The 67,614-nt window shown below is 44.5% G+C and overlaps 1 protein-coding gene across 1 annotated transcript; it reads right to left on the bottom strand.

Annotated features, from left to right (window-relative positions):
- Window positions 1-34,503: 34,503 nt before the first annotated feature.
- LOC126284270 (uncharacterized) lies at window positions 34,504-54,628 on the bottom strand. The gene is made up of 2 exons (XM_049983085.1): window positions 53,794-54,628; window positions 34,504-34,653 (listed from the first exon to the last, which is right to left on the bottom strand). The coding sequence occupies exons 1-2, from the start codon at window positions 54,592-54,594 to the stop codon at window positions 34,624-34,626; spliced, it is 831 nt and encodes a 276-aa protein (XP_049839042.1). The 5' UTR covers window positions 54,595-54,628; the 3' UTR covers window positions 34,504-34,623.
- Between the last annotated feature and the right edge of the window lie 12,986 nt (window positions 54,629-67,614).

Raw genomic sequence — 67,614 nt, 5'->3', positions numbered from 1 at the left:
GCAGTTTTTATTAATTAGTCCCTAAGGCTGAACCGAGTGCAGAACGGGCCCAGTATTCATATATATATATGAGGCTAGATGCTCCGTCCGGTATACGCGGCGGTTAGTACAACAGGCGTAGTATTTTCTAGCCGCCGGCCGCTGCGACCGAGCGGTTCTAAGCGCCTCAGTCCGATACCCCGCGCTGCTGCTACGGTCGCAGGTTCGAGTATTGCCTCGGGCATGGATGTTCGTGATGTCCTCAGTTGGGTTTAAGTAGTTCTAAGTCTAGGGGACCAATGACCTCAGATGTTAATTCCCATAGTGCTCAGAGCCATTGGAATTTTCTAGCCGTAGCTGTTCCAATACTGTGCGCGTACTTTTCATCTACATGTACATGCACATGGATACTCTACAAATCACATTTAAGTGCCTGGCAGAGGGTTCATCGAACCACCTTCACAATTCTCTATTATTCCAATTTCGTATAGAGCGCGGAAAGAAGTAACACCCATATCTTTCCGTACGGGATCTGATTTCCCTTAATTTATCATGGTGAACGTTTCTCCCTATGTAGGTCGGTGTTAGCAAAATATTTTCGCATTCAGAGGAGAAAGTCGGTATTTGGAATTTCGTGAGAAGATTCCGTCGCAACGAAAAACGCCTTTCTTTTAATGATGTCCAGCCCAAAGTCTGTATCATCTCAGTGACACACTCTCCAATATTTCGCGATAATTCCAAACGTGCTGCCCTTCTTTGACCTTTTTCTATGCACTCCGTCAGTCCTAGCTGGTAAGGACCCCACACCGCGCAGCACTATTCTAGAAGAGGACGGACAAGCGTAGTGCAGGCAATCTCCTTAGTAGATCTGTTACATTTTCTAAGTGTTCTGCCAAAAAAAAAAAAAAAAAAAAAAAACTCAGTCTTTGGTAAGCCTTCTGCAAAACATTTCCTGTGTGTTCCTTCCAGTTTAAGTTGTTCGTAATTGTAATTCCCGGGTATTTAGTTGAATTTAAGGCCTTTAGATTTGATTGATTTATCATGTAACCGAAGTTTAACGAATTCCTTTTAGCACTCATGCGGATGACCTTACACTTTTCGTTATTTAGAGTCATCTGACGATTTCCGTATCATTCACATATATTTTCTCGTGTTGTCAGTTAATAATTTTGCCATCTGACATTCTGTTTCACCTCTAAGCTATAACGGACGTTCAATCTCCTGATTACCGTCATTTAAGCTGTTCTATGGACTACGCTGTCCTATTACCGTAGTCGGCCGTGTTTAGTGCTCCATCCAAGTTCCGTGCCCGCTAGGAGTCGCTGTCGGATTATCCTCTGGTTGCTGGTGCTCGCACTGCCATTCATTCTCGAAATGACTGTCCTATGGTTCTTGATTTGCAATTAAGTTTCCGAAATATCGCACAAGTGCGACATGGATTACCGGTAGAAAGTCCGATTTACGAAGATGACAACGCCTCGGCAGGAAATCTGAAGACTAGCCCCTGTACAAATAGTAAAATATACAACCAGTGCACGACTACGGTGTCTAAGAGATACATATTTTCCCCTCCTCACCCACCCTTTCCACCTGAAGCTTTCAGGAAGTATATCCAATGTACACTAATCAGCCAGACCAGTATGGCCACCTATCTAACAGCCGGTATGTGCATCTTTGGCATGGATAGCAGCGGCAACATATAGTGCCATGGAAATACACTCCTGGAAATTGAAATAAGAACACCGTGAATTCATTGTCCCAGGAAGGGGAAACTTTATTGACACATTCCTGGGGTCAGATACATCACATGATCACACTGACAGAACCACAGGCACATAGGCACAGGCAACAGAGCATGCACAATGTCGGCACTAGTACAGTGTATATCCACCTTTCGCAGCAATGCAGGCTGCTATTCTCCCATGGAGACGATCGTAGAGATGCTGGATGTAGTCCTGTGGAACGGCTTGCCATGCCATTTCCACCTGGCGCCTCAGTTGGACCAGCGTTCGTGCTGGACGTGCAGACCGCGTGAGACGACGCTTCATCCAGTCCCAAACATGCTCAATGGGGGACAGATCCGAAGATCTTGCTGGCCAGGGTAGTTGACTTACACCTTCTAGAGCACGTTGGGTGGCACGGGATACATGCGGACGTGCATTGTCTTGTTGGAACAGCAAGTTCCCTCGCCGGTCTAGGAATGGTAGAACGATGGGTTCGATGACGGTTTGGATGTACCGTGTACGATTCAGTGTCCCCTCGACGATCACCAGAGGTGTACGGCCAGTGTAGGAGATCGCTCCCCACACCATGATGCCGGGTGTTGGCCCTGTGTGCTTCGGTCGTATGCAGTCCTGATTGTGGCGCTCACCTGCACGGCGCCAAACACGCATACGACCATCATTGGCACCAAGGCAGAAGCGACTCTCATCGCTGAAGACGACACGCCTCCATTCGTCCCTCCATTCACGCCTGTCGCGACACCATTGGAGGCGGGCTGCACGATGTTGCCGCGTGAGCGGAAGACGGCCTAACGGTGTGGGGGACCGTAGCCCAGCTTCATGGAGACGGTTGCGAATGGTCCTCGCCGATACCCCAGGAGCAACAGTGTCCCTAATTTGCTGGGAAGTGGCGGTGCGGTCCCCTATGGCAATGCGTAGGTTCCTACGGTCTTGGCGTGTATTCGTGCGTCGCTGCTGTCCGGTCCCAGGTCGACGGGCACGTGCACCTTCCGCCGACCACTGGCGACAACATCGATGTACTGTGGAGACCTCACGCCCCACGTGTTGAGCAATTCGGCGGTACGTCCACCAGGCCTCCCGCATGCCCACTATACGCCCTCGCTCAAAGTCCTTCAACTGCACATACGGTTCACGTCCACGCTGTCGCGGCATGCTACCAGTGTTAAAGACTGCGATGGAGCTCCGTATGCCACGGCAAACTGGCTGACACTGACGGCGGTGGTGCACAAATGCTGCGCAGCTAGCGCCATTCGACGGCCAACACCGCGGTTCCTGGTGTGTCCGCTGTGCCGTGCGTGTGATCATTGCTTGTACAGCCCTCTCGCAGTGTCCGGAGCAAGTATGGTGGGTCTGACACACCGGTGTCAATGTGTTCTTTTTTCCATTTCCAGGAGTGTAGTTAAGCCTTGGTAGGTCGCTGGAGGGAGTTGGCACCACATACACGCCACTTAATTGCCATAAATTTCTGGGAGGGGAATTGGGAGGGGGACGGGGTGGTGGACGGAGAGTGGGACTGGGAGGTGGAGGGGGATGAGCTCTGACATCACATTCAACCACATCGCAGATATGTTCGATCGGATTGAAATCTGGAGAGTTGGGGGACCAGAATATCAATTGGAGCACGTCCCTGTGTTCCTCAAACTACTCAATCACACTACTGGTCTTGTGAGATGGCGCATTATCTTGTTGAAAAATGCTACTGGCGGCGGGAAGCATGGTCGTCATGAAGCCAGTCTGCAGCCAGTGGACGATATACCTTGACCGTCATGGTGCCTTGCACGAACTCCACGGGTCCCATGAATGCCCACGTGAATGTTCCCTGGAGTATAATGGAGCCTCTATCAGCTTGCCTCCGTCCCACAGTACAGGTGTGAAAGAGCGCCCTCCCATCGACGTGATGCATCAGACGATGCAACGTTCTGTCACTGTGCCGACGTCAGTGCTGATAGTTACGAGTCCCTTTGAGTAACCTTTGTCGATGTTATGGTGTTATCATTGACACATGCATGGGTCATCGGCTGCAGAGACCCATGTTGTACTCTGTGTTCACACACACACTTCTACTCTGCCCAGTATTAAAGTTAGTTCTGCCACAGTTCGTCCTGTTTTACCAGTCTGACTAACTTAATACGTCCGACATCAGGAATGAGGGATAGCCGGCCAATCCTACGACATCTGGACGTGTTGCAGACTCACCACAGCACTCCTCGAGCACCCGACAAGTCGTGGAAATTCCGAAATACTCGTGCTAAGCCTCAGGCCATCACACTCTGCCCTCGGTCAACCTCAGATACGTGGCGCACCGTCCCCATACTATACACGGACATCAGTCTCACTGATTTGACATGCACCGCGCGTGTGTCTGACTAATAATCGTTTCTCGGCCGGTGACGCCGGTGGCTTTATATCGATAGTAGGTCAGTGGTCATAATATTCTGGCTGAACAGTATATACGTAATATGCATCAAAATACTCGACAAGCTTTAGTATACCTTTGCGTAAAATCTGGAGTATAAAGAAACAGCGGGCAACTAATGCCAACAAACTTGTTATTCACAAATCGCAATTAAAAACAGTTTGTAATAAAATCGTGCTATGCCTCATATAAGAATGCTTACCAGCTTATTAGCAGTTGTTGGAATTCGACAACGGCAGGAACATGATCAGTCGAGCGAGCACTTTAATGTTGCGCAAACTTTGCAGCTCGCTTTGAACGGGATCTCAGCGCTGTTCTGCTAATATGGAGCCATTGGTTTGAGGACAGTCATACTCAACGCCAAGTACGCTACAAACGCCCGAGAAAACAGACTTCTTTTTCGCTTGGCCGTGCAGGATCGTATAATCACATGGTCTGCAATCGGAAAGCGGCTGCTGTGCAAGAAGGCAAGCATGCATATGGCCAGTGCGAAGACGTAGAAACACCACACACTGTCAGCACCTCAAGCACTGCTTGTTTCTGACGCGGTGGCGAAGAGTGGCGTACCGACAGTCTTGTGCTCAACAGTGCCGGACACCGTACTGACACCGCGTTGTCTTTTCAGACGAGACCCACGTGGTGTATGCTGGTGCCTGGTGGCTCCGAGGACAACGAGTTTTGCCAGTGTCATTGGTTACCATCATTACGGCGCCGTGGTAGGTGGTGCCATTCGGTGCACAACATGATCACCTCAGTTCCGCATAGCTCATGAAGTGGAAAGCAATCAGTCTACTTCTAACGTGTCAGTGCTAGTGGCTGTGCCCTATTTAGAGGTCTCTCTGACTTTCAACAAGATAACACAAGACTGCATACAGTGCTTGGTGTCCTCCTCAGGCTCGATAAACAAAGTGTTGGACCGTTGCCCTTTCCAGGATCTCTGAACCTCCCAGCCACAAGTAACATTTGGTCTTTCATTGCCCAGAGTCTGTTGCACCACTCACATCAGCCATTGCACTTAACGAACTTAGAACAATCTGAGCTACACATTTTGAAATACATGTATGTATTTTGTGTGTATGTGTGTGTGTGTGTGTGTGTGTGTGTGTGTGTGTGTGTGTGTGTGTGTGTTTGCTGCGTAATGTTTGTATTGTATGATGATGATGATGATGATGAGAGAAGGGAGAGAGAAACCAGGTGCCGGCACATAACCTACTCCCTGCGATTAGCACAAAGCGGAGCCAGACTTACCATCCCCATCCGACAGACAGAGCGCCATCAATAATATCACGATCCCTCACTTCATGTGACACTACGGAGAGGTTTTGTACTTAAAACTTTGGTACAACATCTGGTGATCAGAAACCTGACTGCAGCACCTCTCCTCCCCTCGCCGGCAAAATACTGACAGTGAAAATCATTTTCCACCACACATCTGTGTACTAAAAATTGTTCTATGCAAACTCTGATATCAGCAACAGATTTAAACGTGTTTGACTCCTACTATACCGTATACATACAAAAAATAAAATTTCGTTATTTGCTATGCGTCCTAGGCATTCAGCTCTGATGGGCAACAGTTTGCTTTATGTAACACAGTTTCTTTTCAATCTATGTCGTTTACGTGCAGCACGATAAAGCAAGCGTTTCACAAGCAACAGTTGTTTCCACAAGCAGTTACAAATAAACCACTATATTGTCCAGAACTGTTGTTGCCTCTGTTTGTGCCACAGTGTCTTCAGATTGAGCGCCAATTTCGTCAATTAATCTGTCTGCAGACGAACAAACGGCGATAATTTCACCATGGGGATCCTACCGCGGACAGTGTCACTGTCACATCGTGTCTGAACATTGAAATCTCCCCACTTTTTCCTGACTTCCATCTATTGCCCACATTATAAAATTTCCAGTCCAAATAATTAATAACCAAAGTCTTTTATGAATATTTGAGAGGAGCGAAGACTAAAAGAAATTTTGTAGTTTATTTAGCTTATCATGTTGAGTTTTTTTCTCTAGGAATCTGATTCTTGAAGTTGAAATTCTCACATTTTAGGTTCTCACCGTTTGACTCAACTAAATAAATCTGTTGGTGCAGAATTTTTGTTACCACGTAAATATATTTCCTCGCATTTTAGCATATCATACAATCTTTTGATTTTTCACATTAACAAAGCTGCAATTACATTGTTGGCACAAAATACAAAAATACGCCCGATTGCTTACGACTCCCACACTCAGCGGAAAAAAATATTCCAAAGTTTTAAGTATGCAAATATTTCGTAATTTTAAATGTTTCTAAAAAAAAATTATGTACATTCAGAACTAGTTCTTATCGTTCACAACATCGAAACTACAATATTCTCTAAAGTAATTCCCTTTCATAAATTTTAGCTTGGAATATAACATACTGTGTATAAAATGATATGAACGTTTTCAGGTATCAATGACCTCACCAAAATTCGAAAAATAATACCGTCGAGGAAAAGTAATGCTAGAGGAGGATATCCCGTTACAGCATCCTGGGATCTTTGCATATCCGTTAACACCGAATTATGCAGAAGTGTTTAATAATTTTCCTTTATCCACTCTATGCAGAGCATCAAACCTTTTGTCCATTGACTCTGCTACCGACTTTCTCTTCGATCTCATTATACATTCGTGACAGAACCGGTGTATGGCGATTGCCAGAACTTAAATTTAATGATTATCGTCGTAGATTGTTGGCTCTTTTGCTTTCGGAGTGTCATATACAGTACGAACGCCATGAACCAGAGATCCAAGTAAAAGTGTTCCAGATAAAAGCAATTCAACTGTATTGTAATGGAGTGTGTGGTGCAAATTAAGTAAAGAGATACGAAAGACTAAAACTAGGACGTAATGGAAGGTAGAATGAACGCGCAAGTAGCAGCGACGCACGTACCTGGGGACTTAATACGTACAAAAGTCTGAACAAAGTTTTTTTATCCAGCAGTGAACAACAAATGACCGATGGTAATGACGAGGGACACAACAAATTTTGCGGTTTGTCAATGAAATGCTGTTCTTTAGCTGTACGTGTTCTTTGTACAGAGTTTATCCCAACTAACAGAAATTCCATGCGTTTACAAACAACCCATCGACAGCTGTGGAAACCTTATTTTTAGACTCAAAACGTTTCCAGGCCAGGAATTTGTCTGAGTGTGGAAACAGGAGGGAGTGAATTTTCTTGAGCCTTGATGGTCGTGCACTGAGACACAAGATGACTTGTCCGCCTTGAGCGTCGGCGCATGTGAGGTCGCCACCTGAGTCCAGTGGGCCGCGGCGTATAGCGAGGGGTAGTGGCTTCGCGGTCGACACGAGTGCAACACGAGTCAACCCACGACATCAGTCGGGCCGGTGCAAGCTTCGACGCCGTGAGACGGGAGATCGGCGCGCCTTCCTGCGTCCGTGGAAGCGGCTGGCAGCGGAAGGTTCGGGAGAGCGGTTTGGGGATGCTGCGCCAGGTCTTCGACAAAAATCGCAGTTTATTAGAAGATAAGTGATTGGTGATGTGTTGTTTCTTTTACTAATTTAAATTCTACTTGTTTTCTTGGTGAGGTCACCAGACGCTTTGTTTTGGGGTCATCCCACCATTCTTCTCCGTTTACCCACCCTGTGGGAAGGTGGTTGTTTATGAATTGGGTGGTCCGTTTTTCCCAAGTGGAATAGGGGCGGCTTAGAGCAACCTGCGTTCGGCTTGTTGGGTAATCGCCCTATCAATCTACCCTACCTTAGTAGCTGCCTCTGTCATGTTTGTCGGATTCAGTGTGTTAACTAATTTATTGCTTGAAGTGTAACGGCTTAATTCCTGAAACATGTTTTATCTTGCCTATCATCTTGAGAGGTGGTATGTGTGTACTGTAGAGCATGTTTGGCCAAGCATGTATAATTTTATGTAAGATTGCATTTCATGGGCTTTTATTTAAATGGTCATTTTAGTATATAAAGTAGAAACCCTTCCACCGTAAGACTTTTCTTAGAAGTTAAAATCAAGTTGCACCTTCGGTGGCAAGTTAATCATTTAATTTTAGTGTTTTGTACCATTTCCATCCCTCCTATGGGGTGCATAGTTTGTGTGTTTGTGTGAACTGTTAAAACTTTTACTTTAAGGTAATCTAGTGTGTTGCAGGTTTGCACCTGTGAAGTCTTTCAGAGGTTGTTGTGAGCGGTCGTGACTACGCCCGTGTCAAAGTGGAGCGGCAACCTTCTCCGCCCGAAAGCTCATACACTCAAAAATATGTTTCTTTCTGCCTCTGAATAAACTGTAACTTAATACACTCCTGGAAATGGAAAAAAGAACATATTGACACCGGTGTGTCAGACCGACCATACTTGCTCCGGACACTGCGAGAGGGCTGTACAAGCAATGATCACACGCACGGTACAGCGGACACACCAGGAACCGTGGTGTTGGCCGTCGAATGGCGCTAGCTGCGCAGCATTTGTGCACCGCCGCCATCAGTGTCAGCCAGTTTGCCGTGGCATACGGAGCTCCATCGCAGTCTGTAACACCGGTAGCATGTCGCGACAGCGTGGACGTGAACCGTATGTGCAGTTGACGGACTTTGAGCGAGGGCGTATAGTGGGGATGCGGGAGGCCGGGTGGACGTACCGCCGAATTGCTCAGCACGTGGGGCGTGAGGTCTCCACATTACATCGATGTTGTCACCATTGGTCGGCGGAAGGTGCACGTGCCCGTCGACCTGGGACCGGACCGCAGCGACGCACAGATGCACGCCAAGACCGTAGGATCCTACGCAGTGCCGTAGGGGACCGCACCGCTACTTCCCAGCAAATGAGGGACACTGTTGCTCCTAGGGTATCGGCGAGGACCATTCGCAACCGTCTCCATGAAGCTGGGCTACGGTCCCGCACACCGTTAGGCCGTCTTCCGCTCACGCCCCAACATCGTGCAGCCCGCCTCCAGTCGTGTCGCGACAGGCGTGAATGGAGGGACGAGTGGGGACGTGTCGTCTTCAGCGATGAGAGTCGTTTCTGCCTTGGTGCCAATGATGGTCGTATGCGTGTTTGGCGCCGTGCAGGTGAGCGCCACAATCAGGACTGCATACGACCGAGGCACACAGGGCCAACACCTGGCATCATGGTGTGGGAAGCGATCTCCTACACTGGCCGTACACCTCTGGTGATCGTCGAGGGGACACTGAATAGTGCACGGTACATCCAAACCGTCATCGAATCCATCGTTCTACCATTCCTAGACCGGCAAGGGAACTTGCTGTTCCAACAGGACAATGCATGTCCGCATGTATCCCGTGCCACCCAACGTGCTCTAGAAGGTGTAAGTCAACTACCCTGGCCAGCAAGATCTCCGGATCTGTCCCCCATTGAGCATGTTTGGGACTGGATGAAGCGTCGTCTCACGCGGTCTGCACGTCCAGCACGAACGCTGGTCCGATTGAGGCGCTAGTGGAAATGGCATGGCAAGCCGTTCCACAGGACTACATCCAGCATCTCTACGATCGTCTCCATGGGAGAATAGCAGCCTGCATTGCTGCGAAAGGTGGATATACACTGTACTATTGGCGACACTGTGCATGCTCTGTTGCCTGTGTCTATGTGCCTGTGGTTCTGTCAGAGTGATCATGTGATGTATCTGACCCCAGGAATGTGTCAATAAAGTTTCCCCTTCCTGGGACAATGAATTCACGGTGTTCTTATTTCAATTTCCAGGAGTGTATTTAGAGGGTGCTTTCTGCTTATAATTTTCAATCTGTTTCTTAAAAAAGAAAACAAGCTTTAGGGAATTCCCATTCGTAAAATCAATTTCGTTTTGATTTCCTCAGTTAATCCCTGCCACCTACTTCCATGCTTACATAGTGTGATTAAGTGCGTTAGTTCTTGATGAATTGCTAGTAAATAAAGTAAATTCTTAAGAAAAAGTTTTGAAAGTAAATTCACGATTCATCACTGCTATAGGGCGCGGCCCACTGGACTCACGTGGCAACCTCACATGCGCCGACGCTCAAGGCGGACAAGTCATCTTGTGTGCACGACCGACCAACCGATCGATCCAATCGCTAATGACCGTTGCCTGAGCAGCTCGAGCAGAATGGCGGCATAACGCGCAGGCTCAGATGTAGGAACTAACCCCCAACCGGGCGACCACTCGTTGAGTTCTCACTGCGCCACAAATTCGGAGGAGAGAAAGACTAGCAAGCTGGGGACGAGAGACTGAGCCCAGACCAGACTCACCCAGACTGACCAACTGGCGAGCTCATAGCCCTCTTAAATGCACGTGAACAGGCAACCTTTCCACTTTCCCACCAGAGGGAGACACCACAGCTGCGATTGCCACAGCGGCGCCACCGCCAGAAACGGAGGGCGACTGCTTCACACTACACACTGCGGCGCGCTCTTCAAAACAGCCATTTTTACCACGGATCAACGGTCTCTGATATTTACGGTACATCCCACTGCCCCTGTCTCCTTTTGTCTTTCTTTTCTACTGCTACAGAAGCTGAAAAATTCCGGTAGAGTGCAACTTATTTCTTACACTGTACACAGATGTTTAACACTGCGATCCAAAATGTACCCCGCCCTGCACGCACCTCAGAAAGTTCGCGTATCTGGGGTGGTCAAAACTCCGCAACACTATATGCGGTATACACACTTTTGCGTTTCCACTGCGTCCTCTATCATTCTCTCTCTCTCCTGCTATCATTGTTTCCTCTACCTTCGGTTGCCACTGCTGTTGATTTCATCCATCTTTCTTTCTCTTTCACTGCGATTTTCAATTTCGACTTATCACTCTCTCCTCTCTCTTTCTCCCCAAGTGGAACTGTGTCCTCTGTTTCCACCATTACTGTCTCTCTTCTACTTTCTTTCAGTGGAGAACTGTACGAATATATTCACATGCAATAATTTTTAGTGAGGTAGTGGAATGAAGCAACTGATTCCTCACTTTTCTGTCGGATTCTTTTAAACAGGAACAATTCGCCTTTTTTATGACCCGGCATGACCATTTTTCCGTTGGTCTGTGCTATTTACACTCCTGGAAATGGAAAAAAGAACACATTGACACAGGTGTGTCAGATCCACCACACTTGCTCCGGACACTGCGAGAGGGCTGTACAAGCAATGATCACACGCACTGCACAGCGGACACACCAGCAACCGCGGTGTTGGCCGTCGAATGGCGCTAGCTGCGCAGCATTTGTGCACCGCCGCCGTCAGTGTAAGCCAGTTTGCCGTGGCATACGGAGCTCCATCGCAGTCTTTAACACTGGTAGCATGCCGTGACAGCGTGGACGTGAACCGTATGTGCAGTTGACGGACTTTGAGTGAGGGCGTATAGTGGGCATGCAGGAGGCCGGGTGGACGTACCGCCAAATTGCTCAAGACGTGGGGCGTGAGGTCTCCACAGTACATCGCCGCCGTCAGTGTCAGCCAGTTTGCCGTGGCATACGGAGCTCCATCGCAGTCTTTAACACTGGTAGCATGCCGCGACAGCGTGGAAGTGAACCGTATGTGCAGTTGACGGACTCTGAGCGAGGGCGTATAGTGGGCATGCGGGAGGCCGGGTGGACGTACCGCCGAATTGCTCAACACGTGGGGCGTGAGGTCTCCACAGTACATCGATGTTGTCGCCAGTGGTCGGCGGAAGGTGCTCGTGCCCGTCGACCTGGAACCGGACCGCAGCGACGCACGGATGCACGCCAAGACCGTAGAATCCTACGAAGTGCCGTAGGGGACCGCACCGCCACTTCCCAGCAAATTAGTGACACAGTTGCTCCTGGGGTATCGGCGAGGACCATTCGCAACCGTCTCCATGAAGCTGGGCTACGGTCCCGCACACCGTTAGGCCGTCTTCCGCTCACGCCCCAACATCGTGCAGCCCGCCTCCAGTGGTGTCGCGACAGGCGTGAATGGAGGGACGAATGGAGACGTGTCGTCTTCAGCGATGAGAGTCGATCCGGCCTTGGTGCCAATGATGGTCGTATGCGTGTTTGGCGCCGTGCAGCTGAGCGCCACAATCAGGACTGCATACGACCGAGGCACACAGGGCCAACACCCGGCATCAAGGTGTGGGGAGCGATCTCCTACACTGGCCGTACACCTCTGGTGATCGTCGAGGGGACACTGAATAGTGCACGGTACATCCAAACCGTCATCGAATCCATCGTTCTACCATTCCTAGACCGGCAATGGAACTTGCTGTTGCAACAGGACAATGCACGTCCGCATATATCCCGTGCCACCCAACGTGCTCTAGAAGGTGTAAGTCAACTACCCTGGCCAGCAAGATCTCCGGATCTGTCCCCCATTGAGCATGTTTGGGACTGGATGAAGCGTCGTCTCACGCGGTCTGCACGTCCAGCACGAACGCTGGTCCAACTGAGGCGCCAGGTGGAAATGGCATGGCAAGCCGTTCCACAGGACTACATCCAGCATCTCTACGATCGTCTCCATGGGAGAATAGCAGCCTGTATTGCTGCGAAAGGTGGATATTCACTGTACTAGTGCCGACATTGTGCATGCTCTGTTGCCTGTGTCTATGTGCCTGTGGTTATGTCAGTGTGATCATGTGATGTATCTGACCCCAGGAGTGTGTCAATAAAGTTTCCCCTTCCTGGGACAATGAATTCACGGTGTTCTTATTTCAATTTCCAGGAGTGTATATAAAACGAATGTTATAGTTCAGAAAAGTTTTGACAGTATCTTTATATAATTTGACACGTTTATATCCTTCGACACATACAAACAACATATAAGTACCCATAACTTAACGCACAATCATTTGCTTCACTTTTTTAATGAATATTTTTCTCATCGATTACACTTCATCGAAAACATCCGACTTACGATTTGTATCTTAAAAGAGTAAAAATGTTATCAGCAGTATTTTACTGAATGTGCATTCTCTTTGATTTAACATATTTTTTTCGCACATTAAGACACTTTTCAGCTTATTTCTTGTCACTGAAGTACTGCATATTTGAATACCTGGTATAGATGCGACGACAGAAGATTAGCATGTGATGAGAATACCACGCAACGATTGGCTCATATGCGTCCATTGTTACAGTTAAGCGCATATCTGAGGAGCAAGTAAGTTTCGTCAGACATCAGCCATTATCAGAAATGTTCTTGAAATTGGTTAACGGTATTTAGCATTCATCTGAATGTGCAGATAAACATTAAAAAGAAAACTACTACAGAACACGACATTTTAAAAATCGTTCAATAAAAGGCATGTAAGTGTTTTTGAGTGCAGATGAGAATTTTATTTCACACGATGATGGTGTTTCATAATACACTCCTGGAAATTGAAATAAGAACACCGTGAATTTATTGTCCCAGGAAGGGGAAACTTTATTGACACACTCCTGGGGTCAGATACATCACATGATCACACTGACAGAACCACAAGCACATAGACACAGGCAACAGAGAATGCACAATGTCGGCACTAGTACAGTGTATATCCACCTTTCGCAGCAATGCAGGCTGCTATTCTCCCATGGAGACGATCGTAGAGATGCTGGATGTAGTCCTGTGGAACGGCTTGCCATGCCATTTCCACCTGGCGCCTCAGTTGGACCAGCGTTCGTGCTGGACGTGCAGACCGCGTGAGACGACGCTTCATCCAGTCTCAAACATGCTCAATGGGGGACAGATCCGAAGATCTTGCTGGCCAGGATAGTTGACTTACACCTTCTAGAGCACGTTGGGTGGCATGGGATACATGCGGACGTGCATTGTCCTGTTGGAACAGCATGTTCCCTTGCCGGTCTAGGAATGGTAGAACGATGGGTTCGATGACGGTTTGGATGTACCGTGCACTATTCAGTGTCCCCTCGACGATCACCAGAGGTGTACGGCCAGTGTAGGAGATCGCTCCCCACACCTTGATGCCGGGTGTTGGCCCTGTGTGCCTCGGTCGTATGCAGTCCTGATTGTGGCGCTCACCTGCACGGCGCCAAACACGCATATGACCATCATTGGCACCAAGGTAGAAGCGACTCTCATCGCTGAAGACGACACGTCTCCATTCGTCCCTCCATTCACGCCTGTCGCGACACCACTGGAGGCGGGCTGCACGATGTCGGGGCGTGAGCGGAAGACGGCCTAACGGTGTGCGGGACCGTAGCCCAGCTTCATGGAGACGGTTGCGAATGGTCCTCGCCGATACCCCAGGAGCAACAGTGTCCCTAATTTGCTGGGAAGTGGCGGTGCGGTCCCCTACGGCACTGCGTAGGATCCTACGGTCTTGGCGTGCATCCGTGCGTCGCTGCGGTCCGGTCCCAGGTCGACGGGCACGTTCACCTTCCGCCGACCACTGGCGACAACATCGATGTATTGTGGAGACCTCACGCCCCACGTGTTGAGCAATTCGGCGGTACGTCCACCCGGCCTCCCGCATGCCCACTATACGCCCTCGCTCAAAGTCCGTCAACTGCACATACGGTTCACGTCCACGCTGTCGCGGCATGCTACCAGTGTTAAAGACTGCGATGGAGCTCCGTATGCCACGGCAAACTGGCTGACAATGACGGCGGCGGTGCACAAATGCTGCGTAGCTAGCGCCATTCGACGGCCAACACCGCGGTTCCTGGTGTGTCCGCTGTGCCGTGCGTGTGATCATTGCTTGTACAGCCCTCTCGCAGTGTCTTGGTGGGTCTGACACACCGGTGTCAATGTGTTCTTTTTTCCATTTCCAGGAGTGTATTTAAAGAGGTTCACATTGAGCCAACCATTCCGACGGCGAAGTCTTTGTGGACCAGTACGTCAATTTTGAACTTCTGGATCTCGGTAACGGAGAATGATGTTGAAAAAGTTTCAAGGCTCACTGAGAACATCCTCTTAAATTTTTAACGGTTTGTCATGGGCATAAATGATAGAAGTGGCCATCCCTACAACTGGCACTATTGATATCCATAAGTCATTATTTCTGGCATGAGTCTTGATAACGGATAAATATTATCGAAAACGGAAAAATGGCGTTGCTAAATAAATGCCTAAAGAACACGCAATTAAAATTTGAGCCATTTGGTATGGTTAGTTATTTAGACAATTGAGGAGTACGATGCAAAATAAATAAAATAAAATGCTAACACCCGGTTTTCTGCGTGTTTTTTGAGGAGAAGTGGATGAACAAATGATGGTTTTAAGAACCAAGGATTTGTTCGATTTACCTCGGCGCTTGAACAGTGCACTGTGTAAATTTAGGGCCTATACTGTAAGACAGCTACTGTGTGCCCGTTCTTCCGATATGATAAGTAATTGAAACCCTCAGCTGCCGACAGGTGTTGTTGGTATACCTCGAAGGGGACAACTGAAAACGTGTGCCCCCACCAGGACAAGAAACCGGGATCTCCTGCTTACATGGCAGACGCTCTATCCATCTGAGCCACTGAGGGCACGGCAGGGACTTACCCCTTGCACGCTTCCCGCGAGACCCACATTCCGAACTGTCCACAATCTACATACGTAATGTACCTAATAGATATTTGCCCATCCACTCATTACTCGCAGACCAGCTACATAAGTGCTATCGTTGTTGTCGTTTTAATGGGCTCTGTACTCAAATCTTGGTTTTTAATTTCATTCTTCCTCCATTGGTTATAAGCGTCCATTCAGAGCAAAATCAGTATGTCATGTGCCGTACCGCCAATGCTGATGCTGCAGAGGCAGTGATAACTGTGCGGCATTATCCAGGCAACCGATGACCTTCGCCCTATCAGATGGGGAGTGTGTTCCCTACAGTGTGCCGGTGAGATTACTCGTTCTCCCTGTTCCTGGCCTCAACACGCGACACACCGATTCTGAGGGACTGAAACTTTCCCTTATGGCTCCCTGTAGCTAGGGTCTCTGTATCCTTTTCCCATTAAACTCTTCTTGTCAATTAGATCTCTTCGCTGTTGTTGTTGTGATCTTCAGTCCTGAGACTGGTTTGATGTAGCTCTCGATGCTACTCTATCCTCTGCAAGCTTCTTCATCTCCCAGTACTTACTGCAACATACATCCTTCTGAATCTGCTTAGTGTATTCATCTCTTGGTCTCCCTCTACGATTTTTACCCTCCACGCTGCCCTCCAATGCTAAATTTGTGATCCCTTGATGCCTCAGAATGTGTCCTACCAGCCGGTCCCTTCTTCTTGTCAAGTTGTGCCACAAACTCCTCTTCTCCCAAATTCTATTCAATACCTCCTCATTAGTTATGTGATCTACCCATCTAATCTTCAGCATTCTTCTGTAGCACCACATTTCGAAAGCTTCTATTCTCTTATTGTCCAAACTATTTATAGTCCATGTTTCACTTCCATACATGGCTACACTCCACGCAAATACTTTCAGAAACTTCCTGACACTTAAATCTATATCCCTAAATTCACAGCCTATCCTACCACTTATCCTCCTAGCTTGGACATTCTGTACAGCCTCTGTGAGCGTCATAATTTGCCTCATTTGTCTTAGTGGTCCCTTCTGGAGCGACACTTAGGAGACTCTAACATATTTCTAGATTCCTCATTTAATACTGGTGACATAGTTGAGATCAACATAGAACGTACAAAATACCACAAAAAATTCAGATGCATTTATTGCAATATTGTATACGTTACACTTACAGAGAAATGAGGAACATGTATTATATTTTGTCATTCTGACTGTGAGAAAAACAAGACATAATCCTGTAATGCCATGGTAAATATAATAGCGCCCTTAATCTGTATAATTTAAAATGTTTTATTACGTAATGATTTTGAAAAATTAAGTAAATGCTATAACTAGAATAAGCTTTTGTTAAGCGTACTTTATCTGTTTAAAACAACCTAATTGACGTAGGTGGAATAAATGTATTAAAGCATATTTTGTAAATAATTACATAATATTTCAAGTACAACTGTAATTAATTATGTCAATTTTGTATGTATATGCTGTCATGCAGTTGTAGATGGTTCATACTTAGGTTTTTTGTAAGCGTAAGTGTAAATTAAAAAGGTGTAGGGATCATAGGTAGAACGGAACTCCCTTCTGTGGTGGAATGTAAAAGGTGGTGGGGCGCGCGAGTGAGATTTGGCGCGCAAGTGGCTCAGACAGTCGGCAGCTGCCCTGCAGATGGTGAACGCGCATTACGTTGGTCAAGCACTGGAGGCCCCGAATTTACCTGCAAGACTGGGCTTGGCCTCGGACGTGTTCTACATGATTGGCGCAATACAGCAATAAATTAATAGCTCAGAAATTTTCGATTTTATCGTCGCCACCAAGAGGAAGACAGAACTATGTACATCAAGAGCCGTACCTGCGCAATGTTACTACGCAGCACCGACTTACGCCACCTTCGACATCAGTAACAGGCAAAGTATTTTATTTAGATGTGTATCACAGTATGAGCCATCCATCTTCAATCAGTGGAATATAAGAGTTAAATGTATCTTTGTGTTTAACCGTAATTTTCCTATTTCATTTACCTCAGTAGGGTCCTTACCTAAACTAATTTATTCCGAGTATTCTGATTTTTATTGAAGGTTGAACAACAGTAAATTACTGGCAATAGTACTGTTTTGATAGTAAATTATGAAAATCATTATTAAATGCTAAAGTTTGCACTATCAGTTTAAGGGCCACCGCTTTGCGAGACCATGAGGATACGTTTACAATAGCATTTCTGAAAGTAAAGTAACATACTTGTTTAACTGCAACAATCTTAACAGTAATTGTTCGTGTTGCTTCTCCATGTCAAAGAAAGCCAGACAAATATTGGTGTTAGTAAAATGTTACCAAATAACACTCCTAAAGGAATAAAATTTAGTCGTGTTAAATAATAGTTTTGGTCATATGAAAGATAGCTACAAGTTTAATATTTTTTTGTATCCTTGTTGAAACATATGTGTGTCTTCTTTAAATAATTACTGAAGTATAGTGATAAATTCCATCAGTAACAGAAAGTGGGATTAATAGTACTTACTGCCAAGTGACCGTAGTAAATGGAAATTAAGTGGTTGTGTTTAAATTACGTAGTAAGTGAAAGTAGTTATTTATTCAGTGTTGAAAATTGACTTCATCTTTTTGTGTAGACACTGTGCCCGATTTGAGCTGGCGGCCGTTTTATTAAGCGAAACAGTTTATTGTTATAACAGGCTTTGTCTGATAAAAGGTTTCTAAAAGCAATTATTCTCACTGCTTTTCCCACAAACTATATGACTCGGAGAAAAACAGTTCGATACTTTACCATTAGGTTGAACATGGTTAAAATCTCTGCCCGAGATTCGATTGTTTGGAGTGTTAGTGCTGCATAATTTCGTGGTGGTGTTCCTGCCGCTACTTACTACACAGTTCTGACAATCGAATCGCGGATCTCCCGTCTTTACAGTGGTAGAACTTAATCGTTCTGATACTGTATTGACGAGAACGGAAAAGCACCGTTGCAATCCGTATTCTAAAACCCTTAATCTTACGCACGTTCCAAGAATTATATTTTAAAATACGAAATAAATTCATGATAATCAGAAAACTATCTTTCGTACAATCATACCATCAAAATTTTCTCATTTAAAGACAAAGTCATAATGCCCTACACATTAATTACACATATATTATATTCGTAATTACATAAAACGCCACGAGAAACAAAAAAAAATTAGACTTATGTTTGTTTTAGTCGACCTACAGAAATTAATGTGTTCTACATACTAAAGATACTTCTCGATTTTCTAAACAGTTCTCGTCAATGAATTTAAACAAGATATCTCAAAACCTCAAATACTCGTATATGAAAGTCATGTGAGACACCGACGTTTGTCTAAACGACTTCAGTTGCATCTGTATAGCATACCAGAATCAAAGAAAGCATACATTCCCAATGTTTAGCAAAATTTGAAGATATGAAGCTGCAGATGAATCTTCAACGAACAAACCTACATGAGCTGCTGATGGCTTCATGAATCTTCACCATCACTTGATTAGAACAACAGAAAATGAAGTTTGAAGGCCAGAAGCATGCTGATGTCTGCACAGCTCAAACACAAATGACAAATCAAACGAATACGTAGAAAACTGGGGACCAACAAAATAATATGAACAGTAGAAATCCAAGATGAAAATAATAATGTAAACGAAGAGTAAGAAAACTTAAAACCTAAATCTTGCAGGGTATAGCTGTAGATAGGAATATAAACAACGTGTGATTGTCTGCCTGTCCTTCGAAACTGTGTCTTTCTCGGATACTCGCATGTTCGTTCTCAAGGAATATCACCCCGTAAAGTAAAATCCAAATTGATAAACTTTTAGCGAAATTGATTAAAGAAGGCTTACAAACACCCCCAAACGAGTATGTGCCTCATATAGCTGGCTCTAGATTTCCACTGTTTCTTTTAAAAGTATTATAAACAACGTATAGTATCATACTCTTAGTTCCACACAGAATATTTACTGTGCAGACTTCAACACATGTTGTTTCTTAAGCAGAAAAGAGCAGAATAGTTTCGGTCGGGTATGGCCATCTCTTAAGGCGTCTGTGCTAGAAATTTATAGGCCAACATTAATACTTACGTAGTTTGAGAGGTAGATGGTGACTAATACGTCAACGTTGTATGTCAACTGAGGAACTTTTATCTTTCTTTTTTTTTATTGTCATCAGTCTTCTGAATGGTCTGATGCTGCCCGCCACTAATCCCTATCCTGTGCCAACCTCTACATCTCACAGTAGGTTTACGGCCTGGATGTATTCCAATCCCTGCCTTCCCCTACAGTTTTTTCCCTGCACAGCTCCATATAGTACCCTGGAAGTCATTCCCTGATGTCTTAATAGATGTCCTATCACCCTGTCCCGTCTCCTTATCAGAGTTTTCCACATGTTCCATTCCTCTCCGCCGGCCTAAATGTTCTAGGCTCTTCAGTCTGGAGCGGCAGGTTCGAATCCTGCATCGGGCATGGGTGTGTGTGATGTCCTTAGGTTAATTAGGTTTGAGTAGTTCTAAGTTCTAGGGGGTGATGACCTCCGAAGTTAAGTCCCATAGTGCTCACCGCCATTTGAACCATTTGAACCATTCCTCTCCGATTCTGCGCGGAACCTCCTCATTCCTTACATTATCAGTCCACCTAATTTTCAACATTCGCCTGTAGCACCACATCTCAAGTGTTTAGATTCTCTTCTGTTCCGGTTTTCTCACAGTCCATGTATCACTACCATACAATGCTGAACTCCAGATACACAATCTCAGAAATTCCTTCTCCAAATTAAGGCATATGATTGATACTATCAGAATTGTCTTGACGAGGAATGCCCTTTTTTCCACTGATAGTCTTCTTTTGATGTCTTCCTTCGTCTGTCCGTCATTGTTTATTTTACTGCCTACGTAGTAGAATTCCTTAACTTCATCTACTTCGTGACGATCAAACCTGATGTCTAAGTTTCTCTCTGTTCTCATTTCTGATACTTATCATTACTTTCGTCTTGCTTCGTTATTATCAGTCCAAGTTCTGTGTTCATTACATTGTTCATTCCACACAGCAGATTATGTAAATCTTCTTCACTTTCACTCAGGATAGCAATGTTACTAGCGAATCGTATCACACCTTCACCTGGAATTTTAATTCCACTGCTGACCCTTTCTTTTATTTCCATAATTGTGTCTTCGATGTACAGACTGTAGAGTAGGGGTGAAAGACTACATCCCTGCCTTACATCCTTTTTAATCCAGTGACTTCGCTCTTGGTCGTCCACTCATATCATTCCCTCTTGGCTCTTGCACATATTATACACTACTGGCTATTAAAATTGCTACACTACGGAGATGACGTGCTACAGACGCGAAATTTAACTGACAGGAAGAAGATGCAGGGATATGCAAATGGTTAGTTTTTCAGAGCATTCACACAAGGTTGGCGGCGGTGGCGACACCTACAACGTACTGACATGTGGAAAATTTCCAATCGATTTCTCATACACAAACAGCAGTTGACCGGCGTTGCCTGGTGAAACGTTGTGATGTATAAGGAGGAGAAATGCGTACCATCTTATCGCGATTGAAGTTTATCGTATCCCGACATTGTTGCTCGCGTCGGTCGAGATCCAATGACTGTTAGCAGAATATGGAATCGGTGGGTTCAGGCGGGTAATACGGAACGCCGTGCTGAAACCCAACGGCCTCGTATCGCTAGCAGTCGACATGACAGGCATATTATCCGCATGGCTGTAACGGATCGTGCAGCCACGTCTCAATCCTTGAGTCAACATATGGGGATGTTTGCAAAACAACAACCATCTGCACGAACAGTTCGACGACGTTTGCAGCAGCATGGACTATGTTCGGAGACCATAGGTGCGGTTACACTTGACACTGCATCACAGACAGGAGCGACTGTGATGGTGTACTCAAGGAAGAACCTGGGTGCACGAAAGGCAAAACGTCATTTTTTCGGATGAATCCAGGTTCTGTTAACAGCATCATGATGGTCGCATCCGTGTTTGGCGACATCGCGGTGAACGCACATTGGAAGCGTGTATTCGTCATCGCCATATGGCGTATCACCCGGCGTGATGGTATTCGGTGCCATTGGTTACACGTCTCGGTCATCTCTTGTTCCCATTGACGACAGTTTGTAACAGTGGACGTTGCATTTCAGATGTGTTACGACCCGTGGCTCTACCCTTCATTCGATCCCTACGAAACCCTACATTTAAGCAGGATAATGCACGACCGCATGTTGCAGGTCCTGTACGGGCCTTTCTGGATAAGAAAATGTTCGACTGCTGCCCTGGCCAGCACATTCTCCAGATCTATCACTAATTGAAAACGTTTGTTCAATGGTGGCCGAGCAACTGGCTCGTCACAATACGACAGTCACTACTCTTGATAAACTGTGGTATCGTGTTGAAGCTGCATGGATAGCTGTACCTGTACACGTCATCCAAGCTCTTTTTGACTCAATGCCCAGCCGTATGAAGGCCGTTATTGGTGTAGTAATTTAAATGGCCAGTGGTGTGGTGTTTAAATGGGTGACCTTGTATGTAACCAATTAGCCTAGTGTGTGATTTTTTGGACCTTTTTTCTTGTCAATATTCCAGCATAGTGAACTTTATTTTCCTGCTGCTGAATTTTTCATATTGCCTTTAGTTGATGAGACTTAGGTGTTTTGCTTTGTGCCTCATTTGTATTTTAACTATAAAATTATACTCTGAACTCTTTCACAGCTCTATTGTATACTAATTATTTGTAGGATTGTTAATATACTGTCTGATTTCCTGTTCTTGTTAAGTTAAATTTATTTTTAAGTCCTGGAATTTTGAAGTTGCGGGATTTATATTTGTTGTTAAGTTCATGTGCGTACTGAATGGATTTGAGTGCTAATAATATTTTCTTACCTTTTTCCCTATGCTCATTCTCTGTGATCTCCAGGATTGTGTTACTGCCAAACGATTTAAAACGAGACAAGTATTTACAAACCCATAACCCACATCCACTTACCCCTTCCAACATCTCCTCTGCCACACGTGCTAATTCTTCAGAGATTACTTTGAACAGAAGACGCTGCTCTCCAGTGATGACAATCACGCATGGTGGTTAACATAAACAGTTGAAGTTATTGTTTATTTTAGGCGAATCGTGTGCGAAAGATAACCTTAACCTATCATAAGAAATTTTAAAGGGAAAGAAATGTTATTAGTTAGATCCTTCAGCATGTATCATTTCTCAAGTATCTAGATGTCATATCAATACTAACGAGAAGGAAACTTAAGTCTTTAACTTTATACGTTCTAGTACATTTATGCTGCAATCCTTTATTATCTGAAATACACAAACAGACCAGAATTAAATTTTGTAAGGTACTGTAAGTTCCCACACTACTGGATCCACTCCTACTCCTTATATATGTTAATGACCTTCCATTCAATATTCAGCAAGCAAAATTGGTACTTTTTGCAGACAGAATTATTGTTATAATAAACTGTATTATAGAGAAATCAATAGAACAGTTATTAATTGATTTTTCCGAAGGATTGCCGAATTTGTGTATGTTTCTTGGAAAATAGGCCCCCTCAAATTTTAGAAAAGCACAATACCTTCAGTTCTTTGTAACAAATAGGGTCTTACCAACAACTTATGTAGCACAGAACGGGAGTCAGTAAGTAGGATAGAATCATCCAAATTTTTGAGTGTATTTATTTATGATATCTTGAACTGCAAAAAGCATATTACTGAGCTTCTCAAACACTTAAGTTCAGCTTCTTTGTCTTGGTAAAAAAACTAATCTTGGAAACAAACGTATCAATGTTTTGGAGTAACTCATCACATAGAAAGAAAGTATTAATTGAACTAAACCGTACGGTAAGAATAATATGTGATGTTCACTCATTGACATCGTGCAGATACTTAAAGGAGCTAGGCAGTTTAACTGTACCATCACAATACATATTTTCGCTAGTAAAATTCGTCCTAAATAATCTATCACAATTTGATAAGAGCAGTGTCGTACATACCTACAGCACTAGAGCTAAAAATGACCTTTATTACCCATTGTTAAAACCGTCAGTGGTTCAGAGAGGAATTCAATATACAGCAACATAAATTTTTCATAATTTGCCCAATAACATGAAATGTCTGACAGGTATCAAAGAAAATTTTAAATCATTTATTCTGGACAACTACTCCTATTCCATTGACGAATATCTACTTAAAAACTAGTAGCCAGTAAAAAAGAACATGTTTTTAAATGTAGCTGCATAAGTAGGAGTAAAATGATAAAACGATAATTTGTTCAATTATGTTAGCACTAATCATGAACAGACATCTTGTAAACTGGCTCGTTCCACAATATTTAGATAAAAGAATCCTTCAAATAGTCTATGGAACATATGACTAATTAACTAACTAGCTATAAGGGGCAGTCAAATGAAAACGAGATGTATGGCTAAAATGGTTCAAATGGCTCTGACCACTATGGTACTTAACATCTGTGGTCATCAGTTCCCTAGAACTTAGAATTACTTAAACCTAACTAACCTAAGGACATCACACACATCCGTGCCCGAGGCAGGATTCGATCCTGCGACCGTAGCAGTCGCGCGGTTCCGAACTAAGCGCCTACAACGAGATGTATGGAAAAAGTAAGTAAATTGTTAATTATTTCAAAGGTAATCACCATAACAGTTAACACATTTACCCCACTATGAGAAAAGAAAATGTGGAAAAATGTTTGTGGATGCCTGCGTAAACATGAATGTTCCCAAGCGCGCAACTCTTCGTCTGAAGCAAGTGGAAGGTCACGAAGGTTTTTTTTTTTTTTTTTTTTTTAGACTTGAAGTATGTGGGATGGCCCACATATGGCCGTGCTCGGCTCAGGAACGCTGCAGAAATTTGTTGTGAAGCCACTACACATCCTCAATACAATTTCGATCTCTTCGCACGCGATTCCATATTTTCAGAGCCTCGATTTGCTTTGAGCGAAGAAGTGAAACCCTGGGTAGACCCGTGGTTCCGTGGGTAATCCCACACATTTTTCCTCGGCTGACAGAGGGATAAACACATTAACAACCATAGCGATTTCTTTTGAAATAATAAACAGTATACTTTATTCTTTTCTACGTGTCTCACTCTCATATGACTAGTCCTCAGAGAATTATACATTCTATGAAAAGTTTTCTTATTGGCTCCAAACTGAACATTTGCTTATTCCACATGGAGGAGCACCATTTCACTTAGAATCTAAGAGAGAAACTTTAGTATATCTCTTGATTGCAAATATGTGTTGCGTTTTCTTGTTTTACGACATGTTTTACATCCTCGAGGATCTCCGGAGAATGGATATATGTCGCAGCGTATATCTAAACTAATCTAATACATCTCAGTGACAGAATGAGTGATCTGAGGTGCCTAAACCAAATTTTGCTATGCAACCCTGCCAGGAAAAGATATAAAGGCGACCGTGGAAAGGACGATGTCACCAGTAACCACAGCGTCACGTAAGGCTGGAACAGCAATTTGTTTAGAATCTGCAAGAAGACAGAGGAAAGTGTGTCATGTGATACAAAACTGGCATCCATTCAAAGCCCATCTTTCTTGATGTATATGGGAGTAGCGCGACAGGATTTCTTGTAAATCTATTGCAAGCATGGACGTGCTTACACACTCATCATCATGTGGAACTGCAGTGGTCTCCCAGTTGTGACGTCCCAAAATTTGTAAGACTGGGGCACGGGGAATATTGTAGCACAGCCTTCCTTACTGATCAAAGGTAACGGGATAACGATGTATAACTGCAATTATTAATTGATGTATTTTTGGTTTCTGTAGTGTAAAAGATTGTACAAATGTATTGTAGACCAGAAACAGAGGAGAGAGAGGTCGCAAGATGCTGATGCCGACTGTAACCATCTATGCGCATTCTCCTTGACAGAAAAGAATGTATTGCAATCCCGAAGCAGTCCGCCGCATGCTTCGTCGATGGTCGTTCTCTACATGTAATTTATGGTTTAAAACTATTGGTAACTATTTTCGTTTGTCGATGTTTTATGGCTACTGAGCTTTTAATGTGCGCTTAGGTGTAGTTGCTTGATAGCAGTCTCCAAGGGGAGTCTTGTAGGGAATTCGATCCTTAGCTGATCGTACACAGTATGGGTACCAGGTGCGTAAGCTGACGTCATAGACTACAGGTAACTGAGCCGTGGTAAAAATTCCTGTTTTGAAGAGCGCGCCGCAGCGCGTAGTGTAAAGCAGTCGCCCTCCGTTTCTGGCGGTGGCTCCGCTTTGGCAATCGCAGCTTTGGTGTCTCCCTCTCGTGGGTAAGGGGAAAGGTTGCCTGTTCACGCGCATTTAAGTGGCGCTATGAGCTCGCAAGTCGGTCAGTTGGTCAGTCAGGGGTCAGTCTCTCGTCCGAATCTGTGGCGCAGTGAGAGAACTCAACGAGTAGTCTCCCGGTCGGGGGCTTAGTTCCTGCATCTGAGTCTGCGCGTTAGGCCACCAGTCTGCTCGAGTTGCTCATGCAATCGGTTGGTCAGTCGCGCACTGAGACACAAGATGACTTGTCCACCTTGAGCGTCGGCGCATCTGAGGTCGCCACGTCAGTCCAGTGGGCCGCACCGTATAGCGAGGGGTAGTGGCTTCGCGGCCGACACGAGAGCAACAGGAGACAACCCACGACATCGGTCTGGCCGGTGCTAGCTGCGACGCCGTGAGACGGGAGATCGGCGCACCTTCCTGCGTCCGTGGAAGCGGCTCGCAGCGGACGGTTCGGGAGAGCGTTTTAGGGCTTCTGCGCCAGGTCTTCGCCAGAAATCGCAGTTTATTAGAAGTTAAGTGATTGGTGATATGTTGTTTCATTTACTTGTTAAATTCTACATGTTTTCTTGGTGAGGTCACCAGCCGCTTTGTTTTGGAGTCGTCTCACCATTCTTCTCCGTTTGCCTACCCGCGGGAAGGTGGTTATTTATGAATTGGGTGATCCGTTTTTCGCTTGTGGAATAGGGGCGAGTTAGAGCAACCTGCGGTTTGGGTTGTTCGGTAATCTCCCTATCATTCTGTCTTACGTTAATAGCTGCATTTGTCGTGTTTTTCTGATTCGGTGTGTTAACGAATTTATTGCTTGAAGTGTAACGGCCTAATTCCTGAAATATGTTTTATCTTGCCTATCATCTTGAGAGGCGGTATATGTGTACTGTAGAGCATGTTTGGCCAGCTTTGTATATTTTTATGTAAGATTGCATTTCATGGGCTTTTATTGAAATGGTTATTTTAGTATATAAAGTTAGCATATAAATTTGCCAATGATGATGGCGTCCTCTTGGGTAAAATATTCCGGAGGTAAAATAGTCCCCCATTCGGATCTCCGGGCGGAGACTACTCAATAGGATGTCGTTATCAGGAGAAAGAAAACTGGCGTTCTACGGATCGGAGCGTGGAATGTCAGATCCCTTAATCGGGCAGGTAGGTTAGAAAATTTAAAAAGGGAAATGGATAGGTTAAAGTTAGATATAGTGGGAATTAGTGAAGTTCGGTGACAGGAGGAACAAGACTTCTGGTCAGGTGACTACAGGGTTATAAACACAAAATCAAATAGGGGTAATGCAGGAGTAGGTTTAATAATAAATAGGAAAATAGGAGCGCGGGTAAGCTACTACAAACAGCATAGTGAACGCACTATTGTGGTCAAGATAGATACGAAGCCCACACCTATTACAGTAGTACAAGTTTATATGCCAACTAGCTCTGCAGATGATGAAGCAATTGATGAAATGTACGATGAAATAAAAGAAATTATTCAAGTAGTGAAGGGAGACGAAAATTTAATAGTCATGGGTGACTGGAATTCGTCAGTAGGAAAAGGGAGAGAAGGAAGCATAGTAGGTGAATATGGATTGGGGGTAAGAAATGAAAGAGGAAGCCGCCTAGTAGAATTTTGCACAGAGCACAACTTAATCATAGCTAACACTTGGTTTAAGAATCATGAAAGAAGGTTGTATACATGGAAGAACCCTGGAGATACTAAAAGGTATTAGATAGATTATATAATGGTAAGACAGAGATTTAGGAACCAGGTTTTAAGTTGTACGACATTTTCAGGGGCAGATGTGGACTCTGACCACAATCTATTGGTTATGACCTGTAGGTTAAAACTGACGGAACTGCAAAAAGGTGGGAATTTAAGGAGATGGGACCTGGATAAACTGAAAGAACCAGAGGTTGTACAGAGTTTCAGGGAGAGCATAAGGGAACAATTGACAGGAGTAGGGGAAAGAAACACAGTAGAAGAAGAATGGGTAGCTCTGAGGGATGAAGTCGTGAAGGCAGCAGCGGATAAAGTAGGTAAAAAGACGAGGGATGCTAGAAATCCTTGGGTAACAGAAGAAATATTGAATTTAATTGATGAAAGGAGAAAATATAAAAATGCAGTAAATGAAGCAGGGAAAAAGGAATACAAACGTCTCAAAAATGAGATCGACAGGAAGTGCAAAATGGCTAAGCAGGGATGGCTAGAGGACAAATGTAAGGATGTAGAAGCTTATCTCAATAGGGGTAAGATAGATACTGCCTACAGGAAAATTAAAGAGACGTTTGGAGAGAAGAGAACCACGTGTATGAATATCAAGAGCTCAGATGGCAACCCAGCGCTAAGCAAAGAAGGTAAGGCAGAAAGGTGGAAGGAGTATATAGAAGGTTTATACAAGGGCGATGTACTTGAGGACTATGTTATGGAAATGGAAGAGGATGTAGATGAAGACGAAATGGGAGATACCATACTGCGTGAAGAGTTTGACAGAGCACTGAAAGACCTGAGTCGAAACAAGGCCCCCGGAGTAGACAACATACCATTAGAACTGCTGACGGCCTTGGGAAAGCCAGTCATGAAAAAACTCTACCAGCTGGTGAGCAAGATGTATGAGACAGGCGAAATACCCTCATACTTCAAGAAGAATATAATAATTCCAATCCCAAAAAAAGCCGGTGCTGACAGATGTGAAAATTACCGAACTATCAGTTTAATAAGTCACAGCTGCAAAATACTAACGCGAATTCTTTACAGACGAATGGAAAAACTGGTAGATGCGGACCTCGGGGAGGATCAGTTTGGATTCCGTAGAAATGTTGGAACACGTGAGGCAATACTGACCTTACGACTTATCTTAGAAGAAACATTAACAAAAGGCAAACCTACGTTTCTAGCATTTGTAGACTTAGAGAAAGCTTTTGACAATGTTGACTGGAATACTCTTTTTCAAATTCTAAAGGTAGCAGGGGTAAAATACAGGGAGCGAAAGGCTATTTACAATTTGTACAGAAACCAGATGGCGGTCATAAGAGTCGAGGGCCATGAAAGGGAAGCAGTGGTTGGGAAAGGAGTGAGACAGGGTTGTAGCCTCTCCCCGATGTTATTCAATCTGTATATTGAGCAAGCAGTAAAAGAAACAAAAGAAAATTTGGAGTAGGTATTAAAATTCATGGAGAAGAAGTAAAAACTTTGAGGTTCGCCGATGACGTTGTAATTCTGTCAGAGACGGCAAAGGACTTGGAAGAGCAGTTGAACGGAATGGATAGTGGCTTGAAAGGAGGATATAAGATGAACATCAACAAAAGCAAAACGAGGATAATGGAATGTAGTCAAATTAAATCGGGTGATGCTGAGGGAATTAGATTAGGAAATGAGACACTTAAAGTAGTAAACGAGTTTTGCTATTTAGGAAGTAAAATAACAGATGATGGTCGAAGTAGAGAGGATACAAAATGTAGACTGGCAATGGCAAGGAAAGCGTTTCTGAAGAAGAGAAATTTGTTAACATCGAATATAGATTTATGTATCAGGAAGTCGTTTCTGAAAGTATTTGTTTGGAGTGTAGCCATGTATGGAAGTGAAACATGGACGATAACTAGTTTGGACAAGAAGAGAATAGAAGCTTTCGAAATGTGGTGCTACAGAAGAATACTGAAGATAAGGTGGATAGATCACGTAACTAATGAGGAGGTATTGAATAGGATTGGGGAGAAGAGAAGTTTGTGGCATAATTTGACTAGAAGAAGGGATCGGTTGGTGGGACATGTTTTGAGGCATCAAGGGATCACAAATTTAGCATTGGAGGGCAGCGTGGAGGGTAAAAATCGTAGAGGGAGACCGAGTGATGAGTACACTAAGCAGATTCAGAAGGATTTAGGTTGCAGTAGGTACTGGGAGATGAAGAAGCTTGCACAGGATAGAGTAGCATGGAGAGCTGCATCATACCGGTCTCAGGACTGAAGACAACAACAACAACATAAATTTGCCACCCTTCCATCGTAAGACTTTCCTAGAATTTAAAATCAAGTTGCACCTTCGGTGGCAAGTTAACCTTTTAATTTTAGTGTTTCGTATCATTTCCTTCCGTCCTACGGGGTGCTAGTGTGAATTGTTAAAACTTTGACTTTAAGGTAATCTGGTGTGTTGCAGATTTGCACCAGTGTAGTCTTTCAGAGATTGTTGTGAGCAGTCGTGACTACGGCAGTGTCAAAAAGGAGCGGCAAGGTTCTCAGCCCGAAAGCTCATACACTCAAACATTTGTTGCTTTCTGCCTCTGGATAAATTGTTACTTGATATTTAGAGGGTGCTTTCTGCTTATAATTTTAAATCTGTTTATTAAAAAAAAGGCTTTTAGGTATAAAATTCCTATTTGTTAAAAGCAGTTTCATTTTGATTTCATCAGTTACGCCCTGGCAACTACTACCACGGTCACGCAGTGTGATTAAATGTGTTAATGTTCTTGATGAATCGCTAGTAAATAAAGTAAATTCTTCAGAAAAGGTTTTTAGAGTAAATTCACGGTCCATCAATGTTAATGAAATATAATCGGTTGTCTGTTAGTGGTCTGCTGACTCGAAATGCGTTCCTCAGCGAAGAATTGGTGGTGTGTGTGAAGGCCTCAGTCTTTTAAAATGACTTCTGTATATTAAACATTATCAAAACTTCACAATAGTCCCTTCTATGAACTATGAAGCTGAAGCACGTGTAGCGAATTTTTAAAATGTGAGATTTTCTATCTGGAAAGGGCGTATACTGCGTTCTGCAGAGCAGTTTTCTGGGCTAATGATGATTTCTACCACCAGGATCATGATACGAGTGGTCGCTTTACTAACAGATTCCAGTGAGATGCTTCAACAAGCAAATAAAACTGAGGCGCCAAAAAACTGGTATAGGCATGCGTATTCAAATACAGAGATATGTAAAGAGCCAGAATGCAGCGCTGCAGTCGGCAATTGCTATATAAGCCAAGTGTCTGGCGCAGTTGTTACATAGATTTATGCTGCAACAATGGCAAGCTATCAAGATTTGAGTGAATTTGAACGTGGTGTTACAGCCGGCGCTCGAACGATGGGACACAGCACCTCCGAGATGCTGAAGTGGGCATTTCCCCGTACGGCCATTTCACGATTGTACCGTGAATATCAAGTATCTGGTAAAACATCTAATCTCCGACGTCGCTGCGGCCGGAGGATGGACGTCTACGGGTATAGAGGCAACTTCATGCATCCATGGACCCTGCATGTCAGCAGGGGACTGTTAAATCTGGTGGAAGCTTTGTAATTGGGCGGGCGGGGGAGATGTGGAGTTGGAGAAATATGGGACCCCTGATACTTATAGATACGACTCTGGCAGGTGTCACGTACGTAAACATCCTGTCTGTTAACCGGCATCCATTCATGTACATTGTGCATTCCGACAGACTTGGACAATTCAGGCAGGACAATGCGACACCCCACACGTCCAGAATTGCTACAGAGTGGCTTCAGGAACACTCTTCTGAGTTTAAACAATTTCGCTAGCCTCCAAACTATCCAGACACGTACATTATTGAGCATATTTGGGATGCCTTACAACGTTCTTTTCAGAAGAGATGTCCACCCCCACGTATCCTTACGGATTTATGAACAGCCCTGCAGGATTCATGGTAATTCCCTCTAGCACTGCTTCAGATATTATTCGAGTCTGTACCACGTCATGTTGCTGCACTTCTGCGTGCTCGAGTTGGCCATACACGATATTAGGCAGGTGCACCTGTTTCTTTGTCCCTTCAGTGTGTAAATACTGTCAGGTGAGGGACTGTCCAACTCCGAAACCCATCATGCTGGGTTCTCAAATAAAAACTGGAAAAACAGTTTTAAGTGACTTCTTTTGTGAACATCGTGACATTGTTGTCAACCTAGTCTTGTATCTATGATGCTGAGATAAAAAACGTCCTGGCAGATTAAAACTGTGTGCTTGATCAAGACTCGAACTCGAGACCTTTGCCTTTCGCGGGGAAGTGCTGTGCCAACTGAGCTATCCAAGCACGACTCACGCCCCGTCCTCACAGCTTATCTTCTGTCAGTATCTCGTCTCCTACCTTCCAAACTTTACAGAAGCTCTCCTGCGAACCTTGCAGAACTAGCACTCTTTAAAGAAAGGATATTGCGGAGACATGGCTTAGCCACAGCCTGGATGATGTTTGCAGAATGAGATTCAGTAGGCAGAGCACTTGCCCGCGAACGGCAAAGGTCCCGAGTTCGAGTCTCGGTCCAGCACACAGTTTTAATCTGCCAGGAAGATTCATATCAGCGCACACTCCGCTGCAGAGTGAAAATCTCATTCTGGAAATGGTGAGATATTTTGACAGTAGTGGCATGCATAGCTATAATGCAGCACATTGTGGTTTTATACACCTCACTTCTCTACACACATTTCGCTGTGTGATCACTACTCACATCGTACTAACGAGATTTTACCATTAAATTCCGACATAGGTCACAAATAGCGTTTATTTCACACAATGTTCAATTTCTAGTAATGATAGTCATAGACGCCACGCTGCCCTTTACTTGGTTTATAAGCGTCTGCTGCGTAATACGCCACGCGGAGTTACGACTGTGGTGGAAAAGCCTTACTTAACTTCATCAAAATAACGTAGCCAAAATGTCGTGAAAATAGGATGTCATAAATACTGCACTGTTAAATGTCCGTAGTCTCTTGGTTAACAAGATCATCGGAGTCAGTGCACCCAAAGTAGCAGGAACTGGAGTATCACCTTGCGACTCGCCGTGTGTAGCCCGCGCTGCACACCTCCTGGCTCCTGATCGCGGGACCTTGCGTCTCTCTCATTGGCTGACGGCCAGCGGGGGCTGTAGCTGTTCTCATATAATTAAGAGAATTCCCTTAAATAATTATACCTTTAAAAGGAATTTATATTAATTACCAAAATATATTTTCGGAAACGCCGAATGAACTTTTGATGATGATATCATTATTCACTGTTTGGGCTGACCTCAATATATTGCTTCTTTGATGTGGTCATCGGCCTTTTTCACATTTTTAAATTCACTTACAGCATTTGACTCACTTCACCACTGCCCAACGTTATTTCACATGATGAGATATGCTTAATTACTCAAACTCCAGATTCGTTTTTCAATTACACTTTCCATACACTGCATTGACATTCTAATGATACGCAAACTGTAACTTATCTCTAACTGCTGAAAATTTTGTGTTTTAATGAAACTTCTATACCCATAAAACTACGGACGATACTCATTTGACGCGTATATGATCAATTTATATAACTGCATTGCACAAATCATCTTCAATTGGGACGAATTAAAGTTGAGTCACATCTCATGTGCGACTTACCTTTTCTCTATATGAACGCGCACTGCAGCATGGCATACGACGCACTGCATAGCCTGTGGACGGTTCACGCGAATCCTTCTCCACACAGCGTCTCCATTAAGTTCGAAACTGCCTTTAGTATTGAACGACATATCGCCTCACCACGTTTCGACCACATAAACCTACCTATACGTATCAATTTGCAGCGTCTAGAATCATTTACTTTCAGTGGTATTTCATCCTTATCGAGAAAGGAATGTATACGAATGTTCAATACTGCCAAGTACCAGTCAATTTCATCAACAGTTTTCATACTAATTCTCAAGTATAACACAAATTTCTGGATATTAACGCTGGATGTAGACACAAAATCAGAAACAAACTTGATAAATCGATATTTTCGAGGCAGAATTACAAATGAAGACATAGGAAATACAACTGTACTAAAGGACACATATTCCAGCCCAAAACACAGAGATACACGAAGGAAATATCAATATACGATGACAGCGTTAGAACATTCACAGAAGTGAAATGCAGAAGATATAGAGAAGAATCCAGGGAGATTAGTCACGAGCTGGCTGAGCGATGCTGAGAATAGAGAAAGGAGTGGGCAAGGCCTTCATTCACCAGTGACCGAGAAAGGTTGTCTCACACTGCAGTCACATTCGAGAGAACGTAGGTTCAAATCTCCTGGAGGTAGAAATCATCATAAGCCCAGAAACCTGGTATGCCTTTCACAATATAGGAGAATCAGGCATTTTAAAATTTCGCTACACGTGCTTCATCTTCGTAGTTCACAGCATGTTAGGGACTATTACGAAATTTTGATAATGCTTAATGTACAGAAGTCATCTTAAAAGACTGCAGCCTTCAAATAAGCCACTAATTGTGATTCCCAAAGTCACTTTAGCCTATGCCAAGGTGGTTGCTTAGAGAGAGCACAGCAGATATCTCTCCCTATAAATACTCAAACCTAGGTGGTGCTTCTCCTCTAACGAGCTCGTCGCCAGGGCATTTAACTCCAGCCATTCTTCTTTTCATTTATACCAGCTGTGGAACACTAAAGGTAATGGATTAAACTTATTTCTCCGGACGATACTACACATCTTATCCAGATTCCCAATTACTACGCAGTAGTGTTACTAAAATCATACAATAGAGTAATATTTGTGTATCTGGAAAGTGCAGCCATTCCTATTAATGCACAACTATGGAATTTACTCGGCAGGAGGATTTCTAAAGGAGCGTGGATAAAATTGGAATAAGGTTACATTACGCAAACTTTAAACGTAAAATACTCATATTTATTACATTTGTATAAAATAATTTTCTGACTATTTTCGCTAGTGTTCCAGCTTTGCTGTCGTAAAGAATCTTCCGTTCCGCTGACGGAGATACGCTGTTAGTCTCGTGGCGTGTCCTCTGGTTGTGGCTGGAACAGAGAGAACAACAGGCAAAATTGGTTAAGGCACACTCCATCACAGGCTGGCCATGTAAATTAGAGGTTACTGAAATTTAAAACAATGTTTGAACTGATGACGCATTCGAGACGAATTTGTAACTACATTAATTTAAATATACATGTTAAATAGTATTCTGCAAAACATTGATTAATAATATTAATAGCAATTATTTCAACATCACAATTTATTAATAAATAAATAGCACAACCTATATTACAGCAATACATTTATTAGAAAATTGTGTCAACATCTAAATCTCTTTGTATAATAGTACAGCATATTACTTGATGTCGGTGCATCGTTGTTGTTGTTGTTGTTGTCTTCAGTCCTGAGACTGGTTTGATGCAGCTCTCCATGCTATTCTATCTTGTGCAAGCTTCTTCATCTCCCAGTGCCTACTGCAACCTACATCCTTCTGAATCTGCTTAGTGTATTCATCTCTTTGTCTCCCTCTACGATTTTTACCCTCCACGCTGCCCTCCAATACTAAATTGGTGATCCCTTGATGCCTCAGAACATGTCCTACCAACCGGTCCCTTCTTCTGGTCAAGTTGTGCCACAAACTTCTCTTCTCCCCAATCCTATTCAATACTTCCTCATTAGTTATGTGATCTACCCATCTAATCTTCAGCATTCTTCTGTAGCACCACATTTCGAAAGCTTCTATTCTCTTCTTGTCCAAACTATTTATCGTCCATGTTTCACTTCCATACATGGCTACACTCCATACAAATACTTTCAGAAATAACTTCCCGAAACTTAAATCTATACTCAATGTTAACAAATTTCTCTTCTTCAGAAACGCTTTCCTTGCCATTGCCAGTCTACATTTTATATCCTCTCTACTTCGACCATCATCAGTTATTTTGCTTCCCAAATAGCAATACTCCTTTACTACTTTAAGTGCCTCATTTCCTAATCTAATTCCCTCAGCATCACCCGACTTAATTCAATACTCAATGTTAACAAATTTCTCTTCTTCAGAAACGCTTTCCTTGCCATTGCCAGTCTACATTTTATATCCTCTCTACTTCGACCATCATCAGTTATTTTGCTTCCCAAATAGCAATACTCCTTTACTACTTTAAGTGTCTCATTTCCTAATCTAATTCCCTCAGCATCACCCGACTTAATTCGACTACATTCCATTATCCTCGTTCTGCTTTTGTTGATGTTCATCTTATATCCTCCTTTCAAGACACTGTCCATTCCATTCAACTGCTCTTCCAAGTCCTTTGCTGTCTCTGACAGAATTACAATGTCATCGGCGAACCTCAAAGTTTTTATTTCTTCTCCATGGCGGAAATGATAATAAGAGGAAGTGTTCTCCACTTAATATTATGGCAGAGAATCTACTGCAAGATTTTGTTAGCATATTCCCAACTTTGTGACTTAAAATATTAACCAGTATTTACACTGAAGAACCAAAGAAACTGGTGCACCTGCCTAATATCGTGTAGGACAACCGTGAGCACGCTTAAGTGCCGCAGCACTCGACTAATGTCCGTGGAGGGAAATGACACCATGAATCCTGCAGGGCTGTCCATAAATCTGTAAGAGCTAGAAATCTCTTCTGAATAGCATGTTGCAAGACATCCCAGATATGCTCAATAATGTTCGTGTCTGGGGAGTTTGATGGGCAGCCAAAGTGTTTAAACTCAGAAGAGTGTACCTGGAGACACTCTGTAGCGATTCTGGAGCGTCGCATTGTCCTGGTGGAATTGCCCAAGTCTGTCGTAATGCATAATGGACATGACTGGGTGCAGGTGATCAGACAGGATGCTTACGTATCTCTTACCTGTAGGAGTCGTACCTAGAAGTATCAAGGGTCGCATATCACTCCACCTGCGACGCTCCACACCATTGCAGGGCCTCCACCAGCTTGAACAATCCCCTGCTGATATGCAGGGACCATGGATTCATGAGGTTGCCTCCATAGCCGTAGACGTCCATCCACTCGATACAATTTTAAACGCCAGTCGTCCAACCAGGCAAAATATTGGTTTTAATGGGTCAGGCGAGGCGCAAACCTTTGTGTCGTGCAGTCGTCAAGGGTACATGAGTGGGCCTTCGGCTCCTAAAGCCCATATCGATGGTATCGTTGAATTGTTCGCATGTAGACACTTGTTAATGGCACACCATTGCAATCTCTAGTAATTTGCTGAAGAGTTGCACTTCTCTCACGTTGAACGATTCTCCTTAGTCGCCGTTGGTCCCGTTCTTGCAGGATATTTTTCCGCCCACAGCGATATCTGTCTCACATCGCTCGTCCACCGAGTGTAACACTACGTTCAAACTCACTCCAATATCGATAAACCGCCATCGTAGCAGCAATAACAGATCTAACACCTGCGCCAGATACTTGTTGTTTTGTATAGGTTTTGTCGACCGCAGCGCCGTATTCTGCCTGTTTACATACCTCGGTATTTGAATATGCATGTGTGTACGACTATCTTTAGAGCTTCAGTGTACAGAATTCCTTGTTACATTATGAAATGAAATTCTGTATGTATTTAAAGAATTGATGGCGGTGTAATGTAATACTATACTATTAAGAGCAATGTATAAATACATAAAGACGGACACTAATGTTGCTCCTGTCTCCCTTCCATTCCCACCCCACCGCTATTAGATGAGAAATTCTTCGAAATGCTATATTGACGCAGAAAGAGTGAAACAGAAAGGAGTGGCTGTGAAAGAGAGAGGGAGAGAGACAGAGACAGAGTAAGAGTACTAAATTTAGTTACTAGGGCACCCCATCCAGAATAGTGCAAGAAACTGCCCTCGATTCCGTGAGAGACATCTTGACAATCTAATAGAGTCCGAACGTCTGCCATGAGATGGATCATTAGTTTCGCTTTACAGGCTCCAACCAAACTTTATACAGTAAATTGAAATAATTTATTCGTACATAAGAACCCATAAGGTCACTGCTCCTCTGAAGCTTTAACAACAAATATACACTCCTGGAAATGGAAAAAAGAACACATTGACACCGGTGTGTCAGACCCACCATACTTGCTCCGGACACTGCGAGAGGGCTGTACAAGCAATGATCACACGCACGGCACAGCGGACACACCAGGAACCGCGGTGTTGGCCGTCGAATGGCGCTAGCTGCGCAGCATTTGTGCACCGCCGCCGTCAGTGTCAGCCAGTTTGCCGTGGCATATGGAGCTCAATCGCAGTCTTTAACACTGGTAGCATGCCGCGACAGCGTGGACGTGAACCGTATGTGCAGTTGACGGACTTTGAGCGAGGGCGTATAGTGGGCATGCGGGAGGCCTGGTGGACGTACCGCCGAATTGCTCAACACGTGGGGCGTGAGGTCTCCACAGTACATCGATGTTGTCACCAGTGGTCGGCGGAAGGTGCACGTGCCCGTCGACCTGGGACCGGACCGCAGCGACGCACGGATGCACGCCAAGACCGTAGGATCCTACGCAGCGCCGTAGGGGACCGCACCGCCACTTCCCAGCAAATTAGGGACACTGTTACTCCTGGGGTATCGGCGAGGACCATTCGCAACCGTCTCCATGAAGCTGGGCTACGGTCCCGCACACCGTTAGGCCGTCTTCCGCTCACGCCCCAACATCTTGCAGCCCGCTTCCAGTGGTGTCGTGACAGGCGTGAATGGAGGGACGAATGGAGACGTGTCGTCTTCAGCGAAGAGAGTCGCTTCTGTCTCGTTGCCAATGATGGTCGTATGCGTGTTTGGCGCCGTGCAGGTGAGCGCCACAATCAGGACTGCATACGACCGAGGCACACAGGGCTAACACCCGGCATCATGGTGTGGGGAGCGATCTCCTACACTGGCCGTACACCTCTGGTGATCGTCGAGGGGACACTGAATAGTACACGGTACATCCAAACCGTCATCGAACCCATCGTTCTACCATTCCTAGACCGGCAAGGGAACTTGCTGTTCCAACAGGACAATACACGTCCGCATGTATCCCGTGCCACCCAACGTGCTCTAGAAGGTGTAAGTCAACTACCCTGGCCAGCAAGATCTCCGGATCTGTCCCCCATTGAGCATGTTTGGGACTGGATGAAGCGTCGTCTCACGCGGTCTGCACGTCCAGCACGAACGCTGGTCCAGCTGAGGCGCCAGGTGGAAATGGCATGGCAAGCCGTTCCACAGGACTACATCCAGCATCTCTACGATCGTCTCCATGGGAGAACAGCAGCCTGCATTGGTGCGAAAGGTGGATATACACTGTACTAGTGCCGACATTGTGCATGCTCTGTTGCCTGTGTCTATGTGCCTGTGGTTCTGTCAGTGTGATCATGTGATGTATCTGACGCCAGGAATGTGTCAATAAAGTTTCCCCTTCCTGGGACAATGAATTCACGGTGTTCTTATTTCAATTTCCAGGAGTGTATGAGGCAATGTCAGTACTCGCAGAGGAGCTTTTACACACCCTGTGATTACACGCTCTAAAAATCATGAAACTAAAAGCTGCCAGATATTCTTTAAGTGCATATTTGCTTGAGGTATGGATAACAGTTTTCTTGCATTAGACATTTATGTACTGAAACGTAAGTTGATTATTGCATTAACACTTGTGAAAATTGTAATACGCAAAGAAAAAGGCTTGAATCAATCGAAGCTTAAATGGACGTGCAGTAACGTGCACTTAAAACCACACTTCAGACTTGCGTCGCATGTGTAGACATAGTTGCGACATCTCTTGTTTGAGGGGGAAATTCAGTCTTGCGTCAGTGTCAATTAGTGTCAAACTAACAAACAGAATGAAAATATGAAACTTCCTGACAGATTAAAACTGTGTTTCGGACCGAGACTCGAACTCGCGACTTTTGCCTTTCGCTGGCAAGTGCTCTACCAACTGAGCTACCCAAGCACCACTCACGCCGCGTCCTCACAGCTGTACTTCTGCCAGTACCTTGTCTCCTACCTTCCAAACTACCTTCCTTGGTAGAGCACTTGCCCGCGAAAGACAAAGGTACCGAGTTTTTAGTCTCGGTCTGGCACACAGTTTTAATCTGCCAGGAGGTTTCATATCAACGCACACTCCAATGCAGAGTGAAAATCTCATTCTAGAAAGAAAGTATGCAGACCAGTGGCAGTTTCCTCCGTGGACGTCAAATGACAGAATAACAGCATGTGATCTGTGACGACGCATGTAAGATAGGTCTGTCATTCCGACACATTTCGCCGTGAACGGGGATGACTGCTACTCACCGACACGTACTAGTGGTCGTGCATAGGAGAGTGTTGCACACGAATCATGCTGTGTAACCACACCACAGGACATCGCCTTCAAATCCCTATTGCATCGTACACTGTATTGCAAAATTGTGACTCACATTTACATCTACATCCGTACTCCGTAAGATAACTTCCCGCGTGTGCCAGAGTGTACCTGTGGTATCACTATCTTTTCCTCTTTTTCTTTTACAAATGGTGTATGAGTAAAATGAATGTTGGTAAACGCTGTTATGTGCTCTTATTATTTCTTTGAGTTTGTTCATCGTAATCATTTTGTGGGACACATACACACGCTATTACACACGCTATTACACACGCACGTACGCACGCACGTACGCACGCGATTCAGAAAATCAAGAGCACTGTCGATTTCTACCTTCAATGTGTCACAGTTTGGGTTTCCGAGAACGTGACGTAGTATGGAAGGTAACGATATGCACATACACATATGCCAGTATTATGACGTACACAAGATATAAATGGCCAGTGCCTAGTTGGATCTGTCATTTGTTCTCAAGCGGTTCATGTGAAAAGATTTGTGACGTGATTTGGGCCGTTGGACGGGAATTAAAAGACTTTGAACGCGGAATGGTAGGTGGAGCTAGAAACATGGGATATTCCATTTCTGATAGCGTTAGGAAATTCAGTATTCCGAGATTCACAGTGCGAGGACTATGAGGAGAATACCAAATTTAAGTCATTATCTATCATCACGGCCAACCGAGAGCAGCGCCGTTTGCGCAGAGTTGTCAGTGCTACTAACAGACAATAACCGCAGAAATCTATTTGGGGCGTACGACGAACGTATCCGTTAGGACAGAGAGGCTAAATCTACCGTTAATGGGATGTACCAGCAGATGAACAACTCGAATGCCTTAGCCAACAGCACGACAACGCCTGCAGGGCCTCGCCTGGGCTCACGTACAAGTCGACTGGATCCTAGGCAACTAGACAACCGTGGCCAGGTCAGATGAGTCCCGATTTCAGTTGGTAAGAAATGGTAGGGTTCGAGTGTGGCCCACATCTGACGAAGCTATGGACGCAGATTGTTAACCAGGCACTGTGCAAGCTGGTTCAAAATGGTTCAAATGGCTCTGAGCACTATGGGATTCAACTGCGGTGGTCATCAGTCCCCTAGAACGTAGAACTACTTAAACCTAACTAACCTAAGGACATCACACATACACCCATGCCCGAGGCAGGATTCGAACCTGCGACCGTAGCAGCAGCGCGGCACCGGACTGGAGCGCCTAGAACCGCACGGCCACCGCGGCCGGATGCGAGCTGGTGGTGGCTCCATAATGCGTGGGCTGTGTTTACATGGAATGTACTGGGTCTGGTCCAACTGAACCGATCATTGACTGGAAATTGTTATGTTCGGCAACATGGAAACCACTTTCAGCTATTCGTGGACTTCATGTTCCCAAACTGATGGAATTTTAATGGATGCTAAAGCACTGTCTCATCGGGCCATTATTGTTCGCTATTTGTTTAATGAACATTCTGGACAATTATCGAGAATGATTTGGCCATTGGGATCGCCCCACATGAATTACAACTAATTCTTATGGGATATAATTGACAGGTCAGTTCGTGCTCAAATTCCTGCACCGGCAATACTTTCGCAATTATGGCCGGCTGTAGAGACAGCATGGTTCAGTATGTTTGCAAGGAACTTCCAACGACTTGTTGAGTACATGGCACATGGAGTTGCTTCACTACGCCGGGCAGAAGGATGGTACGGTATTAGCAGGTATTACAATACTGGCCATTAAAATTGCTACACCACGAAGATGACGCGATACAGACGCGAAATTTAACCGACAGGAAGAAGATGCTGTGATATGCAAATGATTAGCTTTTCATTCACAAAAGTTTGGCACCGGTGGCAACACTTACAACGTGGTGACATGAGAAAAGTTTCCAACCGATTTCTCATACAGAAACAGCAGTTGACCTGCGTTGCCTGGTGAAACGATGTTGTGATGCCTCGTGTAAGGAGGAGAAATGCGTACCATCCCGTTTCCGATTTTGATAAAGATCGGATTGTAGCCTATCGCGATTGCGGTTTATCGTATCGCGACATTGCTGCTCGCGTTGGTCGAGATCCAATGACTGTTGGGTGAATATGGACTCGGTGGGTTCAGGAGGATAATACGGAACGCCGTGCTGGATCCCAAAGGCCTCGGATCACCAGCTGTCGACATTACAGGCATTTTATCCTCATGGCTGTAACGGATCGTGCAGCCACGTCTCGATCCCTGAGTCAACAGATGGGGACGTTTGCAAGACAACAACCATCTGCACAAACAGTTCGACGACGTTTGCAGTTTCATGTACTATTAGCTCGGAGACCATGGCTATGGTTACCCTTGACGCTGCATCACAGACAGGAGCGCCTGCGATGGTGTACTCAACGACGAACCTGAATGCACGAAGAGCAAAACGTCATTTTTTCGGATGATGGTCGCATCCATGTTTGGCGACATTGCGGTGAATGCATATTAGAAGCGTGTATTCGTCATCGCTATACTGGCGTATCATCCGGCATGACGGTATGCGGTGCCATTGGTTACACGTCTCGGTCACCTCTTGTACGCACTGACGGCACTTTCAACAGTTGTGTTACGACCCATGGCTCTACCCTTCATTCGATACCTGTGAAACCCTATATTTCAGCAGGATAATGAACGACCGCACGTTGCGGGTCCTGTACGGGCCATTCTGGATATAGAAAACGTTCTACTAGTGCCCTGGCCAGCGCATTCGCCAGATCTCTCACCAACTAAAAACGGCTGGTCACTACTCTTGATGAACTGTGGTATCGTGTTGAAGCTGCATGGGGAGCTGTACCTGTACACGTCATCCAAGCTCTGTTTTACTCAATGGCCAGGCGTATTAAGGCCGTTATTACGGCCAGACGTGTTTGTTCTGGGTACTAATTACTCAGGATCTATGCACCCAAATTGCGTGAAATGTAATCACATGTCAGTTCTAGTATAATATATTTGTCCAATGAATACCCATTTATCATCTGTATTTCTTCTTCGAGAAAGGCCGGTACAGAACCTGCAACATGTGGTCATGCATTATCGTGCTGGAATGTACGGTTTCGTAAGAATCGAATGAAGGGTAAAGCCACGGGTCGTAACACATCTGAAGTGTAACGTCCACTGTTCAAAGTGCCGTCAATGCGAACAAGAGGTGACCGAGACGCGTAACCAATAGCACCCCATACCATCACGACAGGTGATACGCCAGTATGGCGATGACGAATACACGCTTCCATTGTGCGTTCTCCGCGATGTTGCCAAACACGGATTCGACCGTCATGATGCTGTAAACAGAACCTGGATTCATCGGAAAAAATGACGTTTTGCCATTCGCGAACCCAGGTTCGTCGATGAGTACACCATCGCAGGCGCTCCTGTCTGTGATGCAGTGTCAAGGGTAACCGCAGCCTTGGTCTCCGAGCTAATAGTACATGCTGCTGCAAACGTCGTAGAACTGTTCGTGCAGATGGTTGTCTTGCAAACGTCCCCATCTGTTGACTCAGGGAACGAGACGTGGTTGCACGATCCGTTACAGCCGTGCGGATAAGATGCCTGTCATCTCGACTGCTAGAGATAGGAGGCCGTTGGGATCCAGCACGGCGTCCCGTATTACCCTCTTGATCCCACCGAGTCTATATTCTGCCAACAGTCATTGGATCTCGACCAACGCGAGCAGCAATGTCACGATACGATTAACCGCAATCGCGATAGGCTACAATCCGATCTTTATCAAAATCGGAAACGTGATGGTACGCATTTCTTACACGAGGCATCACAACAACGTTTCACCAGGCAACGCCGGTCAACTGCTGTTTGTGTATGAGAAATCGGTTGGAAACTTTCCTCATGTCAGCACGTTGTAGGTGTCGCCATCGGCGCCAAACTTTTGTGAATGAAAAGCTAATCATTTGTATATCACAGCATCGTCTTCTTGTCGGTTAAATTTCGCGTATGTAGCACGTCACCTTCTTGGTGTAGCAATTTTAAATTGCCAGGAGTATGTGTTTCTTAAATCTACAAAAGAAGGACGTCAGCGATATAGCACTGTAATTATCTGCGTTTGCCAAAGACCCTCGCTGCGAACGTTATTGATCTCCATCTCTTTCCATTCGCTTAAACTATTCGTCATTCCACAGACCTACGATAGACTACTGTTTGAAGCAGACCAAATTAATTCACATCGTGAGTGTAGGATCGCAAAGTTATCTCATCTGGTCCACATGCTATCCGACGTTCAGAGATTTTGGTTAATTTCCTATTGCCCCCACTTTTTTCTGTGTATGCATTTTCTGCATACTTGTAACGAGCGGGCAGAGAAACCATGTTACAGTCTTCCTCATTGAAACCGTTTCGAAAGACCAAATTCACAGCCGGCCGGTGTGGTAGAGCGGTTCTAGACGCTTCAGTCTAGTTAAGTTTAAGTAGTTCTAAGTGCTAGGGGACTGATGACCTCAGATGTTGAGTCCCATAGTGCTCAGAGCCAATTTGAACCGAATTCAATATTTCCGTTTTTTCTATGTCTCCCTCTGTCTCAGTGCCTGTATGGTCACTGTCTGACTGAAAATATGATTTTTATCCACTTACTGATTTTACGGAAGACCAAAACATCTAACGATTTTTGGTCACATCGCTTCTCAAACGCTCTGCCGCTACATGTCCTGATGTAGGTGGTCTAAAATGCATCATACTACCACGTTTGTCTCACTTTTGAAGCTTGCCGTCATTCAGTTTATTCCAAATTCAAGATCTGCAACAACATCATCAAATATTAGAAAGCTCTTTACTGCAATAAATACACCGGCATCCGTTGGCGAGTAGCCTATCATTGTGATGTAGGTTCAAAAATGAAACGACTTGACTTACTGGCTGTCGCTTACATATTTGAACAGTTTAATCTCTATACTGTGTACGTACGCTACCGGCGACGATGTACACCAAATTGTTCAATGTTGTTCACAAATGGCAGTGCCCCTACAACTAAGAATGGCCGCCTGTGCCTGTGGACCATTCCTACATATCGGTAACTGAGCCCAGTCTACATCAAATATTGTGATCGTGGATAAGTGGCGATGGTAAACTACGCTGCGGTACAAAAGCAACAGCTGTGGCCAAAAGGACCAAAAACGGTTGAAATGAAAAAAAAAAAGATTCAGCATTGAGGTCAAAGGTCGGTGTGGAAAGTTACGACTCTTAGTTCCTGACAACATCGTTATCCTGCTGGAATGCAATGAAAAGCCCGATTGGCTGCATGTGGATAGAGAACAAATGAAATAAGTGTAAAAGTGCTGAGCAGCAGCAGAAATGAGATTAACGACAAATCAAACGTCAACACTGAGGACCACGCAGCAGCCGAATTAAGGTATTCTGTCACATGGGAAGCCAAATAACGCGTGACGACGATACAGGAAGGATACAAGAAGCAGATTAACACAGGAAAATAGAATCGTAAAAAGACATCACCACACCAAAAAAGGTCTATAAGTAAGAAACATAATCGTTGTTTAAGAAAGAAATATTTGCACGTCTGGAGCATCCTACGAAAATCAGTCATGGGCTGTGGAAAAGTCTAAAAAGAAAAGAGTCGAAGCATTTTCTGTGTGGTACCATAGAAGGATGATGAGTATTAAGAAGAGTGATGAGAGAGGAAATGAGAAGGATATCGGAAAATTGGCGAGAAGACGAATTTGTCGGAAACACAATTAGAAGGAACACGAGGGAATAGCATCCGACTTAAAGGAGACGTAGAGAGCAAAACTAGTAGACTGGAATAGAAAGGTGAGACAATTGAAGATTCTGGGTCCAATATATAATCTTACATAAGAGATAAACATGGGGAAGGGAACATGGCTGCCCGCACAAAGTCGCTTAGAGACTGATGACTTCGCTTCTCTTCCGCTTCTGCAGATGAGCTTCAAGCAGACCAAATTTTCTCATGACGAGAAACATACGTGTAACTAAAACAGAGTATTCGTTAGTTACAGAAGTAACGTTTGATACTTTTAATCTACTGCAGCCTAATCCTTCTGAATCTGCTTACTGTACTCTGTCTAGCTCTACAATTTATGCCTCCCACATTCCAGTTTAATACTAAACTCGTGACCACTTGTCTCAAAATGTGCTCTATTGACCGATGTCTTCTTATAGTCAAGTTATGCGACAAATTTATTTTCTCCCCAATACTGTTCACTATCTAATCATTAGTTACGTGACCTACCCAACTAATCAACATCATTATTCTGTAGCACCATATTTGGAAAGACTCTACTCTCTTCTTGTCCAAACCGTTTATCGACCATGTTTCACTTCCATGACATGGTGGTTAGGCACATACTGAAACGGACACGAATTATACGTTAATGGTGCACTCATTGTGTATGCCGGAAGGTCTCATTCAGAATGTCGAACAGGCTATTCTGCCAGTCATTAAGGCAACAGCGCGCAACAAAATGGAGATTGTGGCACACATTGGAACAAACTATGCCTGTCGTCTGGACTCCGACGTAATACATGAATGATTCCAGAGACAAGCAGCACTCCTAAAAGCAGCACTTGAGATCTTTGGGCAAAAATTTAAGTGTATGTCGAAAGCATAGGCTAGCGGGAAAAGGAGGTGATGTATATGTCACAATAGACCAAAAACTCAAATCCACTGAAATAGAAATGGAAGCTCCATGCAAGATTGTTTCTGCAAGACCCAGTATCAAGGATGGACATACAATCTTCCTATCGATGACCAGAATCACCTCATGAAGTGACCGAAAGCTTTGCAGTAAACCTCAGTTCATCTGTACGTTGAGCAACAGCTAAAATCGATAAAATTGAACAAAGGCCACGGGTCCGCTGGAATGCCTGTCAATTTATATACTCAATTTACGACTGTGTTAGTCCCTCTGTTAACTACAATCCATCGTAGATCCCCCAAACAAAACAAAGGTCCCACCCGTCACGAGAAGCGTAGCAGACGTGTTCCACAAGACTTCAGTCCAGTTTCCTTGATATCCATTTCTTATAGAATTTTAGAACATATTCTGAACTCAAACATAATGGAGTGTCTCCTCCATGCCAACCATCATGGATTTCGAAAACATACATCATGCGGAATCCAACTCGTACTTCTCTCACATGTCATACTGACAGTTGTAGCTGTAGGTTCAGCGGAAGGCCGCTAAAATCGTGAACGAGAAGTAGGTTTTACCAGTAAAAGTTTTTACATTATGACGCGGCACCATACTTATAACACTTTTATCGCATACTGAAAGCAGTATATCAGTCAGGCAGCTGCAATAATTCTCAATTTTCGAGAAGTGTTTGACTGAGTTCTTGGTAAGATTTGAAAGTGGTGCAGAGACAGCAACTTACATCAAATTCTCAGAAATTTAAAATTGTGCACTTCACAAAACCCTATGAAAATAACATCAGTGAGTGGCAGTTGGTAAAATCATAGGAAAGTCTGGGTGTAGCACTTAGTAGAGACATGAACTGGAGCGTGATACTATGTATTGAGTGTAAGTGACAGATGGCAGCCGAGGCCATTATTTTGTCATGGATGGTGGAAACGCCACTTTGTGGGCGGTGGGATGGGCTCGTTCCTTGGATCAGAATGTGAGGTGTGAGTGAACCATTGGTGGTTCCACTAACAGTAATTTATTGACACACAAGACCCTTTAAACAAATAGAATAATACATGGTGTACATAAAGTCCGAGAACACTTTCGATTATTTATTGCACAAGAACTAAACATTGTACAGATGTCATACATATTGCATTTTGAAGAGAAGCTATGAAAGTTTTTTTGACAAACATTCCATATTTGAACCATGAGTGAGCTGGTAGACGTCAATACCGTAATCGAATTTTTACCACATCCCTCCCAGCCTGGCATCGTTGACAGTGGCAGCCGCTTCCGTATTCTCTCCCGGTGCTCTGGTACATCACTTGGTAGAGGCGGTACATACACCAGAGCGTTAATGTGTCCTCACAGAAAAAAAGGCACACTAAGGACTGGTGATTGGGGAGGAATTTCATGAAACACCTGTCCCCTTCCATAGAACGGCCGATCCATCAATGCGGCAGCTCCGTGTTCAGATACCCAGGAACTTCACTATGAAAATAGGGTGGAGCCCCATCCTGCTGAAAGGTGACCGGAGAGTCCAATTGCATTTGAGGCATCAGCAACATGTCCAAGTAGGAACATCCAGTGACAGTGCTCTCGGCGAAGAAGAATGGCCCGTACAGTTTTCCACGTGACAGGGCGCAAAAAACTTTTACCTTTGAGGAATCACACTCAAATTCAATGCAGTCGTGTGGATGATTTGTACCCCAGATTCGAAAATAACATCTGTTCACTTTCCCATTAGTGTGAAAAGTGGCTTCGTCTTTCAAAATTAAGCGAACAACAATGCCATCGCCATCCTCATTCAGTTGTTGCAACTCAAAACGCTTCTCTTTGTCGTCATCATTGAGCTTCTGCACTAGTCTAATCTGAATGGTTTCATAGATAGCTTCTGTCGCAGGACATTCCACACTGTCACTGGAGCCATTTCGAGTTCACGGGATGCACAACGCACTGATAATTTTGGAATCCTTACGAATGTCTCTCGTACGTGCTCCACATTCACTTCACTCACACTGAGACGTCCGCTTCTCTTTGCCGGGCACAAGCAACCCATCGTAACAAATTTGTTGTGCCACTGGTAAATGGCCTTCCTTCTTGGTGGCTTCTAACTGTACTTGGCTCTACACATCCGTTGAACAGCTGTAGCACACTTGTTATTGTCGAACACAACAGACAACTGAGCTCGCCACTTTTGCGACTAGGGCTGACTATAGACAAGTTACCAAACTACGCCGTGGTGGTATACATGGAAAAAAACCTTTCAGGGTTTCTCTTCAAAATGACACGATATCTCTAGAATTTTTGGTTCTTGTGCAGTAAATAACTGAAAGTGTTCCCGGAATTTATGTACACCCTGTACATTGTTTTATATCCCACCTGGTAGGCAGCGCATGGTCTGCGCCTGTAAACTCAAGGGTAGGCCGAATGTAGGAAGCGAATAGGAGCAGGAAACGGTGAAGTACTGCGGTACTGTGTACAAGTTAAAACTCTTTTACTGGTGTATGAACATGTACAAATAATTTTACTTAACTTTGGCTGAGAAGAGCACGTAGGTGCAAAGCCGCACAGCCATCAACGCTAACAGCTGCTATTAGTTTGACAAATTATCATTGAAGCAACTGAAGTAACAAAGTTTGTAATGGCTAGCCCCCTATGAAGTAGAAACTAAGTTGCTTGGTCGTCGGCTCGGAATCGAATGGACTAAATCCGGAGTGGCGCTCGTAGAGCTGCACAGCGCCGGCTAGAGGGGGCTGTCGTCGGTATCGGTGTCGAAGTACCAACCTAAGCACTTGCACCTACGCCGGGACATCGTAGCTATCGATACCACATATTGTGTTTTAACTCTCTCATTTCCTCGTGGCGGCTGGGCGGCGGAGTCGTAGTGTGAAGATTCCGGTATCAGCTGATGCAGCGATGGCTCGTGTTGCAGCGAGGGGCCTACAGCGTTTTCTTCCGTTCAGTACACTGCCCTTGACCGCCCCCCCCCCCCAAAAATTCTATAAGTCCCTCCAGTCCTTCGAGCTCCATGCACTCCACCTCGCCTTCCGTATAAGCCTCCCGTCCTCCACGTGGATCCTCTACGACCTGATTCCTTTCCCCCATCTGCTGCTTTTCCTTGAACGTATCCACATACTCTACACCTCCCACCACCTTAACTCCCCTCATCCCTCGGTTGCTCCGCTCCTCACCAACCCTCGCCCTCTGCCAAGCCTTCACTGTTGTGTCCCCCCTACCCTCCATGTGTACACATTTCATCTCCTTTCCCATGGTGGCTTCCATCAACTCCCCCTCCCAGATGATGCCCTCTCTCCCTCCATTTATTCCTCGTATCAACTCTGATCCTCACCCCCCTCCATTCCTTTGTCGTTTTCCCAGGCTCCCTCTTCGCCTCCCCCCCCCCCCCCACTCCATACTGTTTTTCTCCGCCTACCCTCTCTCTGCCTCCCTTAAGTCCTTTTCCGTTTTCCTTCCTCTGCCTTCCCCATTCCCTCTCGCATCTACCTTGCTCCCTCCTTCTGAGTCCTCTCCCTTCGCCGTCCCCCCCCCCCCCCCCTCTGCCTTTCGTTTTTTCCTCTCCTCCCCCCTTTTTCTTCCCCATCCTCTGTCCATGTCCCCTCCTCCCATCTGCCCTTGCCTGTGGTGTGTCATCTTCATGCTGACCTTATAGTGCAGTGTTCCTAGTGATTGTTAAGTGTTGTGCATCTTTTCTGAAGTGTTGCGAACAGACATCATGCTTTTGCAGGGTGTGATTTTTTTATCTCTCTTGCGAATAGTTTCCAGACTCGCCGTGTTTTTTTAATTGTCTGTCTACTTTTTCCTTGTCTGCTTCCTGTGTATTTTATTATCATCATCCACCATTAGTTTTATGTTTTAACCGTCCACAGTTTTCCGACATTTTACATTTTACATCACCGTTTTGTCGCCTGTTTTTATTGTTTCTTATCTTCTTATGTTTTAAAAATTCTGTAGGCTGAAGAGCGGCGTACTAAGTTGCTGCCAGCCCGCCCCCTTGGGGGGGAATCGAAATCCAATAAACGAAAAAAAAACTGCCCATGACACTCTCCGGTGACGGCGTGGTCTTCTCCTTGTGAATTCACTCGTTGCGTTATTAACAAGCGACTACGGCCCGGCGTGGAGTGCTCCGTCTCGGAATCGAACCTCCAACCCTCAGGTTCGGCACCTTCTGGCGGAGTTCATCAACCACTAAGTTCACAGGTGACCTATTTGGTGAGGTCGCAGTCACTTAGTCCTCATCAGCTACCTGGGTAAGTACAACTCGACCTTCCTTCTGGTAACATCTGGGATGGCACCTTCTGCATTGACCTCTTGACATGGTACTGACATCTTCTTCTGTCGATCAGCGTAGCGGCTAAGTCGTCGTAGCGAAGTATGATGTCAGCTGATTAACCATCGATCTGTCCATCCAGGTGATGTTTCTTCATATCTACTTTCTCCCCTCGAAGGACCTCTTCAAAGTACCACCTCAAATGCCACCCCTCACAGCCATTTGTCGGAGGTGTTTTGCCAATGTCGCTATCTGCCTCTTCGACCCTGATCTGTGCTTCTCACGTTGGGCTGAAACGTGACCAATGTCAGCAGACGTGTCGGCTTTTCATTGTTTGGCCTATATGCTGGTGTGGTCGGACATTGCCCTGTCGTCCCTGTCCGCGTCGCCAGGTACTTCACTTCCGAGACTTCAGTATGCTGACAGTTCCTGGAACATTGACCCTGATGTATGAACAGCTATGGTCGTTGTTCCCTTGGAAACAATGCTCATATGTTCGGTAGTTGATCTATCGAAGTGCTGAATGCTACTGCCAAAACTCCACTGCGCATCGGCCTCCTGATTTTGGGTAGAAACGTGACCAATGTCACACACGTGCCGGTTTCCCTTGTTCTACTGCCGCTTCCAAATATTATGGCTTAACGTGGCTAAGTCTCTAAAATGTCCACTCAAACTGTAACAAGTCTTTACACAATGTTCTGCTTTGAACAACGATAAATAACACATAATTATTATACACAACTGTTATACACTCTATACAATGCCTCAGTCATGGGTAAAACAGGTAGTAGGCTACAAAATGGTTCAAATGGCTCTAGGCACTATGGGACTTAACATCTGTGGTCATCAGTCCCCTACAACTTAGAACTACTTAAACCTAACTAACCTAAGGACATCACACACATCCATGCCCGAGGCAGGATTCGAACATGAGACAGTAGCAGCAGTGTGGTTCCAGACAGAGGCTCCTAAATCGCTCGGTCACAGCGGCTAGTAGACTTCAGGAAATGCTATCAGTCCACAAATGAGATTGCTTACAAGTCACTCTTATCGCTCATACGGCTCATTCTGCAACATTCCTCAAGTATGTGGGAGCCGTGCAAGATAGGACTAGCAGAAGATATTAAACGTTTACAGAAAAGAGCAGCGCTAATAGTCACAGGTTTCTTGACCCGTGGGAGTGTCACAGAGACGGTGAAGGAACTCAACTGGAATACACTTGAGTTAGAAAGCCTAGATAAAAAGCTTCGTTCACCAGCTTTAAATGATGGCTTTAGGAATATACCAAAAGCCCCTATGAATTGCTTCCGTTGGAATAGTAAGGACAAGATTACATTAATTACAGTATGCACAGAAGAATTTAAACTCTAATTCTTCAGGCACTACAAACGAGAATGGGACAGTGGGACGTACCCACTGCCATGAACTTCCGAGTGGTCTGCAGTATGTACATGTAGAGAAAGAGGGATTTATTAACATCAGATACCAATTTACGTGTTAGAAAGCCTTTCCTGAAGGAATGTGTGTGTGGTTTACCCTTGTGAGGATGTCAAACGTGGACAATAATCAGATCACACAAGAGGAAAGTAGAAACTTTGCAAATGTAATGGTGAAGATTAGATGCAAACGTATAATATATAGCGAGGAGGTACTGAATCTAGCTGGGATGAAAAGAAATTTATGGCACAATTCAAATGAAAGAAGGGATTTGTTGATGGGCATCAAGGTATAGTAAGTTTGGTAATGGCATGTGTTTCTGTAGTGGAGGGGATAAGAGCTGTAGAAGGATACATAGACATAAATACAGAAATACAGTAAGCAGGTTCAAATGAATGTAGATTGCAGCAGTTGAAGCGGCCTAGAATGGATAGACTAGCATGGAGAACTGCAGCGAACAAGTGTTCGAACTCAATATCACAATAACAACAGTAAAGAAATGTAAATAAATTAAATCTTAACTAAGTTTCCCACGCCTTCTGAGGACAATAATTAAAAGCTAGTATTATCCAGTTGTTTCCCTGGTCGTTTGTTATTTGGCTTTGATAACGTGCTGTCTGTCTCTGAAAATACACGCTCTTAGAGCAGTGATGTGGCTGGAATTGGCAGACAAGGAAGTAGGTGACTGCTCCACCTTTTTGTCTTTTGTTAACTGTGTGCTAATGTCTTGCAGTAATTCTAAAAGTCGTACACGGTTCCAAGAGAAGAATCAATATCTGGTTCACAATTGCTGGCTCCAGCTGTAGCAGCAAAATTAGTTGCTGATATATAGCTTACTGTGGAAATAGCCAGGCCACTAGCTCTAGGATCCTGAAAATGTACTTAATCGAATTTTGGGTCAAGAAAATACATAACTGTAGCAAAATGATTATGTTCAGTTTGTCCATATTGGTCGCAATCTGCGTTTTCTTTGCTTTTTAATTCCTATGTTACTGTTCTATTATACTTCTGTCAGTGCAGTCATCAGTTATGTGGCCAAAATTTTGGGTACGCATAAAACTGCAATACATCATTCGATAAGTTGCGTGCTATATGGTAGAGATTTGAGTAAAAGTATAATTTCAAAGGTATCGAACAGAAAGTGAAGGAATCAAAGTGAAACTACTCGATACCAAGAAGTACCGATACCATTTTCCCTGTCTGTATAACCAGCGTTTCATGCTGTGGGGCTGTTCCCTTGATGAGAGAAACTCTTCCCATAGGAGAAATGCATCAGCATCGTAATGATCAAGGCGACTGCTTGTGAAAAGCAGGATATCTGGATTCAGTTCATGGACTGGGAAAATATTTGGATGTAAATGGAGAAACAGTTTCATTAAAAAGGTTGGCTGCCCACTCTATGTATTTCGTATCACGCTGGTGCTAGATATGACAATTCAATGCTTTGACGCAACGAAAAGAAAACCAGAAAGACTCACACTTACCAGATGCCGAGGAACAGCGTCTGGGAAACTGCAGTCGTAAGTGGAGCCACTCTGCAACAGTAGCTGAAAGTGCGCCGTCTGTTTTGAGGTTGCTTGGTGGGAACACACGACACTTGGGGGACTTCCATATATGCGCCTGGGAAGCCCGCTAATCAGAGACTGATAGAGGCGTTCCTCTGTGCGTGTGTCCCCTAGAAGCAACTCTGAATACACCCGGAACGAGCATTTGAGTGGGTCATCAATATCGGGCAGCTTAAAATCAAAGCGCCCTGCTTTAGTACCAATTTGGCAAACGATGGTGGGGTATCCTGGAAATCTGAGGTACAACCTTCCATTGTCATGTAGAAAACGACATTTCACTGGACGATCCTCATGAGGGCGCTGTACTCTCAGTTGAAAATATTCGTCTGGTAACAGTGAACTGGTTGTGCAGTAAATTTTGGTGTGAGTAAAAACTCTTAACCATCCGTTTATGAAAGTGAAAAGGTAAGGAAGACTGTCTCCTATCAGTTTCAAATTGGTATCTACCGTTGCATTTCCTTCGAACCAGCACGTGTAGGGCGAGTACCCGCGCGGGAGATCGACACAAAAGGTCGAGTGGCCTCGGCCGTCACATTCGCCATTCTTCGACTCACAAATGAGGGGTGGAACATTCGCTATGAAAAAGACTAGGGCGTCCTCAGGCCTAGAAGGGAAATACTGGAATCCTGACTCCTCGAAGTAATCTCGAGCGTTGCGGCCGCTCGAGACGGCGGCCATCGCCAGCAGCAGAAGGCCGCAAGACCTCCCTGAGCTCTTCATGGCGCACTGAACTCTGCCACGGCCTGCTCCCCGGGCTGCGAGGACAGTGCTGTGCTATAAATGCGTCGCCCTACGTCACAGCTGCACGCAACTGTGTTAGCTATTGTTCCTGAGTTCGTCCGCTGCCCCAGTTTCCTGTGCGCGAGTATTGAGACTGACGTCACCGCAGCTGCTGCGGACGCAGTGAGCCGGTCTAGCCGCTGTCTCCCAGGATTATCGCTTGCGGGCGCCCTGTGGTTTTTTTTTTTTTTGTGCTTACTTTTTGTGACTGATTGCCATGTGTCTGAGTCAACTGAATGAATTACCCCCAACACTATGTCCAACTTAACTGTACCTGGCGGAAAGGTGCCTTTGAGGCGTGCAGGCGGATGGCCTCTCCTGAAATCGGACTTATATAGTACCTGAGCAGGGTCGACATCTTTGGTTGTGAACCGTTTTCCGATCTGGAGGGCGGGTCGTATTGTCGAATCTTTCATTACAGTTACTGTATAGAACCTCCCCCAATGAACCATGGACCTTGCCGTTGGTGGGGAGGCTTGCGTGCCTCAGTGATACAGATAGCCGTACCATAGGTTCATCCACAACGGAGGGGTATCTGTTGAGAGGCCAGACAAACGTGTGGTTCCTGAAGAGGGGCAGCAGCCTTTTCAATAGTTGCAGGGGCAACAGTCTGGATGATTGACTGATCTGGCCTTGTAACAATAATCAAAACGGCCTTGCTGTGCTGGTACTGCGAACGGCTGAAAGCAAGGGGAAACTACAGCCGTAATTTTTCCCGAGGGCATGCAGCTTTACTGTATGACTAAATGATGATGGCGTCCTCTTGGGTAAAATATTCCGGAGGTAAAATAGTCCCCCATTCGGATCTCCAGGCGGGGACTACTCAAGAGGATGTCGTTATCAGGAGAAAGAAAACTGGCATTCTACGGATCGGAGCGTGGAAAGTCAGATCCCTTAATCGGGCAGGTAGGTTAGAAAATTTAAAAAGGGAAATGGACAGGTTAAAGTTAGATATAGTGGGAATTAGTGAAGTTCGGTGGCAGGAGGAACAAAACTTCTGGTCAGGTGACTACAGAGTTATAAACACAAAATTAAATAGGGGTAATGCAGCAGTAGGTTTAATAATGAATAGGAAAATAGGAATGCGGATAAGCTACTACAAACAGCATAGTGAACGCATTATTGTGGCCAAGATAGATACGAAGCCCATATCTACCACAGTAGTACAAGTTTATATGGCAACTAGCTCTGCAGATGACGAAGAAATTGATGAAATGTATGATGAGATAAAAGAAATTATTCAGATAGTGAAGGGAGACAAAAATTTAATAGTCATGGGTGACTGGAATTCGGTAGTAGGAAAAGGGAGAAAAGGAAACATACTAGATGAATATGGACTGGGGCAAAGAAATGAAAGAGGAAGCCGCCTGGTAGAATTTTGGACAGACAACTTAATCATAGGTAACACTTGGTTCAAGAATCACAAAAGAAGGCTGTATACATGGAAGAAGCCTGGAGATACTGACAGGTTTCAGATAGATTATATAATGGTAAGACAGAGATTTAGGAACGAGGTTGTAAATTGTAAGATATTTCCAGGGGCAGATGTGGACTCTGACCACAATCTATTGTTTATGACCTGTAGATTAAAACTGAAGAAACTGCAAAAAGGTGGAAATTTAAGGAGGTAGGACCTGGATAAACTAAAAGAACCAGAGGTTGTACAGAGTTTCAGGGAGAGCATAAGGGAGCAACTGACAGGAATGAGGGAAAGAAATACAGTAGAAGAAGAATGGGTAGCTTTGAGGGATGAAGTAGTGAAGGCAGCAGAGGATCAAGTAGGTAAAAAGACGAGGGCTAGTAGAAATCCTTGGGTAACAGAAGAAATATTGAATTTAATTGATGAAAGGAGAAAATATAAAAATGCAGTAAATGAAGCAGGCAAAAAGGAATACAGACATCTGAAAAATGAGATCGACAGGAAGCGCAAAATGGCTAAGCAGCGATGGCTTAGAGGACAAATGTAAGGATGTTGAGGCTTATCTCACTAGGGGTTAGTTAGATACTGCCTACAGGAAAATTAAAGAGACCTTTGGAGATAAGAGAACCACTTGTATGAACATCAAGAGCTCAGATGGAAACCCAGTTCTAACCAAAGAAGGGAAAGCAGAAAGGTGGAAGGAGTATATAGAGGGTCTATACAAGGGCGATGTACTTGAGGACAATATTATGGAAATGGAAGAGGATGTAGATGAAGATGAAATGGGAGACACGATACTGCGTGAAGAGTTTGACAGAGCACTGAAAGACCTGAGTCGAAACACGGCCCGCGGAGTAGACAACATTCCATTGGAACTACTGACGGCCTTGGGACAGCCAGTCCTGACAAAACTCTACCATCTGGTGAGCAAGATGTATGAGACAGGTGAAATACCCTCAGACTTCAAGAAGAATATAATAATTCCAATCCCAAAGAAACCAGGTGTTGACAGATGTGAAAATTACCGAACTATCAGTTTAATAAGCCACAGCTGCAAAATACTAACGCGAATTCTTTACAGACGAATGGAAAAACTAGTAGAATCCGACCTCGGGGAAGATCAGTTTGGATTCCGTAGAAATGTTGGAACACGTGAGGCAATACTGACCCTACGAGTTATCTTAGAAGCTAGATTAAGGAAGATAAACCTACGTTTCTAGCATTTGTAGACTTAGAGAAAGCTTTTGACAATGTTGCATGGAATACTCTCTTTCAAATTCTGAAGGTGGCAGGGGTAAAATAGAGGGAGCGAAAGGACATTTACAATTTGTACAGAAACCAGATGGCAGTTATAAAGAGTCGAGGGACATGAAAGGGAAGCAGTGGTTGGGAAGGGAGTGAGACAGGGCTGTAGTCTCTCCCCAATGTTATTCAATCTGTATATTGAGCAAGCAGTGAAGGAAACAAAAGAAAGGTTCGGAGTAGGTATTAAAGTACATGGAGAACAAATAAAAACTTTGAGGTTCGCCGATGACATTGTAATTCTCTCACAGACAGCGAAGGACCTGGAAGAGCAGCTGAACGGAATGGACAGTGTACTGAAAGGAGGATATAAGATGAACATCAACAAAAGCAAAACGAGGATAATGGAATGTTGTCGAATTAAGTCGGGTGATGCTGAGGGAATTAGATTAGGAAATGAGACACTTAAACTAGTAAAGGAGTTTTGCTATTTGGGGAGCAAAATAACTGATGATGGTCGAAGTAGAGAGGATATAAAATGTAGACTGTCAATGGCAAGGAAAGCGTTTCTGAAGAAGAAAAATTTGTTAACATCGAGTATAGAGTTAAGTGTCAGGAAGTCATTTCTGAAAGTATTTGTAAGGAGTGTAGCCATGTATGGAAGTGAAACATGGACGTAAATAGTTTGGACAAGAAGAGAATAGAGGCTTTCGAAATGTGGTGCTACAGAAGAATGCTGAAGATTAGATGGGTAGATCACATAACTAATGAGGAAGTATTAAATAGGATTGGGGAGAAGAGAAGTTTGTGGCACAACTTGACCAGAAAAAGGGATCGGTTGGTAGGACATGTTCTGAGGCACCAAGGGATCACCAATTTAGTATTGGAGGGCAGCGTGGAGGGTAAAAATAGTAGAGGGAGACCAAGAGATGAATACACTAAGCAGATTCAGAAGGATGTAGGTTGCAGTAGGTACTGGGAGATGAAGAAGCTTGCACAGGATAGAGTAGCATGGAGAACTGCATCAAACCAGTCTCAGGACTGAAGACAACAACAACAACTGTATAGAAACTTCTAAGGTACCAGAGAATACTGCGTATAAGGCCTAACAAAAGCATAGAGCTAGAGATAGAGATGTGATGAAGGAAACGCGTTTGGGCGTCAACAGGATAATGTGTGAGGCGTTCAATGACTGCTGTAGCAGACCAATGTCCAATGATCTTTCACAAAACCTAAAGAAATACTGGTCGTATGAAAACGCTATTAGTGACACCAAAGTTAATGTCCAGTCCCTGACGAATGAGACAGTAATTGAAACTATGGATAAGAAAGCAAAAGCTGAAGTGGTTAACACCGTTTTAAAAAGTTCCCTTACAAAGGAAAGTCGAGGATAACTGCCCCAATTTAATCCCTGTACCATTGAAAAGGTGAGCGAGGTAAGTATTGGTATCAGTGATTTTGAGAAACAGTTGAAATAGTTAAAAGTTAACAAAATTCCAGGACCGAATGAAATCTCTATCAAATTCTTTACTGTATTGACGGCCCTTCCACTTATAATTTATTGTAGATTCTGTGTATACAAAACCGTACCGAGTTCTTGGAAGGAAGCACATGTCACACCCATCTACAAGATGGGTAGTGGTAGTGATCCTTGACATCGATTTGTTGTAGACTTTTACAACATATTTTGAGCTCAAAGATAATGATGTATTTCAAAGAGAATGACCTCCTCCATGCTAACCAGCATGGATTCCGAAAACATCGACCATGCGAAACACTAATCGCACTTTTCGTACATGACGCACTGATAGATTTGGATTGAGGCAGTGAGGTACATGCAGAATTTTTTGAGTTCCTAAAAGCATTTGACTCAGTACTGCACCTGCACTTATTGTTAAAAGTACGATCATATGGGGTATCAATCGAAATTTGTGACTGGATTTGATATGGACGACGCAGCATATTATCTTGGATGGAGAGTAATCGTCAGATGTAGAAGTAACTTGGGTGTGTGCCAGGGTAGGGTGTTGATACCCTTTCTGTTGATGTTGTATGTTGATAACCTTGTGGACAATAAAGATAGTAACAGCAGGATTTTTGCAGATGATGGATTTATCTGTAATGAAGTTCTGTCTGAAGAAATGTACATAAATATTCATTTCAAAGTGGTTCAAAGATTGGCAGCTTGCTTTAAGTAATCGAAAATGTAAAACTGTACACTTCACAAAACGAAATAACATGGAATCCTATGATGATAATATCAGTGACTCACTGTTGGACAACTCGTACAAATACCTGTACATAACAATTTGTAGGGATATGAGACGGAAAGATCACATAGACTATGTCTTGGGTAAAATAGGGGGTAGAGATCGGTTTATTGGTAGAATACTGGGAAAGTGCTATGAGTCTACAAAGAAAGTGCCGACAAATCACGGATACTTACGATCCTAGAATGTTGCTCAAGTGTGTTGCAACCGTACCAGATACGACTGATACCGGATACCGAAAGTATACAGAGAAGGGCAGCACGAATATAGAGTCATACCCACCGCAATGTGGGATCTCAACTCGCCCAAGCGATAAATGCGTGAGAGCATAGACCTACAGTTCATTCAGCCGTGCAGGATCGTAAAGTCACATCATCTATCTTGTGTTGCGAAAATGCCTTCTCTGTAACTGAACAGATGCGACGAAGTCAAGAACAGCACGACCTGTGAGCATGGCCATCATTGTTGTTGTTTCCCTTGATGCGGCAGTAGAGAGAGAAGAAGCGACAGTGGTGCACCCAGCAAGAACTTAGGTTCGGGCGTCATGGGGGTGGTGGCATCTGGTACTCATTAAGACCTCCTCCGGTTCGAATGGATCATAATAAGGATAGCAGATGTCGTATTTGTGGTGTGTCAAGTTCAGTGATTGTGCCCTAATATTGAGGTCTCTGTGGGTTTGTGGAAGATAACAAATGACCGAATGTAGGCCATGCCTTTCTGATCTGCCAACATCCACGGAAAACATCTGGTCACGGGTTACCGAGAGGCTGGCACGGAAAGAAAAACGGAAGGACAGTCACTAAAACGAATGAACTCTGGAACAGAGTAGGTAGAGCACGGGATGACTATTCGATTACCGACCTGCCTACAGCTGTTGTTAATGCCAGAGATGGCAGCTCTGTGCACTAACTGTACACCCTGAGATCACCTACAAATTTTGAACTTGTATTACTCATACTCTCGTATGGGGCCCCGTGAAGGTTAGAGGCTATACAGAGTAGATGGATTTTAAGGCCCCATGGCTGCGCAGCACTGCTCGCTCAGGAGTGCGTCACAACTTGCGCTGCATGAACATGGAGGACGATAGCGTTTCATGCAGCAGGTATATATACACTTAGGTGAGATGGCGATATGGACTCGTGCAGGTGGCAGTAGTATTGCCATCACAAGGTATAAAAGGGCAGTGCATTGGCGAAGCTATCATTTCTACTCAGGTGATTCTTGTGAAACGTTTTGTGATGTGAGGATAGCCACACGAAGGGAATTAACAGACGTTGAACACGGAATGCTAGTTGGAGCTAGACGCATGGGGCATTCCGTTTCGGAAATGGAAGTTCAATTTTCCGATATCCACAGTGTCAAGAGTGTGCCGATAACACCAAATTTCAGGCATTACCTCCTATCACGGACAACGCAGTGCCCGACAGCTTTCGCTTCACGACCGAGAGCAGCGGCGTTTGCGTGGAGTTGTCGGTGCTAACAGACAAGCGATACTGCGTGGAATTACCGCAGAGCCTGGGATGTATGAAGAACGTATCCCATAGCACAGTGCGCCGAAATGTGCCGTTAATGGGCTATGGCAACAGACTCTAAACATTCATGGTGGTGTCTGTTTGTACTATATCGTGTCTTCCTACCACTTTCGCGCAACGACGCTCTGAGCATGTTTTCTAGGGAATTAACTAGTTTGAACCTGGGACCTGTTGCTGGTAAGGAGACGCCAGACCACACATGACATGTAGAATTCAGAAGAGTTCAGTGAGACTACCGATGATGTAACCAAATACTAAATGATCTCAGCGTCAGCTCCACTGCACTCCCTGTAAAAGAATCTTAATTCTAACTAAATATAGTGGAAAGGGTTCAAGGCTTTCCTATTTTTAGTTAGTTGGTAAAATAACGTCGAAAAATCAGTTAAGTTTACCATTGGAAATTTATTCTAATCACAAAACATCGTTTATAAATTGCACTATTGATAAAAGGAAATGTTTTAATACAGGATGGTAAAAACCAACTGCGTTCAACAAAAATATGAACGAATATTCCCTAAATGGGTTTCCAAGTTCTACAATCGATCGAAGGATGACCTATGCCATATCACATCTATAATCTAGGTTTAATTTAAGTTTCACAAAAGAGAAAACTATCAAAATGGTCTACAGTGACCCTCAATTATCTTTAATTACCTATTTAACTTGTCGTAAATTACAGTGGCTGATGTGGCTTCTCAATAACTATATAAAAGAAAAATCATCGCGTTTCAGATCGGTTCTTCAAGTGGCAAATGTGAACACCATGAGTTTTAATTAACGATCGACATTAGTATTACGCAAAAAAGGGGTGTAACAGATGAGTCTTCTGCAGTTCTGAGTGAAGCCTTATGCGCTCAAAAATGCGGCATCGCGTGCGTTCATTACCTTGTCGGTGTTTAAGCAGCGTCAGGGCGACAGCGGCCGGCGCACCAGCCATCCAGCCCGCCGTCTCGGAACCAACTCTTCCTAACTTCTCCTTACTACAATTTACCGAAGTTAGTTTAAAAAAAACTATCTGGCTATGTTTTCATCTGACCAATCAGGGTCTCAATGTTAACCTTAAGCTCCGCCTACAAAAATTCTGTCCATCCAATGAGAAACGTTATACTTTTCGTGGTGGGGCAATGTTTTTCAAGTTTGCAACGTAACAGAGACGCTAAAAAGTCTCACGCTAAAACCTGCAGCTAGTGTGGTCCTTTTAGCGTTATCGTAAGATCTATACTGCTCTTCTGGAGGGCTCTATCTTTTAACATGGGCTGGGGGTGATCCTTGACGTACCTGAGACGCGAAAAAGCCTCACGCTAAAACGTGCGGATGGTAGTGGCCCTTTTTGTGTTATCGTAAGATCTATACTGTTTTTCTGGAGGGCTCTAGCGGCGTGGGTGCCCAGCCCCTCCCTTATCTAGCTTAACACGGTTCTGCTCTCGGCTTCTGTCCTCGTTTCTCCCCTCGGAACTGCGTCTGCCTCACGGTGGGAAGGTACGACATGCATTTAGGCATTCTTGTGTTAGTCTGTGCTCACTCGTTACTCGTATTACTTTGGTTAATTAAATGTCACGATTTATTCCGAGCTATGTGACACACTACTGGATTTGCTCATCATGTCAGGGTTTTCATGTAAGGTGTTGGATTTGCCTGACACCTTACAAGACTACGGATGCGAGTGCCTTTGATAGCAACACGACGTCGTCTGCAGCGCCTATCGTGACCATATCGGCTGGACCCTGGACAACTGCAAATCCGTGGCCTACTCAGATGAGTCCCGATTTCAGTTGGTAACACCTGATGGTAGGGTTCAAATGTGGTGTAAACCCCTCGAAGAAATGGACCTAAGTCGTCTACATGGCACTGTGCAAGTTGCTGGTGACACCATAATTGTGTTGGCTATGTTTACGTGTAATGGACTGGGTCCTCTGGTCAAACTGAACCGATCATTGACTGGAAATGGGTATGTTCGGGTACTTAGACACAATTCTTATCCATTCATGAACTTCATTCTCCCAAACAAGGATGCGCCATGTCGCTGGCCACAATTATTCTTTATAAGAACATTCTGGACAATTAGAGCAAATGGTTTGGCCACCCAGATCGCCCTACATGAATTTCGCCGAACATTTATGGACATAATCGAGAGGTCAGGTTAATGCACAAAATTCTGCACCGGCAACCGTTTATGGTCGGCTGTGGAGGCAGCATGGCTCAGTATTCCTGGAGGGGACTTTCAAAGACTTGAGTCCATTTCACGTCGCGTTGCGACACTACGCCGAGCAAAAGAAGGCCCGACACTATTATAGGAGGTATGGCATTACTTTCGCCACCTCTGCTATGGGCTACCACTCAGCTCACAAATGATTCATCGTCAGATCAATCGTCACTGTAATAGGACTGTTTGATAACTACCTTGCTTGTCACACGGTTACTCTCTTTGGTCGCGTCTTGGATTTGTCTCTCCGCTTCTCTGGGTCTTGTCGTAGTGATTGTGGCGAAGGCTTTGCTTAGCGCCTCGTTGTCCTTTTTCTTTGTCCTTGTCCTTGCCCTTGTCTGTTGTGGTTTCCTCAGTATCAGTATGTCTGTCGCGTTTCACTCGCCTAACTTCAGTCTGGCGTACTCTTTCGCAGGCGGGTGTCCCACCTAAAGCTTTCCTCGTTTCTTCATTTCTTCTGGAGTACCGACGTGTGTACCGAAATCCACCTGCGGAAGTTTATAGCAGTATTAATATGCACAGAAACCAAAATTTAGTTGTTTGCTGCGCTTCCTGAAGTTTCATTTCCAATGGCCAATGGTTTGTACTAGGTAAGTCACAGTTGTTTTTCAGCTTTTCTTTCCGTTCCAGTTACTTGTTAAGCATAAATCTCGTGGAGGGGGGCCGGGGCGAATGGGAGGGGAGTATACACTGCGAGTGAAATTTCCCTTTATTCCCGTCGCATTTACAGGAATTTTTACCCAAGTTCTCTCCATGATACATAACTCCACTCCTTTCTGTTCTTTCATTATTTCTGCAAAGATAGTGCAATTCTTGTCGCTGTTCTATCCGAGTATTCGATTTATCTGGGTGTACTACCTCGTAAGTCTTGTTACGTTTCCATCTCTATTTTCTGTCAGCACGTCAAAGAAAGCAACAGCAAACAAATAACAGATGGCCAAGAAGAACAAAACTGAGCTAGTTCAACATAATAGTAACTGCAACTGAGGTCTTGATATGCCTGGGCATTGAGTCAGAGCTTGGATGGCGTGTACAGACACAGCTGCCCATGCAGATTCAACACGATACCACAGTTCATCAAGAGTAGTGACTGGAGTATTGTGACGAGCCAGTTGCTCGGCCACCATTGACCAGACGTTTTGAATTGGTGAGAGATCTGGAGAATATGCTGGCCACGCCAGCAGTCGAACATTTTCTGTATCCAGAAAGGCACGTACAGGACCTGCAACATGCGGTCCTGCATTATCCTGCTGAAATGTAGGATTTCGCAGGGATCGAATGAAGGGGAGAGCCACGGGTCTTAACACATCTGAAATGTAACGTCCACTGTTCAAAGTGCCGTCAATGCGAACAAGAGGTGACCGAGACGTGTAACCAATGGCACCCCATACCATCAGGCTGGGTGATATGCCAGTATGGCGATGACGAATACATGCTTCCAATGTGCGTTCACTGCGATGTCGCCAAACATGGATGCGACCATCATGATGCTGTAAACATAACTTGGATTCATCCGAAAAAATGACGTTTTGCCATTCGTGCACCCAGGTTCGTCGTTCAGCACACCATCGCAGTCGCTCCTGTCTGTGATGCAGCGTCAAGGGTAGCTGCAGCCATGGTTTCCGAGCTAATAGTCCATGCTGCTGCAAACGTCGTCCAACCGTTCGTGCAGATGGTTGTTGTCTTGCAAACGTCCACATATGTTGACTCAGAGATCGAGACGTGGCTGCACGATACGTTACAGCCATGCGGATAAAATGCCTGTCATCTCGACTGCTAGTGGTACGAGGCCGTTGGGATCCAGCACAGCGTTCCGTATTACCTTCCTGAACGCACCGATTCCATATTCTGCTTACAGTCATTAGACCTCGACCAACGCGAGCAGCAATGTCGCGATACGATAAACTGCAATCGCGATAGGCTACAATCCGACCTTTATCAAAGCCAGAAACGTGATGGTACGCATTTCTCCTCCTTACACGAGGCATCGCAACAACGTTTCACCAGGCAACGCCGATCATCTGCTATTTGTGTATGAGAAATCGGTTAGAAACTTTCCTCATGTCAGCACGTTGTAGGTGTCGCCACCGGCAAACTTGTGTGAATGCTCTGAAAAGCTAATCATTTGCATATCACAGCATCTTCTTCTTGTCTGTTAAATGTTGCGTCTGCAACACGTCATCTTCGTGGTGTAGCAATTTTAATGGCCAGTAGTGTACATCCAGTGGTTATTTTCTAGAGAGACTTCTGTCACATAACTTTTAAATGAAAAGGTGAAGAAGAATTCCAGTCGTATGAGATCATAATTTTATGGCGAATGTACCAGAAGTTTCCAGAACAATTTATGTAGCTGCACACGTTGATGACTATTAATACGGACGTACTGTATAGCAAATGAAGATTTGCTTTCACGCTAATTCGAACATGAATCTTAATTTCTCAGTAATACTGAACATTAAGAGTATTGTTACTTAGCTTTTAACTTTGATTTGAAGTTTCATTAGAAGCACATTGCCATATTGTTGCTTATGTACTGATTTTTCTCTTCTGCATATTTATGTTTGTTATATAAGGCGCAAATCAGAGGATATAGTTTCTTTGTGTGTCATGTATCAGGTGATACAAGTCAGTTCTCCAGGGATTACCTCGAACCGGAGACGCCGCATTAACTGTCTGCTCTCCGCTGATTATTGACCATCATCCAGGACGATGAAGATAAGATGTAGAAATTCCTGTTGAAGGTAAAAGAAATGTGGAAGAAATAGTTTCTTAACATTCCCAAAGTAAAGATACGATCCTTGGCTTTGAAAGGGAAAGAACTAGTCTAAAGCAGAATTGTTGATTTTGGCTAGACGTGTCAGTATCATTTCTCAAATATTTTGAATGTAGTACCAGATAATAATGCGAAGATACGTTAAGCCTCAAAATTAATAAGGTCTAACACATAAGTGACACGGTTCTTCGTCATGTCGTCACCAATGGGCCAGAGTTAAATTTTACAAATTATTGTAGGTTAGAAGAAAAAAGGCGTGGGCCTAGCTATCAGAGTTTAGAAACGAGAGAAATACTTAAGGAGTTCCCAGATTTGGCCGCACGTTGAGTAAAACGTACGTTGAGCGCTTCTCCATAAATCAGAACGTCTTGAATTAAAGATTTCAAAGTGTGTATTACTTACTGTTAATACTACGCACTCAAGAATATCCTGCAGGAGTCTCTTGATGGAATGACGATACTAAGTACTGCTTCCCAATATATTCATTCCTTAAAGAAATTTATCACAGTTAATTTATTCTTTTTTCAGCCCAAAGCCTAGGTTTGATCTCAGTACTAAAAGTAAGAAGAATCTTCATAAGGATTTTAAGTCATCTACGTAGCGCTAGAAAGGTTTCCGTAACAGAGGAATTCACAAATCTACACTCCTGGAAATTGAAATAAGAACACTGTGAATTCATTGTCCCAGGAAGGGGAAACTTTATTGACACATTCCTGGGTCAGATACATCACATGATCACACTGACAGAACCACAGGCACATAGACACAGGCAACAGAGCATGCACAATGTCGGCACTAGTACAGTGTATATCCACCTTTCGCAGCAATGCAGGCTGCTATTCTCCCATGGAGACGATCGTAGAGATGCTGGATGTAGTCCTGTGGAACGGCTTGCCATGCCATTTCCACCTGGCGCCTCAGTTGGACCAGCGTTCGTGCTGGACGTGCAGACCGCGTGAGACGACGCTTCATCCAGTCCCAAACATGCTCAATGGGGGACAGATCCGGAGATCTTGCTGGCCAGGGTAGTTGACTTACACCTTCTAGAGCACGTTGGGTGGCACGGGATACATGCGGACGTGCATTGTCCTGTTGGAACAGTAAGTTTCCTTTCCGGTCTAGGAATGGTAGAACGATGGGTTCGATGACGGTTTGGATGTACCGTGCACTATTCAGTATCCCCACGACGATCACCAGAGGTGTGCGGCCAGTGTAGGAGATCGCTCCCCACACCATGATGCCGGGTGTTGTCCCTGTATGCCTCTGTCGTATGCAGTCCTGATTGTGGCGCTCATCTGCACGGCGCAAAACACGCATACGACCATCATTGGCACCAAGGCAGAAGCGACTCTCATCGCTGAAGACGACACGTCTCCATTCGTCCCTCCATTCACGCCTGTCGCGACACCACTGGAGGCGGGCTGCACTATGTTGGGGCGTGAGCGGAAGACGGCCTAACGGTGTGTGGGACCGTAGCCCAGCTTCATGGAGACGGTTGCGAATGGTCCTCGCCGATACCC

Source organism: Schistocerca gregaria, chromosome 8 (assembly GCF_023897955.1).
Source record: "Schistocerca gregaria isolate iqSchGreg1 chromosome 8, iqSchGreg1.2, whole genome shotgun sequence".
NCBI classification, from domain to species: domain Eukaryota; kingdom Metazoa; phylum Arthropoda; class Insecta; order Orthoptera; family Acrididae; genus Schistocerca; species Schistocerca gregaria.
The sequence above is the reverse complement of the archived record's forward strand: the minus strand, read 5'-3'. Positions and strand labels throughout refer to the sequence as shown.

Excerpts from the sequence above, each read along its gene's own strand:
- LOC126284270 (XM_049983085.1), bottom strand. The coding sequence starts at position 54,594 with ATGAAGAGCTCAGGGAGGTCTTGCGGCCTTCTGCTGCTGGCGATGGCC. Across the intron at positions 34,654-53,793 it reads ACGCTGTTCCTCGGCATCTG|CCACAACCAGAGGACACGCC; the intron begins GTAAGTGTGAGT and ends TCTCTGTTCCAG.